At 40.3% G+C, this 72,089-nt stretch overlaps 1 long non-coding RNA gene across 1 annotated transcript; it reads right to left on the bottom strand.

Annotated features, from left to right (window-relative positions):
- Positions 1 to 15,618: 15,618 nt before the first annotated feature.
- LOC131184383 (uncharacterized) lies at positions 15,619 to 66,465 on the bottom strand. Its single transcript, XR_009151959.1, has 3 exons — positions 66,366 to 66,465; positions 16,765 to 16,844; positions 15,619 to 15,723 (listed from the first exon to the last, which is right to left on the bottom strand). It is a non-coding gene; the product is annotated as an uncharacterized LOC131184383 (long non-coding RNA).
- Positions 66,466 to 72,089: the final 5,624 nt, after the last annotated feature.

The following is a 72,089-nucleotide window of genomic DNA, read 5'->3' as shown; positions in this document are numbered from 1 at the left end:
TTCAAATAGAGCGGATCAAAGTATATTTTCATACTTCACTATAATTCCTGTACGATCTTGTAATTTTAACGTCAAATTTTTTTTGCCCTTATTATTTAAGTCTCATGTTCTCATTCCCCAAGGTTGTTGAGGATATATTTTACATTAAGAAGTTGCAAGAAGGTCATTTATCTTGGAAAAAGAAGCAAAATAGTACCTGTATGGGGACATTTACCCTCCAAACCATCACAGAGTTAAGGGCCTTTGGACATTTACCATATTTCAGGAACAGAGTTGCCTGCAGCATACCATTAACATAAGCTTGCTTTGGAATTGCATTGGAATAAAGTATTTTGAGAAAATGAAGCCATAATTTAGGATAATGAAATCAGACTGTTCCTATCTCTTGGACCACAGCATCCTCTAATAACATTCTCTATCATGAAGGCCTTAAAACCAACAGATACAAGCTTCATTTTATTATTTGTATCATTTTATTATTTGTATTTGCAGCAAATAGTTTTGGAGAACTCCAGATAGATCCAAACTTTAAAATGGTGTAGAAGACTGGAATTATGGATTGTAATGTAACATATGCTAACTGTGCCACAAAGGGTGACCTCTTAATGAAACATCAAAGATTGATTGACTCCCTAATCATTTATTTATATTTAGTAATACATTAATTTTGCCTAATGAACATGGAGGTACAGTCTAGTAAGAGAGCCAAAATGAGGATGTTGGGATGAAATATTCATGATTGAAGGTCATGAAGATTGAATGAAATGAGGTTTGCACAGACTAGAGAGAAGTTCTGATATTCAGTGAACCAGCTAAATTGTCTACCGGTCATGTAATTCGTTCTGCAGGAGGCATCACTCTGGATGATCCAGAAAGAAGCTTCTCTATGCCCTATTTTCTAGATCTCTCATCTCCACAAATTATCCTTGTGGTTGAATATACACAGCTAAACACACACACAGTTGTATTCTCACACAATGTCTTTATGGACCAGTATCTGTCCACTCTGTAGACCAGGGGTCACCATCCTTTCGGACCTCAAGGACCACTAAATTCATAATTTTAAATCCCAAGGACTACTAATATGATCTGCCTAATGACTGGGTGGGTGGGTGTGGCTAGGTGATCATGTGACTGGAAGGGCATGGCCAACTTGATGTCATTCATGTCAAGGGGTGCCTCGCCAGCCTGTACTCACCCCTCCCCTCCCAGCCGCTCCTCATTTCCCTGCCCGAGCTCCTTAGGGCCCCAACAGGAAGCAGTTGCTGGAGCTAAGCAGCCACCATGAGAAAGAGTTGACAAAACAGCTCAGATCAAATTGGATCTGACCGAGAAGGAGGCTCAGTAGAAGCACCTCACTGAGGACTAGGAACATAGGCTTTCCAAGCAGAGGGAAGACCTGCGGGAATGCAAGGCCAGATACCAGCGCCTCAGCGGGCTGAGATGGTTAGCTAGTTCCAGGCCCTGATGCAGTCCCACTGGAACAAGGTCCTCCGGCTCTTTGCCACCAGTGGCACTTCCCTCTAGCCTTCACCCAAAGCCTCGCACCAGGAGACCGAAGCAGACCCCAAGTCGGAATTTCTGTCCCCCTCCAACCCATATGAAAAGACCCTGAAGGGGGAGACTCTCTGCAACAACACAAACATTCATTGAATGTATCTGTCCCAGGGGCCATAGTTTGAGGACTCCTGATTTAGTGCAATAAAAAATGCAAATAATTTTTCTACAGACCACCAAAATTTTCTCCTGGACCATCAATGGTCTATGGATCACCAGTTGGTAATTCTTTGCCACATCTCATATAATCTGGATGATTTAGGGCAATGGTTCTAAACTGTGTTCCATAGACTCCTAGAAGGCCATCAAAGGGAGTCTGCAGCGGCTTGAAGAAATGTTATGATTTAAATCTTGAGTTAGGCCTTGTCGGTCCATGACCATAGTCCATGGCCACAAAAGGTATTTAAAGGAAGTCTGTGTTGTAGAAAAGATTGAGACACATTGAGTTAGGGAGATGCATTCCAGAGAGTATGTTAGAGCATCTCTCTGATGAATGGGTATTTTGTGGATTGCCAACTGTTAAATAAGAACCACCTCTAAACATGCTCCCACTATTCCAGATCAATCTACTAAGCCCCAGAATAGTTGCCCATCCTTGATTTACAAGAAGACTGGGAGGTAGAACATCTAGAATCATGAGTAGAATAGAATAGAATTTTTTATTGGCCAAGTGTGATTGGACACACAAGGAATTTGTCTTGTGCATATGCTCTCAGTGTACATAAAAGAAAAGATACGGTCATCAAGAATCATAAGGTACGACACTTAATGATAGTCATAGGGTACAAATAAGCAATCAGGAAACAATATCAATATAAATCATAAGGATAGAAGCAATAAAGTTACAGTCATACAGTCATAAGTGGAAGGAGATGGGTGATGGGAATGATGAGAAAATTAATAGTAGTGCAGACTTAGTAAATATTTTGACAGTGTTGTGGGAATTAGTTGTTTAGCAGAGTGATGGCCTTCGGGAAAAAAATATTCTTGTGTCTAGTTCTTCTGGTATGCAGTGCTCTGTAGCGTTGTTTTGAGGGTAGGAGTTGAAACAGTTTATGTCCAGGATGTAAAGGGTCTGTAAATATTTTCACAGCCCTCTTTTTGATTCGTGGAGTATACAGGTCCTCAATGGAAGGCAGGTTGGTCGCCACTGTTTTTTCTGCAGTTCTAATTATCCTCTGAAGTCTGTGTCTGTCTTGTTGGGTTGCAGAACCCAATCAGACAGTTATAGAGGTGCCGATGACAGACTCAATAATTCCTCTGTAGAACTGGATCAGCAGTTCCATGGGCAGTTTGAGCTTCCTGAGTTGGCTCAGAAAGAACATTCTTTGTTGGGCTTTTTTGATGACATTTTTGAAGTTAGCTGTCCATTTTAGATCTTGCGATATGATAGAACCTAGAAATTTGAAGGTCTCTACTGTTGATACTGTGTTGTCTAGCATTGTAAGAGTGGAAGTATGGAAAGGTTTCTCCTAAAGTCTACCACCATTTCTACGGTTTTCAGTGTGTTCAGTTCCAGATTGTTCTGGTCGTACCACGAGGCTAGTCGTTCAACCTCCCATCTGTATGTTGATTCATCATTGTCTCGAATGAGACCAATCACTGTTGTGTCATCTGCGAACTTCAGTAGGTTAACAGATGGATCGCTAGAGATGTAGTCATTGGTATACAGAGTGAAGTGGGGAGATCACAGAGCCTTTGGGGGTGGGGGGCTGTGCTAATTGTACAGGTATCTGATGTGGTTCTGCTTAGCTTCACCTGCTGCTTCCTGTTTTTTAGGAAGCTTATGATCCACTTACAAGTGTGTTCAGGTACCTGTAGCTGGTTTAGCTTAGTTAGAAGAGTGTCTGGAGGTTCACACTCTTCCTTAACTGTACCAAGCGATATTATGTTTAACTGAAGCTGAAGAAACTGTGGAAACTCTGAGCTACAGAGTTTGAATGCAGTGTGGCATTGGACATTTGTCAACAATTTTTTTTTTTTTGGCAGAAATGGGCCCCTTTTTGTTGCGATTATTAAACATGCGTTCAATTAGAGAAACATCTTTATTTCCTCTCCTCCGTTCGATAATATACGATCTTAATATGGGTGGGGAAAAAAAGAATAATGGTTGCTGCTAAATGATATTTTATATGAGGCACATTCTATATTTATGAAGATTGCTCTGCCATAACAGCAAGCAATTGGTAATTGACATTCCAGAAAGCACATTCCACGGAGTACTTTATATCCCACATTTGCATATTCTATATAAAAAGTATCTTTTGAACAGGGTAGGAGCTTACCTAGGCCAGATGTGTATTAGGTATGCATATTGTGTCCCAGTAGAGGCAACTGCATAAAAAAAAAAAGATTCGAGGACATCAAACGAACTTTTTTTTTCTAAAAAAAAAAATAGCCTAATGCAGGCTTAAGGGCAGCTGTTAAAACACTGACATGTACCTTATTTAATAAAGACTTTATAAGCTGAGTTTAAAGGAGACCCCAGATTTTTTTGCCAGTATGCGTCTGCATATACAATTGATATTCAAGGCTTCTTTTCGGCTTGCAGTAAACAGAGAGACCGTGCTGGGCCTCTTCCATTCAATTCCGCACAGCATATAACTTCTTGCAAACGTGGCCTGAACTCCACTGTACCTCCAGTCCTTTACACCTGAACTATTTCTGCACAGCTGGCTCCCTGAAAGGGGCTTTTATCAAACAGCCCTATCCAAATAGATTGTCCTAGAAGGTCAAGTAAATAGCAATTGTCAAATAGTGGATTTGACAATTGGAGAGAGAAGCAGGATTCCTGCCACAATGTAATATGGGAGGGGAAAGGATAATTACCGTTGAGTTGACTTCTTAACTTCCCTCAATGTTTTGTCCGGAAACACACCTCAATGTTTTGTCCGGAAAGCTTGTGATTGCTTTCTCTTCTGGGGTGTCAACCCAGGTCACCTCCAAAAAGTTTTTTTTTCCTTTTGTTGGATGTTGAAATGAAAGTTATATGGGCAGCTCGAAGAGAAGGAGGAGGGAAGAAACCTAAAGGACTTTGGGAAATGACTCTTCTCCAGATAACCTCCTCTACCTGCATCAGAGCTTTTGGACATGTTATATTCATATCCCAAAAGCCAACAGCAGCCTGCACGGTATTGCTTGCTCCAAGTCACCTCTCCCCCAAAGCATCTAGTTTATGAGGATGGTCTGAGAGCTAGCAACTGACTTAGAGTTATTCAGTGAGCATCTGTGGTAGAGAATAAACGTATATCTGGAACAGAACAGAATCAGAATCAGAAGGGACCTTGGTGGTCTTATAGTTCAGGGTTTCCAACCTTGGCAACCCCTGTTCTAATTCACCCCTCTTACTTCCCTCTATTTAGATGTAATTCCATTAAGTGCGGTTTGAAAACCACTTACAAATCCATCTGGGGATGATGCTGTCTATCCAGGGGTGAAATCCAGCAGGTTCTGGAGAACCAGTAGCAGAAATTTTGAGCAATTTGGAGAACTGGTAGTGGAAATTTTGAGTAGTTTGGAGAACCAGCAAATACCACTGGCCCCAGAGTGGGGTGGGAAACGGAGATTTTTGCAATATCCTTCCCCCAGGAGTGGGGAGGGAATGGGGTTTTGCAGTATCCTTCCCCTGGAGTGGGGTAGGAATGGAGATTTTGCAGTATTCTTCCCCCTGCAGTGGAGTGGGAATGGAGTTTTTGCAGTATATTTCCCCTGCCAAGCCATCCCATGCCCACCAAGCCACACCCACAGAACTGGTAGTAAAAAAAAATATGGATTTCACCACTGTGTCTATCCCACATTTTTCTAGCTTACCCAGAAGTAAACTGTGGTCCACGTTGTCAAATGCCTTACTGAAATCCAAGTGTATACTATGACCGCAGTATTTCACTGGTCCAATAATTTAGTCATTTTGTCATAGAATGAAATAAGATTTATTTTGGCTTGATTTGTTTTTAATAACATAATGACAGAGTTGGAAGGGACCTTGGAGGTCTTCTAGTCCAACCCCCTGCCCAGGCAAACAAACCCATGTTAGCTTCTGATTATACTTTTGTTTGCTTCTAGGTGTTTGCAGATCCAAATCTTCCCAATCACAGTTTGAAACCTTAAATGCTCATTACCCTGGTCCCTGGTGTAGGATGAGCCAGATCTGAGCTGCAACAATTCAACATTTTTTTTTGGGGGGGGGAGACATGAAAGTCTAGTTGAGGGTGTGTGTGCAGGGTTTTTTTTTTTTTTTTTTTTGGCATCTACTGGCCATTTGGATAGATGCAGTCAAGTTCTGATAGCTCTGCACTAGCTTAATTGAAAGAGGAAGCAACAGCGAGCTGCAGGAATAAGCGGCATGCTGTGCAAAGAGCAAGATGAAAGAGCTGAATTCCAACATCCCAGAATGACGCCTGGAGAATTTATTGTTTAAGATATTGAGCAGGGGCTCAGGAGACCCCAAGTTCAAATCCCTGTTCAGCCATGGATAGTCACTGGATGATATGGGCCAATAATTTTCTCTCAGTCTAATTAGTTTCATAGAAGTGGTGTTGGAGATCATTAGCATGATGAAGAATGCCCTAAATTACTGGGTTAAAAAAGGGGGATATAAATCTAACAAAGGGGGTGCAGTAGCTCAACAGTTAAAGATGCTATGCTTGATAGCTGGTGAGCTGACATCCTTGGTTTGAGACCCGAGTTCCATACAATGGGATGAACTCCCATTCTTACCCCAGCTCCTGCCCACCTAGCAGTTCAAAAGCATACAAATGCAAGTCGATTAATAGATACCACTTTGGTGGGAAGGTAACAGTGTTCTGTGTGCCAGGCTGGGCACATGACCACAGAAATTATTTTCAAACAATCCTGCCTTCCTCAGCCAAGAAATGGAAACGAACTAGTCAGACATGGAAACCTTTACCTTCTTATAAATCCAACAAATGTAATACATAGAAACGACACACGTCATCTTGACCCAAATGGGATTAAGTCTGGAATCATACTCTAGAATTACAAACGGTTCTTTTATCCTGCCTTGCCTTTGGTCTCTCAAGTTGAGGATTGAGTTAAAAGGATTTTGCAATATCCCTTAGTTCTGAACTGCAGCTTTATTATGCATTGGCTGGAAGCGAACACAACGTTACTTAATTTCGTAATGTTCCCTCATTTTGGTATTCTTTTGGTGCACAGCTCAAGCCAGCGGGAAGGGATGCTTCATGATTGAAACACACCCATTCTTTCACATGGCTTCTCTGTTTTATGTATGTTCTTGAATGGCATCCACCACATATGTTTCGTGAATCCGGAAACAGATGGAGCAGACTGGCCCATTCAATTGGTTCATCTAAGAGACTAACTGCCTTTCGGGTTCTGAACTGCCTCAATTTAGAGGGTGAGTATAAGAACAACCATAATAACATGGGCTATCAATAGATTTAAACTCAATGTAATTCGCTCTAATCTTAATTGTAGGAAATATGACTTCTGCAATAGAGTAGTAAATGTCTGGAGCATTCTGATCCTGTTGTTAATCACTCTAATCCCCATACCTTTCACTGTAAACTGTCTACCATGGATCTTTCATGTTAAGAGCTCCTAAGGGGGTTAGCATGCTTACCGTCCCTGTCCTACTGTTTCCAATTATACATAATCATTCTATGTGTTTATGGCTACGTTTTGCCAATTTATATCCCTTTTTTGTGCCAATTTTTATCATGTGTCCATGTCCATGTCTATTCTGTTACTTATTTTCTTGTACTTGTTGACAAATAAAAATAAATAAAATAAATTAATAAACAATGAGAGGCGCAGTGGCTCAGTGGCTAAGATACTAAGCTTGTCGATCGAAAGGTCAGCAGTTCAGTGGTTCGAATCCCTAGTGCCACGTAATGGGGTGAGCTCCTGTTCTTTGTCCCAGCTTCTGTCAACCTAGCAGTTCGAAAGCACGTAAAAAAATGCAAGTAGAAAAATAGGGACCACCTTTGGTGGGAAGGCAACAGTGTTCCATGCACCTTTGGCATTTAGTCATGCTGGCCACATGACCATGGAGATGTCTTCAGACAGCGCTGGCTCTTCGGCTTTGAAATGAGGATGAGCACTGCCACCTAGAGTCAGGAACAACTAGCACATATGTGCGAGGGGAACCTTCACCTTTACCTAGACTGACTAGGTGGCTCAGTGGCTAAGACACTGAGCTTGTCAATCAGAAAGGTCGGCAGTTTGGTGGCTCGACTCCTTAGTACAGGTCTCCTGCATGAGTAGGGGGTTGGACTAGATGACCTCCAAGGTCCCTTCCAATTCTGTTACTGTCACCTTGCATCAGTCCAGAGTTCTCATTTGAGGCACAAATGACCAGGTTCAAATAATCCTACTCTGGATTGGTTATGTGAAGGTCTAGCTCTTTAGACAAGGCTGTGATGCTGGCTCTTTGACTTTGAAACAGAGATGAGCACTGCCCCCTAGAGTCAGGAACGACTAGCACATATATGTGAGGGGAACCTTTACCTTTTTATAAGAACAATCCTGAATTTTAAGAATGGCTGATCCCACATCTTTGTACAGCCTGTATTAAATCAGTGACACTTGCCCTAGGAGTGCGCACCCTTCAAAAGACATCAGGGAAGGGCAAACATGGAATTTGACTGTAATTTAAAATGAATTAAAATGTAATTAATTCAAGACAATTATGCTTCCTCTCCATCCATGTCATAGGACTGTACACAAGGCTTCCTTAAAGTAGCTTTGAAAGGTTGCTTGGCTTGATGCATCATGAAAGCGAAGCACATTTTTTGAAATTGCTTTAGGAAGCAAATTGCACTCCCTCCTATAAAAGCCAGTTTACCAGATGCGCAAAAGGAACCTGTCTGCAAAGTTCCTTGCTGAGGCAAATTGCAGCTGCTTTGCACAAGAAATTTAATAATTTCCCACTTCTGTCACATTAAAAATTCAAATTCGCTGATAACTTTTTTTTTTTTGGAGATACTGTGGGGATCGCACCAATATTTGGATCGCTTCACACATTCTTGCAAACATGGGCTGGGCACATCGACATTATTTGAGTTCCTAATAACAATAACAACAACATACGTTTATCAACAGCAATATTATCAACAGTTGAACTTACTTGGCACTGCTGAAAGGACTGTGTTGTAAACAGGAGATAGGTGTCTCCATAGACAGACAGATCAGGGGTGAAATAAGAGACAGATAAGGGGACAGATAAGGGGCATGCATAAGAGCACCAGCGTGCCTATCGTTCCTGTCCTAATGTTCCCTTTGATTGTATCCAATTCGTATGGTTATTTCATGCTTATACTTATACAGTATATACTGTTGTGTTTGACAAATAAATAAATAAAAAAATAAAAAATGCTCCTGGTTTGGACTGGATCGCCTGATCCAGTAGCGATGGTGGCGGGTGGTTCAGAGAACCTGTAGCAAAAATCCCTGCCCTCTTCCCCATGCCCAGCTGAGCTGAGTTGTTTTTTTTTTACTTTTAAAAGCATTTTTTCTTCAGCTGAAAAAATGCTTTTAAAAGTAAAAAAAAGCCTCTGAAGATTGCACAGTTCAGCTGGGATCATCAGAGCCTTTTAAAAGCATTTTTTCTGCAACCTCTTCGACTGAAGAGGCTGTAGAAAAAATGCTTTTAAAAGTAAAAAAAAAGTTTGCCACGCCCACCTAGTCACATTAATCGCCCCCCCCAAGCCACACCCACAGAACCAGTAGTAACAAATTTTACATTTCACCACTGAGACGGATTAAGGCTAAAAGTTATCTCCTTCATTAACAGCCAACAGTCCATTCCCAAACTGTATTCACCTGGGAATTTTACTTAAACAGGTTCCCGATTTGAAATTAGCAAGCGCCAAACAGTATGACTTTTTGAAATACTTTCTCACTTTTTTCACTTGGAAAAGTTCAAATTGTATCTCTACAATCATGAGCCCGACTTGCAGCATCAAGCAAGAACACATTTCACTTAACAGCCCCTGAATTACAGATGGCTTCATTAGTCAATTAGGCAGAAATTCTGAAAACTCCAAGCAACCTGTCACCATGCAGGTGTCATATAGCACCACTGGTGAGAAAATGAAATCATCTTGTCAAACAGCAGGAGTAATAGCAAAAAAAAAAAAAAAAAGTAAGACAGACATTCACGTTGCCATTAGACCCAACAAGGGTTCTTTCTAAATTCTAGCGATCCAACTGTGTATTTATTTCCCACTGGTTTCACATCAGAATATTAAGCATTTACATGGATGTTGAAATCATGTGAGAGCCGTATTAAGGATTACTCTTCCCTTAACTGTTTTTAAACTAACAGTTAACTAAAGTTTTACTCCTCGAGGGATTGCAAGATGAAAACCATTACAGCTGTAAATTGAGGATTACCTGTATGAGGTTAATGTGTATTATGCCAGTCTTGCAAAATCATGAAGTTGTCTCACTTCCTTTGTCCATGTTATGAAGGGGAATTCACTGGACAATGCAGTTCCATTTGAAAGAATTGTTGGTAAAAGCAAATAATCAGTATAATTCAGTAACAGAGTTGTTAATGCCTGGAATGCACTACCAAACTCTATGGTCTCATCCCAAAACCCCCAAAACTTTAACCTAAGACTGTCTACTGTTGACCTCACCCCATTCCTAAGGTTTTGGTATGTTTGGCTTTTTTCCCGTGTAAGGTTGAAAGTATTTAGGCAACGTTTCGATGGGGTCTCACTCATCATCTTCAGGCTGGAGGTTTTGGCTTTGTTCTTATTGCTCACATAAGAACAAAACCAAAAACTCCAGCCTGAAGATGATGAGTGAGACCCCATCGAAACGTTGCCTAAATACTTTCAACCTTACACGGGAAAAAAGCCGAACATACCAAAACCTGCATATATATACATATATACATAACATACATTGACATAAAACATATATTCCTTCTTTACATCAGCTTCATTTCCTTATTCTTCTCATATTTACATCCTTATCCCCCCTCTCGTTTCATTTACTTATACTTTTCTTTTTTGTCCCGTTCTCTCATTTCTTTTTATCGTCTATCCTATCTATCCTTCTAACTATTCATTTTCTTTCATTCATTGCAATTTTATATACATGTATATGTAAGCTTTTCACCTTTTTTCATCATCTAGTATTTCTGGTCTCTAGCCAATTATGCTAAAGACCTAATGTTCCCTTTAATTGTATTCATTTTATGTATTCAATTCATGCTTATATATATTATCTAATATGTACTCGACAAAATAAACAAACAAACAAACAAATAAATCAAAGGCCATCAAAAAATACAGTTGGTAGACGCCAGCCGGAGCATAAAACATCACAAAAATTTAGTGCAAGATTGGAAGTGGTGGAGAGACCTGGCCGATAGAATCGCCAAGAGTCAGACACAATTGAATGGATAACATCATCATGTCAGTCTCGGTATTTTGAGGAGATGTTCAGTTCATTTCTTCATCTAGAAAGGTGGTGTCCAATCTAGGCAACTTTAGGACTTGTGGATTTGAATTCCCAGAATTCCCCAGCCAGGAATTCTGGGAGTTGAAATCCACAGATCTTAAAATTGCCAAGGTTGGATACTCCCAATAAATATAGATAAGAAGGGCAACTATTTGATCATCCAATGTTCTTAGCTCATTAACTCGGTGTGGGTGTGAGGAGGAAACCTAGTTGGACACGACTCAACTGCAAGGTCCTCTGGTGGCTCAGACTGGTAAGACAGTCTGTTATTAACAGCAGCTGCTTGCAATTACTTCAGGTTCAAGTCCCACCAGGCCCAAGGTTGACTCAGTCTTCCATCCTTTATAAGGTAGGTAAAATGAGGACCCAGATTGTTGGGGGCAATAAGTTGACTTTGTATATAATATACAAATGGATGAAGACTATTGCTTGACATAGTGTAAGCCGCCCTGAGTCTTTGGAGAAAGGCGGGATATAAATGCAAATTAAAAAAAAAAGTCCTATTGGCATGCTACCCTCTGACATGCAGCATATGTACTGTATGATCTTCATGCTGGCACAAACTAAATGGGCATCTCATTAATACAGCTCAAGTGAAGGTGACAATTTGTAGGTTGGGAATTTTCCAAAGAGAAGGGAAGATGGAAAGTCCATGACCCCACTCTTGTTTTTATGGAAGATGCTAGTAAGAGATGGGGCTGTCCTCCTCCTGTGTTCTTGGTTAATTAACTTGTCAGGAGCCTCATCCTACTTTTGCCTCCCCGGTTCTAAATCAGTTTTGAAAAGCACTTTTCTACCACATGAATTGCAAATTTATCATTGCACATCTATTGGCTTGGCCGATGCTGTTGTTATTTCATTCTTCTGAGAATAAGGGTGCATTTGCATTATGTTCTGTACACTGGCAAGCAATTCATTTTCCAAGTGTCTATCTTTCGGCAGCTCAAAGAAAAAGAATAGATAAGATTTGCAGCACCCATGAGTAAGAAAGTGGTTTGCAGCTTCAGCATACCTTTTCCTCTTCGAATCGATGGACTCAAGCTCCAGAAAGCTTCAGTCTTTGTTGAGAATTTCTGGGATTTGAAAACCTGATACCCCAAAGGTATGCAGAAATTAAAAAAAAAAGGCTGAACTAGGGAAGTTATGAAGCAGGGAGGCTTGATGATCAGGTGAACATGAAATGGTAACTGATTCTGGGTAAGGTAGAGGTAAAGGTTCCCCTTGCACATATGTGCTAGTTGTTTCTGACTCTAGGAGGCGGTGCTCATCTCTGTTTCAAAGCCGAAGAGCCAGCGCTGTCTGAAGACATCTCCGTGGTCATGTGGCTGGCATGATTCAACGCCAAAGGCACATGGAACGCTGTTTCCTTCACACCAAAGGTGGTCCCTATTTTTCTACTTGCATTTTTTATGTGCTTTTGATCTACTAGGTTGGCAGAAGCTGGGACAAGTAATGGGAGCTCACCCCATTATGCAGCACTAGGGATTCGAACCGCAGAACTGCCGACCTTTCGATCGACAAGCTCAGTGCCGCTGAGTCACCACGTCCCTGATTCTGGGAAGAGACAGATAACTTGGGGAACAGAATAGTGCAAACAAGTTTTGATGACATTTGGGTCAGTGGGCAGAGCCTCCCCCTGGTTTTACTACCAGTTCTATAGAACCGGTCTGAAACATGGGACAACCTACCACTGGTGTTGGAGCATTCTGTGCTTTCCTATCTTACCCCTGCATGTATGATCACAATTTCTTCAAATTTTGAATCACGCTTAAGCCAGGCAATGCAGTTTTCTGAGCAAAAGTATTAAAAGTATGCAGGCATTGAACAGTTCTTTCATTTTGTTTAAAAAGAAAGCTACTCATGGCATCACTTGTTCACTAAACAGTTGACTAAACAGCTATTATAATACATCTTAGCTATTTACACCCAACCTGACCTGATGTTTATTGTTTCCATGATGTTTCTTTCGGAGGAAGTATATAAAATTTGCTAAATTGCTTCTTATATATAAACACCTAGTTTATGACCGAAGATAAACCGAAGGAAAGTTTGTGTTCGGGGAGGTTGAAGAACTTTGACTGGGAGTCTATAATTTGTTTTGAAATATGAACAAGAAAATAATCACGTTGAATGCCCTTGGTTCATGAAGCACTGTGCTCTGTGTTTACAGAACAATTGTATAAATGTCTAAAATCGCAATTCTACATCAATGATACAGCTGAACTGCATGGGATTTACATATTGGTAGATGGATGCATGATTGTAATACTTGGGTTGGATTCAGAGTTGAAGTAGACACAGTAAATCAGTGCTGATTAAACTATTCATGACCATGTGCTCTCTTGAGTACAATGACCCTCGTTGAAATATGACTCAGCTTGTTTCCAACCCAGTGCATGCACAAGAGGAACACAAGTGGCGCAGTGGGATTCATCTCAAGAAGATTCTTTGCACCCTGGAGACAGCCCACGGTACCTCATTCAGGCATATGGCAACATATTTGTCTTCAGTATGCCTCACATCATCTGAAGCATCTCTTCTACCACTTCCCTTCTCCACAGATGGTGCGCCAGTGTGCACCCTGTAACTACAGAAAATCCTGGAGGAAGTGGATTGTCTAGACCAGCGGTTCTCAACCCGTGAGTCGGGACCCCATTGGGGATCGAATGATGATTTGCCAGGGGTCGCCTAAGACCATCGGAAATATGGGAAGTATACTTGTGAGTTGAAGAATCGCGCTCCAATGGTTGACTCCACAAGCGAGCTGCAGGCTCTTCAAATCGCTAGCTGAATTTGGCTTCAGGCGCGATGAATTAAAAAAGAGAGAAATCTTTGCTCGGATGTCTCCCTCTCAAGCCAGCTGCAATCACTCCCAATCGCTAGCCTAATCTGGCTTCAGGTGCAATAAACTTAATAGGGGAGGAGTCTCCGCTTTAATGCCTCCGTCCTCAAGGCAATTGCAAGCAGTTCAGATCGCTAGCCAATACGGCTTCAGGCGTGATAAATTCAAAAAAACAGTTTGCCGCTTTTTCCCCCTTCTGAGGCTGCTGAGATGCGCTGAGATCCTCAGGGGTCGCCACATCATGGGGAATTGTATTAAAGGGGTCGCAGCACTATAAAGATTGAGAACCACTGGTCTAGACCCATTTTGATCAGATTGCAGGTTGAGGTTCTGTGGGCGTGAAGACACCCTTGGTCCAGTGGTGAAATCTAATTTTTCCCCCTACCGATTCTGTGGGCGAGGCTTGGTGGGCGAGGCTTGTTGGAGGGGTCATGTGACTGGGTGGGTGTGGCTATGTGACTGGGGGATCAAAAGACAGAAACTCACTAAAAATGTCCTGCTGGAGCAGAGTTGGACTAGATGATGTCCAGCCCCCTTCCAGCCCTGGATTATCCTTTGAAGCTGTTTCTAGTGCCAGGTTTGTAGTCCTTCCTTCCTCTCCTTTTCTCTCCCTCCCTCCTTCCTTCCTTCCTTCTTCCTTCCTTCCTTCCTTCCTTCCTCTCTCTCTCTCTCTCTCACACACACACACACACAAACCCCCACCCCCCATTTTTGACTACACCCCCCATTTTTGCCTAGTAGGCTTCAGCTTTTTTACCTTTTAAAAATGCTTTTAAAAGTAAAAATAAAATAAAATAAATAAAAGCCTCTGAAGATCAGGCACCTCAGCTGGGATCCTCAGAGTCTTGTTTTAACTTCGGCCAAAGAGGTTGTTAAAAAAATGTTTTTAAAAGTTTTAAAAAACGACTCTGACGATCGTGTGGCTCAGCTGGGTATGGGGGCGGACAGGGATTTTTGCTACCAGTTCTCCGAACCACCTGCCACCATTGCTACCAGATTACCCGATCTGGTCTGAACCGGCAGCATTTCCCCCGTGATCATAACTCTATTCTAAATATTTCCGAAACCATCATTAACTGCATTAATAGTCCATTTATATTTTTATGAAGTTTTAAGTGAGAGACAGTTTGGGGTAGGGGGGCGGTTAAAGGCACCAGGTTAGAAACAGGAGTCAATGAGTTCTAGTCCCACTTTAAGTCCAAATCCTGTTGGGTGACCTTGAGCCGGTCACTTTCTCTTGAATCCAGAAAGAAGGCAAGGGCAAACCACTTCTGAAAATATTGCCAAAAAAGCTGCACAGACTTATCCAGGCAGTTGCCAGAAGTTGATACTGATTCAAGGGCATTAAAGAAAAAAAGCATCCGTTTAAATACCATTGTCTGGTGGTCTGTTTCTTTCTTTTTTTTTTAAATGAATAAGTAGAACAATAGAATAACATTTGCAGCCCTCTTAACATCAAAGAGGATTTTTTATGGGGAGGGGGAGTAGAAGACACAAACTACGTATATAGCAACAATATTTTAATTTGAAAGGATGCAAATGCTTCCTAAATATATCGCACAACTTTGATATATTTTTTTCCAACGGTGTCAAAAAAATTCCTTTAGAAAGAAACCATGTATATGGATCCCTTTCCTTTCCCTTCCTTCCCACCCCTCTCTTCTTTGCGGGATATAAAAGGATTTGTCAAAAACTGTTGTGGTTTCAATGAAGCAGAAAAACTGCAGTGCTATTCACTGAATTAGTTCAATGACCAAGTCACAGATACAGCTGAGCATTTTTTCCATTGCTTTGCTACACACTGAAACTTTCTCCTCCCTTGTGCTTCAGTCTCTTTGTGTCATTTTTCAGGCTGCTGCAGTTTTAATCTGTTAAAAAAAAATAATAAAGAAGAAAAGGAAGAACCTGAGCTGAATGGTTAAAGCGAGCCATACAGCTGATCAAATCAAAGCTGCCCCTTCGTTGTAGACTGAAAGTGGGGCTCTTCCCTCGCTTTCTCTCTTTTCACTCTATTTAAATTATGTCCTGAGATTAGACCTTCTAATAAAGATTTAGATTACAGCACATGGCTGGGCTTCCATCTGCACTATCCTATCTCCCCCGCCCTCAATCTACCCAATTAAAAAAAACTCCGGAACAAATGGAAATATCCAACTTAATTAAGAATTAAACCCACTCATAGAATTTGGAGCAAATTGGCAGCATCCGCGTTTGAATGGGTTTATGTTGGAAAGAATAATTTATGACTACTGTTCTTTCAAAAGTCTAGTTCCGTGATGGTGAACCTATGACACACGTGCCATAGGTGGCACCCGGAGCCATATCTATGGGCATGTGAGCATTGCCGTAGCTCAGCTCCAGTGCGCATGCGTGTGCCAGCCAGTTGATTTTTCAGGCCGTTTCCAGCCTCCAGAGGGTCTCCAAGAGGGTGGGTAAGACCATTTTTGCCCTCCCCAGGCTCCTAGAAAGTCTCTGGAGCCTGGGAAGCACAAAAAATGGGCTTACTGGGCCCATTGTGCCATTGCGTGCCAAAAGGGTCACACATGCATGCATGGGAGGGGTAGGATTATGGGTGTGGGCACACGCGCGACCCCTCCCCCCGCTCTCCGCGCTTTTGGCATGCAATGGCAAAAAGGTTAACCATCACTGGTCTAGTTCATCCACTTGAAAAGTTTTGTTTCTAAGGTTTATAAGATGATGCTCTCTTGACCATTAGATCTCACTCAGGAAGCCACTAACTAGTCCTATGAAAGGCAACCTCAATCCATCCATGAGCGGGATCTTGGAGTCCTAGTGGACAACCATTTAAATATGAGCCAGCTGTGTGCAGCAGCTACCAAAAAAGCCAACACAGTTCTAGGCTGCATAAACAGAGGAATAGGATCAACACCTGAAGTGTTAATACTCACTTTATAATGCCTTGGTAAGGGCACACTTGGAATATGGCATCCAGTTTTGGTCACCACGATGTAAAAAAGATGTTGAGACCCTAGAAAAAGTGCAGAGAAGAGCAACAAAGATGATTAGGGGACTGAAGCCTAAAGCATATGAAGAACGGTTGCAAGAACTGGTTATGGCTAGTTTAATGAAAAGAAGGATTGGGGGAGACATGATAGCAGTCTTCCAATATCTCAGGGGCTGCCCCAAAGAAGAGGGAGTCAAGCTATTCTCCAAAGCACCTGAGGGCAGGACAAGAAACAATGGATGGAAACTAATCAAGGAGACACTCAACTTAGAACTAAGGAGAAATTTCCTGACAGTCAGAACCATTAATCAGTGAAACAACTTGCCTGCAGAAGTTGTGAATGCTCCAACACAGGAAGCTTTTAAGAAGAGGTTGGATAACCATTTGTCTGAAGTGGTGTAGGGTTTCCTGCCTAAGCGGGGGGTTGGACTAGAAGACCTTCAAGGTCCCTTCCAACTCTGTTGTTCTATTCTATTCTATTCATCCCGCTGAGTTGTTTTGTGCCATTTCGCTTTTTAAGGCCTGTTCCATCAATCTGATGCTTCACTCCCACTGATCTAGCACATCAATAACCCACAGAAGCATCTAAGTAACTGCTACTCACACCTGAAGCCTCTTCTTCTGCATTCCAGATAAGGCCAAAAGAGATATCTGACACAATCAAAAGCAAAATAATATAAAATAAAAGCAAAGCTTTCCTTTGCTTTCCAAGAATGGAAAGCTGTCCTGCTTTAAGACTGCAATTCTTTTAAGATACAGCTGTGACGACAGAATATAAAAGTTCTTAACATAAGCAGCAATCAGAGTCTGATCATGTCAAATAATCTCTTTGGGGGAAAAGCTTGATTCACAAACTATTTATAGTTTTTGTGGGTTGGTTCATTTATAGGCTACTCCAATCAACAGATCCTAAGCAGCGTACAACTCCCTAAACCTGCAGTTTAAAAATCCAGAAGTAATCAGATTTTAAAATGAAAAGCATACATTGTGAATAAGCATATGAAAGATGGAAAATCAGTAGAATAGAATAGAATAGAATTTTTATTGGCCAAGTGTGATTGGACACACAAGGAATTTGTCTTGGTGCATATGCTCTCAGTGTACATAAAAGAAAAGATACATTCATCAAGGTACAACATTTACAACACAATTGATGGTCAATATATCAATATAAATCATAAGGATTGCCAGCAACAAGTTATAGTCATACAGTCATAAATGGAAAGAGATTGGTGATGGGAACTATGAGAAGATTAATAGTAGTGCAGATTCAGTAAATAGTTTGACAGTGTTGATGGAATTATTTGTTTAGCAGAGTGATGACCTTCGGGAAAAAACTGTTCTTGTGTCTAGTTGTTCTGGTGTGCAGTGCTCTATAGCGTCGTTTTGAGGGTAGGAGTTGAAACAGTTTATGTCCAGGATGCGAGGAGTCTGCAAATATTTTCACGGCCCTCTTCTTGATTCGTGCAGTATACAGGTCCTCAATGGAAGGCAGATTGGTAGCAAGCACATTTTGGATGCAGGCAGCGCATTTTGGATGCAGGCAAGTGCAGGGGGTGTGTGGAGGCTCGGAGGATGAAAAATGGGCCTACTGGAAGTTTGGGAAGTTTGGGAAGGCCAGAAATGAGCCAGTTTCTGGCCTCCAGAGGGCTTTCTCGAGCCTACCCAGAGGCTCAAGAAAAGCCTCCGGAGCCAGAGGAGGGAAAAATGCGCCATCCCCACCATGGTGCAGGAGGCTGACTAGGCCACACCCACCATGGCCACACCCACCCAGCAACTGGGCAGAGAACTGCTTGCTAAAATTTTTGAAGCCCACCCCTGGCTTTATTGATGTGAGAGAAGGAGTTGCAGAGCCTTGGGATGGAGTTAAAAGAAGGATCATCCCAGAATCCCTACATAGCCACAAGTGAACTAAATCCAAACTTTCTTGAATTCCACTGACCCTCACCTACACCCAGTCAGGGGCTAATTGTTAGTTGAGGAGATTCCTGTATTCAGTATGTTAACCTTACATGATTAGCAATAAATCGGTTTCATTGGAATGTGGAGACCTGATCTTTTGTGCCTGACATTTATTGTCTCCCTAGGAGAGTAATTTCTGACTCTCTCTTCTGCAGCTTGGTACCGACCACGTGTGTTGGGAGAACTGATTTTAGAAACATTACCAATAATGGTAATTCTGGGAATTTGGGAACATATAGACCCGACAGATTAAAAAAGCATGAAAGTCATGCAATGGTGAAATGTAAAATTTGTTACTACCGGTTCTGTGGCCGTGGCTTGGTGGTTGTGGAGGTAATGTGACTGGGTTGGCATGATTGTCAGAGCCTTTTAAAAGCATTTTTTCTACAGCCTCTTCAGCCAAAGAGGTTGTTAAAAAATTGCTTTTAATAGCCTCTGACAATCAGGCAACTCAGCTGGGATCACCAGAGGAGCCTTTTAAAAGCATTTTTTTTACAAACCTCTTCGGCCGATCAAAGGCTTTTAAAGGCTCCTCTGACGATCCCAGCTGACTTGCCTGATCATCAGAGACTTTTTTCTTTTCTTTTAAAAGCATTTTTTTGCCTTTAAAAGAAAAAAAAAGCCTCTGATGATCAGGCAACTCAGCTGGGATTGTCAGAGGAGCCTTTTAAAAGCATTTTTTTACAACCTCTTTGGCTGAAGAGGTTGTAGAAAAACGCTTTTAAAAGCCTCTGACTATCCCAGCTGAGCCCTGCGATCATCAGAGGCTTTTTTTTATTTTTAAAGGCATTTTTTCAGCCGAAGTAAAAATGCTTTTAAAAGTAAAAAAAAAAAACCTCTGATGATCGCGGGGCTCAGCTGGGCATGGGGGGAGGGGGGCATGGATTTTTGCTACCAGTTCTCTGAACCACCCACCACCATCACTACCAGATCAGGTGATCCAGTCCGAACCAGGAGCATTTCACCCCTGAGGTCACAGCTTAATTTAGGTAGATCAGGGTAGAGAATCAAACATAGAACTTGTGAAATATTCCAGGAGACACAGGCAGTGTCTGGAGGAGGAGGGAGATAAAATTGGATTTGATTCCTTTATCATTTCTACTGGAGCAAAATTAAGAACAATTTCCCCGCCATTGTAATATGTGTCTCTTTTGATCGCAATCAAATCCACTGTTTTGTGAATGTTGTTTAAACCTCTCTGCAGATGTTCATGGGCTACATACAAGTGCTGAATGCTTTGCACTGGTCCAAACTGGACTCTCCATGGTCCATAACGCCCAAGCAGTTCAAGAAAACTCAACCTGCCTCAATGAGTGACACGTATAGCTTTTTGAAGTGGAAGCAGCAGTTGTCTTTGTTCTCACCCGACATTGCTTCATCCAACAGGAATCCAACAGGTTTAAAAACTAGTTGATGTCTTAACAGTTGCCTTAACACCCGAATCGCTCAAGCTTCAGAAATATTGGATAATCCCTGTGTGGTTATTTAGAGCTTTTCTTCCAGTTCCAATTGTTGTGTTACCTTCAGCGTAGACAGAGGTTCAAAAATCCGATTGGAAAGTATTTGGGCCATCTGTAGTGCTATGTGCTTCCTTTGGAGAATGAATTGGAAATGTTCATGGATGAATAGAGCTCCATGGGAGCTACATCAATATTCAACCTCAAAAGAACATTATTTGTGGGGGGAAATGCTGCTGTAACAGCTGGGCAGGTGGGAAAGAAAATCCCCCAGCTGTGTAATGATAATAAAAATGTCATAGGAATATTAGCATGGATCAAATGGAGATCAAAATGGAAATCAAAGAACATATTGATTGAGCTATAAAAAGAAATTTACTGCTTGGAGTAATGTCAAACACGCATACAGACCCCGAGTCATAGGAGTGCCTGACTAACCACTTTTTATGCCAATGATCAATGACAGTATTTGACCAACTTTGTTGGAGAAGCTAAATAGGATGAGGGCTGGTTTGTTCTTCGATATCAGCTATCCACAAAATATCAGAATAAGAGAAAAACGGAGTTGGAAGGGACCTTGGAGGTCTTCTAGTTCAACCCCCTGCTCAGCCAGAAAACCCTACATCATTTCAGACAAATGGCTGTCCAAACTCTTCTTAAAAACCTCCAGTGTGGGAGCATCTACAACTTCTGGAGGCAAGTAATTCCACTGATTTCCTGATTCTATCAGGAAATTTCTCCTTAGTTCTTAGTTGCGTCTCTCCTTGATTCATTGCCATCCATTTCTTCTTGTCCTGCCTCCAGGTGCTTTGGAGAATAGGTTGACTCCTTCTTCTTTGTGGCAGCCCCTGAGATATTGGAACACTGCTATCATGTCTCCCCTAGTCCTTCTTTTCATTAAACTAGACATACCCAGTTCCTGGAATTGTTCTTTATATATTTTAGCCTCCAATCCCCTAATCATCTTTGTTGCTCTTCTCTGCACTCTTTCTAGAGTCTCAACATCTTTTCTAAACCATAGTGATCAAAACCAGAGGCAGTATCAGAGTTACAGGCCACATAAAACAAGGTGATATCAAATAACTGATGAAGTGTTGCCAAGATAATGTTCTTATCCATGTCCATGAAACCCCCTGGAACCAGACTCAACTTGGAAACGGTACTTTCCTGCATCTCTAAGATAAGAATAGCTATAAGGGCCTATATGCCTATTCCCCTTGCTGCTCTTCATGGGATTAGGCAATTCCATCATTTATTTATTTATTTTATTTGTCAACAAATACAAGAAAACAAGTAACAAAGTAGACACAAACATGGACACATGAATTTTTTTTGCATAAAAAAAGAGGATATAAATAGGCAAAGCATAGCCATAAATACTTAGAATGATTACATATAATTGGGGTCAGTAGGACAGGGATGGTAGGCACACTGGTGCCCTTATGCATGCCCCCTTAGGGACTTCTTAAGAAATATGAAAGGTCCACATTAGGTAAAGGTAAAAAGTTTAAGGTAAAAGGTATGGGGATTAGAGAGACTAACAACAGGATCAGGTAGAGTGTTCCAGACATTTGCTACTCTATTGCAGAAGTCATATTTCCTACAATTAAGATTAGAGCGAATTATATTGAGTTTAAATCTATTGATGGCCCTTGTACTATTACAGTTGAAATTAAAGTATTCATTTACAGATAGAACATTTTGGTAAATAATCTTATGAACTAAGCATAGGTCAGAACGTAGACGGCGTAGTACGAGGCTTTCTAGACCTAAGATTTCAAGCCCGGTGGGATAGGGAATTTTATTTCGAGCAGAAGATTTGAGAACTCTCCTAGTAAAATATCTCTGGACTCTCTCTAATATAATGATGTCTCAGATACAATCAGGGTCCCAGACATCATCGTACCATCATTATCTGGGATTCCACGACAAAGAGAAAAAAAAACTTTTGTTTGCTTCTTTAAATGACCCCCACACTCATTTTGTGAAGAATCCGAACAATTACACATATTGTAAATTTTAAATCTCTTTAAAGTCTTTTCCCCCCCTCCCCCATATTAAAGAGGCTTATTTAACTTCATGAAGCCTTAATTTTCATCTGTTTTGAAATTTTAGCAGGAATGAAACATATATCAACTCTGTTTATCCACTACTCCTAAAGTACATTTTGTGTGTGTGTGCGTGTGTGTGAGTGTGCGTGTGTGTGCATGTGTGTGCGTGTGTGTGTGTGTGATAAACCTATAACTAACTTTAATTACCTAATATTCTTTCCAGGGGCTTTCCAGGAGAGGAAGCAGAAGAATGAATTCTTAAGTAATCTGAGCATTCCAGTATGTAACCTTTATTTACTTTATTTCCAACCTCATTGCTTGGTAATGCAATGGGGGACTTTTAAAACTGCACATGTTTCTAACGTTATGCAATTGAATAAAACCCAGTGGAAAACTAACTTTACTGAAATGGTGGTGTAATAGTGACTAACAACAATAACAGGCAAGAAGAAATAACGTGCCATATAAACCTGGATGTAAGATTTCATCAAATGTTTATATATTAGAATAAGTGCGGTCCTCAACAGTTCATTTAGTGACCATTCGAAGTTATAACGGCACTGAAAAAGAGTGAATGATAGAATAGAATAGAATAGAATAGAATAGAATAGAGTAGAGTAGAGTAGAGTAGAGTAGAGTAGAGTAGAGTAGAGTAGAATAGAATAGAATAGAATAGAATAGAATAGAATAGAATAGAATAGAATAGAATAGAATAGAATAGAATAGAATTCTTTATTGGCCAAGTGTGATTGAACACACAAGGAATTTGTCTTGGTGCGTATGCTCTCACTGTACATAAAAGAAAAGATACCTTCTTCAAGAATCCTAAGGTACAACACTTAATGATAGTCATAGGGTACAATAAGCAATCAGGAAACAATCTCAATATTAATCATAAGGATACAAACAACAAATTTACAGTCATGCAGTCATAAGTGGAAGGAGATGGGTGATGGGAACGATGAGATTAATAGTAGTGCAGATTTAGTAAATAGTTTGACAATGTTGAGGGAATTATTTGTTTAGCAGAATGATGGCGTTCGGGGAAAAAACTGTTCTTGTGTCTAGTTGTTCTGGTATGCAGTGCTCTATAGCGTCATTTTGAGGGTAGGAGTTGAAACAGTTTATGTCCAGGATGCGAGGGGTCTGTAAATATTTTCACAGCCCTCTTTTTGACTCGTGCAATATACAGGTCCTCAATGAAAGGCAGGTTGGTAGCCATTGTTTTTTCTGCAGTTCTAATTATCCTCTGAAGTCCGTGTCTGTCTTGTTGTTGTTGCGGAACTAAACCAGACAGTTATAGAGGTGATGACCCATTTTTCACACTTATGACCGTTGCAGCATCTCCATGGTCACATGATTTACAGAAGACATGTTAGGAGTAGCCACGGAGGAGCCTAAAGAATTTTGGGACCATGGAAAGAGATGGGTAGAAGAAGTTGGATGATTTGCTTCCCGCCACAAAGCTCTGTCTCTTCTCTGTGCTTCAAAAATCATGTACTTATTTGCTGTATTTAGTATGCAGTTCCAATCATGATCGGCTCTAAACCGCACACATATTAAATAGAGTAAATAGAGTAATCAGATTAAAAGCCAAATATGTAATTATTTTACTGATAAATCTTTTTGCCTTCCAAATGATGCCTCTGTCAGACTCATCTGCAAACCCGAGTAAAGAAGATTTTAAACACGTTTAATATAACCACGTCAGCTCAGTGGCTAAGACGCTGAGCTTGTTGATTGAAAGGTTGGCAGTTCAGCAGTTCGAATCCCTAGTGCTGCCGCGTAAGGGGGTGAGCTCCGGTTACTTGTCCCAGCTTCTGCCAGCCTAGCAGTTCGAAAGCACGTAAAAAATGCAAGTAGAAAAATAGGGACCGCCTTTGGTGGAAGGGAACAGCATTCCGTGCGCCTTTGGCGTTTAGTGTGCTAACTCTGCACACTGCCAGTGGTTTGATCCTGACCAGTTCAAGGTTGACTAAGCCTTCCATCCTTCCGAGGTGGGTAATCTGAGGACCCAGATTGTTGGGGTCAATATTCTGACTCTGTAAACCCTTTAGAGAGGGCTGTAAAAGCACTGTGAAGCGATATATAAGTCTAAGTGCTATTGCTATTTCTACAAAATGCTCTTTCTCATAGCCATTTTGCCAAATGCCAATGAAATTTTGACTGGTGACTTTACCTAACCCAAACTGGTCAAAACTGATGCTTTACCAAGAGGGTGTTGGTGTACCATTTTCAAGATCTTTCCACTTCTAGGAGCAGCAACTGTTCTCAAGATCCTTGAAAAGGAACCAGATGCAGTCACAATAGAAGCCTTTCGCTTTCTGCAGATAAAAGCTAACAGCTATCGGGAGCCCTGTGATTTGTCTACTAGTCTCTGAAAGATTTTCTCTTTCTACTTTGCATTCCAAGGCAGTCACAATTAAGACAAAAGGAAGAGAAAATTGCTATCAGCAGCATGCAGATTAGCAGGCTTAAATCAGTGGTGGTGTTACTCTGATCATCAGGTGTAGGCTGGTCTCTCTCAACTTGGGAAGCCTTGCCCTCCAGCATCAGTCAATATTATGTTTTACTTTCTAAACTTGGATAAGTTTCTATCCTCTGCCTCATTGGCTCACTACTTATGTCCCTCCCTCCCTCCCTCCCTCTTTTTCCTTCCCTCCCCTCCCCTCTTCTCTCTCTCTTTCTCTTTCTCCCTCTCTCTCACTGCTCCTCTCTTTCTCTCTCTTTTCTCTCTTTCTCTCCCTCCTCCCTCCTCTCTCTTTCTCTTTCTCTCTCCTCTCCCTCACCCTCCTCTCTCTCTCCCCTTTCTCTTTCTCTCTCTCTCTCTCTCTCCCCTCCCTCCCTCCTCGCTCTCTTTCTCTTTCTCTCCCCTCCCTCACACCTCCTCTCTCTCTCTCTCACTCCCCTTTCTCTTTCTCTCTCTCCCTCTCTCCTTCGCTCCCCTTTCTCTCTCTCTCTCACACACACACACACACACACACACACACACTCCCTCCCCCTCCGCTCTTTCTCTCACTCCCTCCTTCCTTCCCTCCCTCTTATTCTTCTAAGGCAATCAAAGAAGGAGGATCTAGGTATGACTATATGAGATGCTCAGGAAAATACCTTCCAAGATCCCCCTTTAAGTCTGGTAGTATTTCTGACCCAAAATCTACTATTTTTGAAATGGTGTTGTGGTATTTCTTTATAACTGAGGTCTCCAACTGGAGCTTTGATGTCTCAGAGGAAAAAAAAGTCCCTTTGGTGTTTATCAGGATTTCTGTCCCTACTAACTTTTTACCTTTATGTGTCATTGTTACCATTATGCGTTACTATTGTCTCTGGATGTCAAAGGAATCCAGAAAATTTCTTAGAAAATAAAAACGTACAGTCCAGAGTTATGTTTGGCAATCACCCCATTGCCTAGGAAGAAGGACAAAGATAAGCCGGGATAAACAATTGTGTCTTATCTTACTCTGATAAATCAGTGCTTCTAGCTAACTCTTTCTTTTTATAGCGGTTATTTTGCAAGTGGGTAAGCTACTGAACCATGGTTATTCTGTCCAAGAGTCAAATGTGACTCTGAAGCACAAACTTTGGGGATCCTTGTTGTAAAGTCTTGCATAGTTTATTCCATCAATGATGGTTTCCATAAGGCCGTGGAGCTGGCAAATACATGGTAATTGATCTATTGTTTCAAAGGACCAGATTATCCTTTTTTTTTTTTTTTGCTCTGGACTCAGGACTCAGTGGCTGGAATCCAAAGTGTGAATCATAATCAGGTAATCCAGGGACAAAAGAGAACAGAGAGTAAAGGAAGATCGCCAAAACACAGCCGAAATGCAGACCAGACATCAAGACAAAGAGCTCAATATCAACAATCAATATTCTAAAGATTGAGCTGAAAGGTCAAATTCATTAGGATTTCCAGGAAATTTGGCATTGGGGATGTCTGTGAAAAGAAAAACAAAACACTACAAGTTTTGAGTTACTCATGTAGTTTCTATCTATAATATTATGCTGAGGTACAGTTGCATTCCAAGGAATGAAGAACGTAAGAGTTTGTTCAAGGCTAGGGTGAAGGAGGGATAGACCACTCAACCTCAAGTTTCCCATTGCTACTTTACATTCACACTAACACTCTAAACTATAGTTTGGGGAAACCAGAAAAAGCAGATTTTCTTGCCATGAACTGGACATTTTGAGCTGATCTGGAGAAAAATTGGGGCAACATGCAGTATCTAACATGCACAAGTCAAAAAGAGAGCTGTGAAAATATCTACAGACCCCTCACATCCTGGACATAAACTTGTTTCAGCTTCTACCCTCAGAACGACGCTATAGAGCACTGCACACCAGAACAACTAGACACAAGGTCAGTTTTTTCCTGAATGCCATCACTCTTCTAAACAACTAATTCCCACAACACTGTCAAATAATTTACTAAAACTTTATTACTATTATTCTTCTCTTCCTTACTTCCCACTTATGGCTATATGTTGCTTGTATCTTTACAACTTATATTGTTTTTATTGTTCCCTTGCATGATGTGATTGCTTATTAGTATCCTATGACTACAGGGACGCGGTGGCTCAGGGGCTAGGACGTTGAGCTTGTCGATCGAAAGGTCGGCAGCTCAGCAGTTCGAATCTCTAGTGCTGCCGTGTAATGGGGTGAGCTCTTGTTACTTGTCCCAGCTTCTGCCAACCTAGCAGTTTCGAAAGCACGTAAAAATGCAAGTAGAAAAAATAGGGACCACCTTTGGTGGGAAGGTAACAGCATTCCGTGCGCCTTTGGCATTGAGTCATGCCGGCCACATGACCACGGAGATGTCTTCGGACAGCGCTGGCTCTTCGGCTTTGAAACGGAGATGAGCACCGCCCCCTAGAGTCGGCAACGACTAGCATGTATGTGCGAGGGGAACCTTTACCTTTACCTTTACTTATCCTATGTGTTGTATCTTATGATTCTTGACGAATATATTTTATTTTTTCTTTATGTACACTGAGAGCATATACACCAAAGACAAACTTCTTGTATGTCCAAACCCACTTGGCCAATAAAGAATTCTATTCTATTCTATTCTGTTCTGTTCTGTTCTGTTCTGTTCTGTTCTTTGTTACCAACCTTTGATGGATTGATCTGGAAACGTTTTAAGAGCATAACATGGGATTGAGACTCTCCCCATGTGAAATCAAATGGAAGAAAACCTTCTCTTAGTTTTTGCATAATCAGAAACAGACTGATTAACAGAGCTGACAAATATGCGGTAAAATGGCTGTTGACAGAAAGAAAGAAGTCAGTTCATCAGAAAACGCACGATGCCATTCTTATCTCATACTAAGAGTTTTTATGCCAATTCGCAAACATATTTTATCTTAAATTTGTCTGTGCTGAAGGGAATGTTGTATAAATGTGTATATATGAGTTAAGAGGGAAAGGTGCATGTGTGTTTTTAATTGATTGTTGCAGTTTATGCCAATAGGAGAAAAATAATTTGTCCTAAAAGACAAATTCAGACTATGCATCAAATTCTTTTGCGAGGAAGGAAAAGCTGTTTGGGTTTTAAAATCAAATAAACTTGCGTAAAAACGCACCAATCAGCCCTCATTTACATTAGATGAGATGTTTAGAAAAGTGGTGGTAGAATGGGAAAAGCCAGAGCTATAATCGATTCAGAGGCACAAAATTTTAAATTTCAACACCTGCTACTATTTCTTTTATCTACATAGCCTGAAGACATTTGAAAATACCTTCCAAAAATAAATGAGCTGTTTACCTATAGCTTAATTTGGCATTAAATGTTCAAGGGCATGAGCAATCTAATCCAGATAATTGGATTTATTTATTTATTTATTTATTTATTTATAAATTCCAAATATGAATTCATTTAATCTGCACTCCCCATGTACTGCATAAACCAGAATTTAGAAATTTGTCCATTTTTGTACTTTCTGAAAGTCTCAGTGATGCTGTAAACTTTGAACAAACTTCAGAGATAAAGTTCAGATGAGTGATCACATAAAGGAATGGGGAAAGGTGAACAGGTACTACTATAGATGGTAATTTCCTGGAAAACATTTAATTAAATGTCGCAAACGTGCTTTTTCTGGAGGCTACTGGACTTTCTTGTTTTTTCTTTGAAGATGTTTCACTTCTCAACCAAGAAGCTTCTTCGGCTCTGACAGAATAGTAGGGAAAGGAAGGGTTTATATTCCTTGCAGACAGCTGATATAAATCCTTCCATTCCCCACTCTCCTATCAGAGCTGAAGAAGCTTCTTAGATAAGAAGCGAAAGTCCAGCTGCCTCCAGAAAGACACACCTTTGGGACAACCATGACCTGGATAACTGGGAATCTCTACAGATATCTAATTAAATGAACCGAGGTACTCATCGCTTTGTTTGAAAACTCAGAATAATTGAGTTGGAAGGGACTTTAGAGGTCTTCTAGTCCAATTCCCAGTAGGAGACCCTATACCAAGGATCTTCAACCCACGGCTCTGGAGCTGCATGCGGCTCCCTGTCACTCAAAATATGCATCACAACCGCCAATGGGTGACACCCACCGGCATGTGATTTATTGAGCTTTTTGACCCATCTTTTTTTTTTTTTCGGAGTTCAAAATGTTTTTGTTGCATGCAGAAATAAAAATTTGTTTTCTCTGTAGCAGTTCATTCATTTCATAAATACAACATATTATAGTTTTTTTTATACATAGCATAAAAGTAAAAAAACGATATATGCAGTGTTATCTTCATTTTGGATGTCAAAAAGGTTTTTGTGGCTCCCGGTGTTTTCTTTTCTGTGGGAAACAGGTCCAAACCCAAGGTGGGTTTCAGCAGGTTCTGACCAGTTCTGGAGAACCGGTAGCAGAAAGTAGTAAAAATTCTGACTGGCCCCGCCCCCATCTATTCTCTGCCTCCCGAGTCCCAGCTGATTGGGAGGAAGTGGGGATTTTGCAGTATCCTTCCTCTAGAGTGGGGAGGGAATGGAGATTTTACAGTATCCTTCCCCTGCCACACCCACCAAGCCATGTCATGTCACGCCCACCAAGCCACACCCACAGAACAGGTAGTAAAAAAATTTGAAACCCACCACTGGTCCAAACAGCTGCTTGAGTGTTTAAGGTTGCCGACCCCCACCCTATATACCATTTCACCCAAATGGTTGTCTAATCTCTTCTTTAAAATCTCCAGTGATGGAGCACCCACAACTCCTTTTTGGTGAATGCTCTGTGATTTTAAATATGTGATAAAAGATGAATCTATGCAGTGGCAAAGAATCCCTCGGTAATTTCCTCCAGGGTAATATTTCTGTTACGTTTAAGTACTTAAACAGATACAGTTTGGTTTGTTTTGTCAACTGCTTATGAGCCTAGTCTTTTGGATGTGGGTGTGGGTGGAGGGTTGGCAAGTGAGGTCAAACGCATCATTATGTTGTTACACAAATGATATAAATTATATATTGTTTGGAATGTATGTTATGACCCAGCTGGCACAAATTACATAATGTAATTGTGTCTGACACACGGGACGTCCTTGCGGCTTCTTCCAGATGCCGATGCCCAGATTCATTAAGAAATCATCTAAATTGGAAGGCCGTATTGATTCGGTCTTTCGCCTTGCCTGACCCATCTGCCGTTCTCTACAATTTGCATTTTACCTGGCTCCGAGAGATATCTGAGAAAGACTGAAAGGACTCCTTATCCTTTTCAGACTGATGAAACTCTTAGACTTGCAAGGTTAGGTGTTCAGACTGAAGCTTGTTAAATATTACGGATTTGCAGAGAGCAGGCAGATTGTCCTTATTCACTAGAGAAAACGATTATAAGAAAGAACAGGGATAGGAAATCTCTTTTTAAAAAAATCTAGTGTGTTCATATTAGAATAGAATAGAATAGAATAGAATAGAATAGAATAGAATAGAATAGAATAGAATAGAATTTATTGGCCAAGTGTGATTGAACACACAAGGAATTTGTTTTGGTGCATATGCTCTCAGTGTACATAAAAGAAAAAAAAACCTTCATCAAAGGTACAACATTTACAATACAAATGATGGTCATAGATTGCAATTTAACCCTTAATGATAGCAACAAAAAGTTACAGCCATAAGTGGAAAGAGATGGGTGATGAAAACGATGAGAAGATTAATAGTAGTGTAGATTTAGTAAATAGTTTGACAGTGTTGAGGGAATTATTTGTTTAGCAGAGTGATGGCCTTTGGGAAAAAACTGTTCTTGTGTTTAGTATTAGTGAGAAGATATCTAGCCTTCAAACTTTTTTCTATATTTTCTGAATTATCAAACAATTCCATCTTTTTCATTTATTTTATTTATTTATTTATTTTGTCAAATACATATTAAATAGTATATAATTATAAGCATGAAATGTTTACATAAAATGAATACAACTAAAGGGAACATTAGGACAGGAACGGTAGGCACACTGGTGCTCTTATGGCACACCCCTTACAGACCTCTTAGGAATGGGGTGAGGAGGTCAACAGTAGACAGTCTTAGGTTAAATTTTTGGGGGTTTTGGGATGAGACCACAGAGCGTGGTGGTGCATTCCAGGCATTAACAACTCTGTTACTGAAGTCATATTTTCTGCAATCGAGTTTGGAGTGATTCACTTTAAGTTTGAATCTATTGTGTGCTTGTTTATTGTTGTGGTTGAAGCTGAAGTAGTCATTGACAGGTAGGACATTGTAGCAGATGATTTTCTGAGTTATGCTCAGGTCATTATTTCTTGCTGGCCCTCACGACCCCCTCAAAGACAACACCATGGTGTCTAACCTTTTTGGTTTAAATAATTTTACAAAATCTGTGGTCGGTGTGGGTGTTTAGCCCTCCTCTAGTGGCCCCCAAACCTAATTCTACCTGTATTTTCATTCTCCAAAACATGGATTTTCTGCTACAGCTTTATAAAATAAAAATTATCCCGCTTAACTTATCTTTTAAAATGCAACTGCCGGTAACTTTCACTAAACATCTTTTTTTGTTGTTGTTCCAGAACAGACAAAAGACAAGTGCAAACATGTTTCATTTTTTATGACATTGTATTGTTCTGAAGTTCATTGGAATACCCAATAGGATTTCCAATGGAAATCCTTTAAAACTTTAATTTACTTGCTTTTAAAAAGTTGTCCTGTACTGCACCCATTTCTTAGCTTTGCTGAAAACTATTCCCTGCAAGTTACTAGACTTGTTTTAGGAATCAACCTGTGTTGTGAACACATAATCAACTAATGAACCAAACAAGCTATTTTGTCTTCTTAAGAAGAAGCAGCAAAGCAGAAATAGAATGAAATGGAATAGAATAGAATAGAATAGAATAGAATAGAATAGAATAGAATAGAATAGAATAGAATAGAATAGGACACACAAGGAATTTGTCTTTGGTATATATACTCTCAGTGTACATAAGGAGAACAAAATACATTAAGTATTGTACCCTAGAATTCTTGATGAACGTATCTTTTTTTATGTACACTTTTTTTTATGTACACTGAGACCCCTCCAAAATTGGATAACAGTGTTCCTGTCAAACAGACAACAAGTGGTCAAAATAGGCAGTGCCCTATCAAATCCTGTTCCTGTCAATAGCGGCGTTCCCCAAGGCAGCGTTCTTGGACCAACACTCTTCATATTATACATTAATGATCTCTGTGACCATATTATAAGTAATTGTAAAAAGTTTAATGATGTTAAACTATTTAACACTACCAACAATACAGCTATCCTTCAGAAAGACCTTGGCTTTGTGTCGGAATGGTCAAAAACTTGGCAACTCCAAATCTCAACCAGCAAATGCTCTGTCTTACACATTGGAAAAAAAAATCAGAACACTAAAGACATTACCTTGTAGATGACCCCCACCCCATTAAAGACCTTGGAGTTTTCATATCAAATGATCTAAGTGCCAAAGCTCACTGCAACTACATCGCAAAAAAAAGGCTTTAAGAGTTGTAAACTTAATCTTGTGTAGCTTCTTCTCCAGAAATCCTGGGTTTAGAAAATTTAGAACTCCACCGCCTTCGATTTGACCTGAGTTTAACTCATAGAATCATCTGTTACAACGTCCTTCCTGTTGAAGACTATTTCAGCTTCAGTCACAATAATACATGAGCACACAATAGATTTAAGCTTAATGTGAACTGCTCCAATCTTGATTGCAGAAAATATGACTTCAGTAACAAAGTTGTTAATGCCTGGAATGTACTACCAGACTCTGTTGTCTCTTCCCCAAATCCCCAAAGTTTAACCAAAAACTATCTACTATTGACCTCACCCCATTCCTAAGAGGTCTGTAAGGGGCGTGCATAAGAGCACCAGCATGCCTACCATTCCTGTCCTAATGTTCCCTTTGATTGCATCCAATTTCATATAGTTGTTACATACTTATGATTATATTTAAGCTTATATATTGTATAGTTATTTCATGCTTATGCTTATATATACTGTTGTGACAAATAAATAAATAAAATAATAATAAAATAAAAAATAAATAAATAAAAAATATGCGCCAAGACAAATTCCTTGTGTGTCCAATCACACTTGGACACTAAAAAATTCTATTCTATTCTACATCCATCAAGAATAAAAAGATACAACACTTAATAATAGTCAAGGTTACTAATAAGATATCAAATCGTACTAGGAAACAAATAAAAACAATATAATTGAAAGATACAATCAACATGATTATGGTAATAAGTGGGAAGAGATAGATACTAACAAGGAAGAGAAGAATAATAGTAATGCAGACTTAGTAAATTATTTGACAGTGTTGTGGGAATTAGTTGTTTAGCAGAGTGATGGCATTCGGGAAAAAACTGCCCTTGTGTATAGTTGTTCTGATGTGCAGTGCTCTATAGCTTCGTTTTGAGGGTAGGAGTTGAAACAATTTGTGTCCAGGGTGCGAGGGGTCTGTAGATATTTTCACAGCTCTCTTTTTGACTCATGCAGTATACAGGTCCTCAATGGAAGGCAGCTTGGTAGCCATTGTTTTTTCTGCCATTCTAATTATCCTCTGAGGTCTGTGTCTGTCTTGTTGGGTTGCAGAAGCCAACCAGAAAGTTATGGAGGTGTAGATGACAGACTAAACAATTCCTCTGTAGAACTGGATCAGCAGCTCTTTGGGCAGTTTGAACTTTCTGAGTTGGTGCAGAAAGAACATTCTTTGTTGTGCTTTTTTGATGACGTTCTTGATGTTAGGTGTCCATTTTAAGTCTTGAGATATGATAGAACCTAGAAACTTGAAGGACTCTACTGTTGACACTGTATTGTTGGAATTGTGAAATTCTGAGATAAACTAACTAACTAAAGAAGAGTTGAGCATTATTGGCCAGCCTGTCATATTTTCTGAAATGGTTTTTCTGTTTGTTTGCTTGATTTGTGACCAAGCAAGAACTATCAAGATATTCTTATGCACAGCTGCAGTATAATGAGTATCTGGGTCCCTTAAAGCTTTACATTATTATTATTATTATTATTTGTGCTACTTTTCCAGGCATCAAAACCAATTTCATATTGACTAACTTCACAAAGAAAACTAACAAGAAAGCCTTGGAATTGTTTGTATCATTTGAAAGTTGACGCCCGTGTGACTGAAATTCACAAGGCAGATTCTGTTGCCATCGGAACATGTTTAGATTTGCCTAGCTTCCATTTTGATTAAAATGCCTCCTGACAGCTAGTAAGTAAGTAAGTAAGTTTATTATAGCCATAGGCCAGAACAAATAAAAAACACTCAGTAAATATACAATTAAATATTCAAGAATAAAATAATACATATCAAATAAAATCTATGATAAAAACCAGTTCTCTGTTATGTAACTTAAACTTAAAATACTACTGACATCAATCGTGTCTCGTATCGTTCCTATAATTAAAATACATGATCTCAACCAATAGGGTCCCTTCCTAATTTACATGCTTGGAGAACCATCAGGTATGTGAGTAAATGTATTTTTCCCATAACTGTTATATATATATATGTGTGTGTGTCTTGGAGGAGAAAGTCTACATAAAAGTTTTCTGTCCTCCCTGGCAATCTCACTAGTAAGGGGAGAATATATATTGACCTACATATTTTATTTATTTATTTATTTATTTTTGTCACACAGTATATATAAGCATAAGCATGAAATAACTATATAATATATAAGCATATATATGAGTATGTATAATGAAAGGAAACAATAGGACAGGAACGGTAGGCACGCTTGTACTCTTATGTACGCCCCTTACGGACCTCTTAGGAATGGGATGAGGTCAATAGTAGACAGTTTTTGGTTGAAGCTTTGGGGATTTTGGAAAGAGACCACAGAGTCAGGTAGTGTATTTCAAGTATTAACAACTCTGTTACAGAAGTCATATTTTCTGCAATCAAGATTGGAGCGGTTAACATTGAGCTTAAATCTATTGTGTGCTCGTGTATTGCAATTGAAACTGAAGTAGTCTTTGACAGGAAGGACATTGTAATTGATTATTCTATGAGTTAAACTCAGGTCATGTTGAAGGCGGCGTAGTTCTAAATTTTCTAAACCCAGGATTTCAAGTCTGGTGGCATAAGGTATTTTGTTGTATTCAGAGGAGTGGAGAACTCTTCTTGTAAAATATTTCTGGACACGTTCAATTTGTATTGATGTCAGAAATGTGGTATGGGTTCCAAACAGTTGAGCTGTATTCAAGAATTGGTCTAGCAAATGTTTTATATGCTCTGGTTAGTAGTGTAGAGTTTTTGGAGAAGACATACATACATACTCTGTATAACTCACAGTACAATAAGACATGTGAGATATCTTCGACTTCTCCTTTGCCACATATACATACCCGTTCTGCTATTGGGGTTCAGATTTATACTATTAATTTCCAATCTGCCTACTCTACTTTCTTCCCATTTTTTTTAATTTAAAAAAATAGCTCCCCCCCACCCCACACTCTTACAGTATAAAATCATCTCAGTTTGCGTTGCACCAGTTATACAAAGTTATGTATAGATGGGCTGAATGGATGCTAATTTGCAAACATCTTCCTTCCATCTTGATTATCCATTCATTATTCAAAGTGACTAAGTGGACTCTTTCAGATCAGTCTGGCTTTAAACTGGGGGGATTAATAAAGTTAAAAGATATAAAATTAAATGTTCTCTGATGTCTGAGTTTGCTCTAGAAATGCCTAACAGGGTGAGTTATTATGCAGTGATTTGGACGACCACCTAGATCCTATTTACAAAAGGAAATGGGGAATTGACTTTAACTAACTTACCTGGGCAGAGAGATGTGTCTCATTTATGGCATCAAGTATGAGGCAAGAGCGATAGCCTTAAAAACATGGCTTGGTGAGGGCAGGTTGAAATTTTCCTTGTATGAACTTATTAAAACACCCACCTCATTTTTTCCATCAAATACATCAAGGGCATTGTGGTTTAGTGGCTAAGATGCTGAGCTTGTTGATCGAAAGGTCGGCAGTTCAGCAGTTCGAATCCCTAGTGCTGCATAACGGAGTGAGCTCCCATTACTTGTCCAACCTAGCAGTTCGAACGCACATAAAAAATGCAAGTAGAAAAATAGGGACCACCTTTGGTGGGAAGCTAACAGCGTTTCGTGCGCCTTTGGCGTTGAGTCATGCCAACCACTTGACCAGGGAGATGTCTTTGGACAGTGCTGGCTTTTAGGCTTTGAAATGGAGATGAGCACTGCCCCCTAGAGTCAGGACCAACTAGCACATATGTGCGAGGGGAACCTTCACCTTTACCTAGACTGACTAGGTGGCTCAGTGGCTAAGACACTGAGCTTGTCAATCAGAAAGGTCGGCAGTTTGGTGGTTCGACTCCCTAGTACAGGTCTCCTGCGTGAGCAGGGGGTTGGACTAGATGACCCCCAAGGTCCCTTCCAACGCGGTTACTGTTACCGCTACCTTGCATCAGTCAAGAGTTCTCATTTGAGGCACAAATGACCAGGTTCAAATAATCCTACTTTGGATAGGTTATGTGAAGGTCTAGTTCTTTAGACAAAGCTGTGATGCTAGGAAGGAAAGAGAAGAGGAAGAGGAAACCCCCGTGGTGGCTCAGACTGTAAAATAGCCTGTTATTAAAACACAGCTGCCTGCAATTACTGCAGGTTCTAGTCCCACCAGGCCCAAGGCTGACTCAGCCTTCCATCCTTTATAAGGTAGGTAAAATGAGGACCCAGATTGTTGGGGGGGGCAATAAGTTGACTTTGTAAATATATAAATAGAATGAGACTATTGCCTGTAAGCCGCCCTGAGTCTTCGGAGAAGGACGGGATATAAATGTAAATAAATTAAAAAAAACCCATCAGGATAGACAGACTCAGTTTCAATGGAGATGGAGGCACCATTGGAAGAGCTGAAGGACCAAGTTAAGAGACAGATCATTAGGGAAGAAATCTATGTGTTCACTAAGAGTTGACAGGGACATGATTGCACTTCATCAATCAATCAATTTCATTTGGAGGCAAGGGTTCCCCTACCCATTCTCACATACCACTTTGATGAGCTCTTTTTTTTGCAAGTTTAGATTAATTGTGGACCCAGTACTCAGAATGGCCGCAGAAGACCTCACAGTCCATTCTAGATCATACAGTAGAGCAGGGTTTTATGTTCTGTGAGAACCTAGGTTTTTTGAAAGAACTTCATGGAATTCCATGACAGGCAAAGAGCAAAAACAAAACAACCATGTTTACTTGAAGTCAGAGACAATTGTATCAATAGCCATGTCTCCTAAGAATCATCAAACCCTCATGTTAGCTATAATCAACGTTGTGGTCAATATTGTGGCCAATGTACGCAAGAATTTCATACGCACAAAATTGGGGGGAAAAGGAAATACACCAACAGAGGAAGAACTGATAAAGAAAATCTTAGACTGTGCTGAGATGGACAAATTAACAAAATAAATTAAAGAAAAGGAAGATACAGATTATTATGCAATATGGGATAAATGGTACAAGAGACTGGAAAAAATGAAAGGAGAGAAACAATAAGTGCAAGATGTCTGTAAGATGGTGTATAAAAATGTATACATTTAATATTATGAGTGATAGGAATTATAGAGTAATAAGGGATAATGGGACAAGAAGGATATAAATATTATAAGGGGAATTGGGAGAAAATGTAAATATTAGGAGATCATCGCTACAAAACAGTTGTTAAAAGGGAATGTACGTTATGTGTTTTGTGTTTGTTGTATTGTTATAAATAAAAAAAACTTATTAAAAAATATTGTAGCCAATGTAAAATGCAGCAATTGTGCATCCAATGGCTTTCCCACCTGAGCCCCATGGCAGACAGTTCTCTTGTATTTCTTCAGGGGTAAGATAAGGTGGCTAAGGAGTTTGTGGGAAAATTTCATTCCTCTGCCTTTCCATTTAATTTTCGGAGGGAGGTAATTCTTCTCTTGGCAGTTTCCTCAAAAACATTGTTTCTGTCACTGCTAAAGGACAGTTCTAACCTTGAGAAAACCTTGGGAGAGACCCTGCTTGCCCTACCAAATTTCTCTCTTCGCATATTCAGTGGAGAATTTCCAAGGGCCATTTATATTGTACTTCACTCTGTTGAGAAAATGCCAGTTTCCTCTCTACCGCTATTGTTCTCTGAACAGGTCATTCAAACGGCGGTGAGCCCATGTTCCTCTCTCCATGCTAGCATAACCTTTCTTTGAGCGGTGCTGCACTACTGAATTTCCCAAGAGTTCCCACAAAGCAACCCCATTTCAGATGCCTCCGGCAATGAGCTCTCTAAATGTCTATCCATCCCAGTCTCTATCTATGTGACTATCTGCAAAAACGCTGAAGTAAAGAAATAATGTCATTTCATCTGGTGGGGAAAAGAATGGTCTTTTTGAAACAGGCCTGAAATGGTAATGTGTATTTACTCAGCATATTACTCCATTGAACTGATTTTTTTTTTAATGCACTAGTTCTTCGATTTACACTGCTGGAAAATTGCAAATTAGCATCATAATTGTAGGATTTTTTTATTATTATTATTTGCATTTATATCCCGTTCTTCTCCGAAGACTCAGGGCGGCTTACACTATGTTAAGCAATAGTCTTCATCCATTTGTATATTATATACAAAGTCAACTTATTGCCCCCAACAATCTGGGTCCTCATTTTACCTACCTTATAAAGGATGGAAGGCTGAGTCAACCTTGGGCCTGGTGGGACTTGAACCTGCAGTAATTGCAAGCAGCTGTGTTAATAACAGACTGTCTTAGCAGTCTGAGCCACCAGAGGCCCCTTTACACACACACGCATGACATATATGGTTTACACACATACACACGCATGACATATGTGGTTGAATAAAAACACACAATCATATCTGCATATAGAAGTATAAAATTAACCATAGTATATAAAGATACCAAACCCAAATAAACCCTTAGAACGGGTTTCTCTTTCCTTCCAGAATATAGGATCCCACCAATGTATTTCTACAGAAGCTCCATGAATGTCTAAAATATTGATTCCGTTCCTCATTTGTGTTCCTCTGTTTTTTATCCATGTGCATGCTAACACACATGTATCCTTAAAATGCAAAAGAGATTCATTATCCTAATGTGTGTAGAAGACTAGTGAGACATAATTTAAAGAAGAGCTTTGATTTAAAGGGAGAGAAAAAATATACCTGTTGATAATGACTTTCTCCAAATCTCCAGCTGTTCCCTGAGACACAATTCCCTATTTGCATATAAATAGAAACCTTGCCAACTTATACACAAGCACCCAGTTTCATCCTTATACGGAGAAATGTGCAAGCTCAGATCCCCTTAATCTAATTGATTCCTCTGCTATTTATGCTCTGCTACTGTCAGTAACATTCTTGCAATTGTATTTCACGAGGATTATTTCTTAAGAATACAGAGAGCGAGTTTCTCCAGCTGGCACACTCATACAGATTTCCTTTATTTCTCATGGTATTTCTCATGGCGTAGCTAGTTACATGCACCTACTGGCAGAGGATGGAGGACTTTGATTCCAAGCCTCAGACGCTCAGTGTCTGGATAGGGATAAAAACAAAACATGCAGGCTGTTTTCCTGATGGTCTCTTTCATTGCTCAAACCTTTTGGGCTATATGGAGTAGAATAGATTAGAATAGAACTTTTTATTGGCCAAGTGTGATTGCACACACAAGGAATTTGTCTTGGTGCATATGCTCTCAGTGTACATAAAAGAAAAGATATGTTCATCAAGGTACAACATTTACAACACAAATGATGGTCAATATATCAATATAAATCATAAGGATTGCCAGCAACAAAGTTACAGTCGTACAGTCACAAGTGGAAAGAGATTGGTGATGGGAACGATGAGAAGATTAATAGTAGTGCAGATTTAGTAAATAGTTTGACAGTGTTGAGAAAATTATTTGTTTAGCAGAGTTATGGCCTTCGGGAAAAAACTGTTCTTATGTCTTGTTGTGCTGGTGTGCAGTGCTCTATAGCGTCGTTTTGAGGGTAGGAGTTGAAACAGTTTATATCCTGGATGTGAGTGAACAAGGAAGAAGTTAAAGCGAAGAAAATTGAGCAGCCATTCGATATGTAGAAATCCATATTTATCCAATTGCATTGTGTCTGTTTCCCAATGAAATAAATTGCATAGAAGCTACCATGTTTCCCCAAAAATAAGACCCTGTCTTATATTTTTTGAACCCCAAAATAAGTGCTTGGCCTTATTTTTGGGGAGTTTTTATTATTTTGGGGCACATGGAGCAAGATGGGACTCCTCTTGCCATCTTACCTGATTGCCAGCTCTGCGTTTAAATATTTTTGGGGAGGGCTTATTTTCCAGGGAGGCTAATTTTAGCACATGCATTCAAAAGCCCGATTGAGCTTATTATCAGAGGATGTTTTATTTTCAGGGAAACAGTGTAGTGTGCGAATGGATTTGAGATGGTTTTTTTTCAACTTCTCAATCTCAGCTACTGAACTCAGCTACATGACTAGCCTGTCTCATCAGTACTAGCCTGTCCAAACATTACGTAGTTTCCAATTAAGGTCACCATGACACAAACACCTGCTGAAGCATCATCATGTACTATCCCCATTCTAAGGGTGTGGACAGCATCGCAACGACATGACGTGAACTTCGGGGCTCCGGAGAAATGTCGATATCCCAGCCGTTTTGGGGGTTCATAGAGGATCATAGCTGTCTTGTAGGGATGATGAAGAATGGAGGCATGGGCTCGTGTGAACAGGGAAATCACAAATTCCCTGAAGCGCCGGAGAATAGCCTCTGACCCAACGACTGGGAAGACAGCCATTGGGAGTTGTTTAAAAGCTGCGGCATTCACACAGAAAGAGAGAAGAAAGCGAAGTGGACCGTCTGGGTGAGATTGAACTCTTGTCTTGAAATCAAGATTTCTACTTTTTATTTTACTCCCTGACTTTAAAAGTTTAAATTGAAGAAGAATAGCAAAAGTGGAAAGGGGAGGGAGCGCATTTATGGCTACCTCCCCACTTCCGGCAACAGTGGTGAAAAAGCAGAGGTCATAAATAAAGACGATATTAAATAAGCTTGAAAATTGGTTTGAAAAATAGAAAGCAGATTGGACAGAGTGGCTTTTTGTCAAAATTAATATATGAATGAACTTTAAAATCCTGAGATTTATATTTGAAAGGTTTAAACTGGATTAATTATACTATCCTCGTTTCAAGAAGCAAGGATACACTGCAACAGTAGATCACATCTGTGTACAGCCAATTTGTTCACTAACGCATGCAATGGTTACAACTTTTCAGCGGCAACTTTGTATTGTTGGTTTAGAATCTAACTACAGAGGTATATTCCTCTGTAGCTGGATGCTTCTAAATACGTTGCTACTAAACCAGAGCTACCTAATGTGGACCTGGTATGATCTTTTTCTTCCATTTCTAACATTGATGTTTTTATGTCCTCTTGGGTTATAGGTAAGCATTTCAGCCTGTCAAGATCATCTGGAGTTCTGATGATTGCTTTCTGTGATGTTAACTACCCTTTCCAGCTTGATGATATCCCCTGCACATGTTTCAATTTGAGAAAAAAATCACCTCGTTAAATCAGAATCCAAGAGAAATGAAATATAGAGCTAAGCCAAGTTAAAAACTCTTACCTCAGCTTTTTCAAAATGGCACATTGTATATTTCATTTCTCTTGTGAGTTGGTTCCCTAATTAACTCAACTGATGGGAACGTTGTATTAAAACTGAAAGTTGGGAACCAGGGGTGGGCTTCAAAAATTTTAGCAAAGGGTTCTCTGCCCAGTTGCTGGGTGGGTGTGACCATGGTGGGTGTGGCCTAGTTGGCCTCCTGAACCATAGCAGGGGATGCATTTTTGCCCTCCCCGGGCTCCGGAGGCTTTCCTTGAGCCTCCAGGAAGGCAAAAATGGCCTCTTCAGGCTTTCGAGGCCCTCTGGAGGCTGAAAATGGGCCAATTTCTGGCCTTCCTGAATTTCCGGTAGGCCCATTTTTTGCCCTCCCCTTGGAGTTTTCTTTCATTGGGGGTGTTACTTGGAAGCCTGACATTAACCCAAATCTGACAGGTTATCTTAAAGATGCTTTTTCAAAAGGCAACTGGACTTATTTTTTTCCTTGAGGAGTCCAGTTGCGCTTTGAAAAAGCACCTTTGAGATAAGTAAATCTTGGCATCCTCATTAACTTTGCTTCTCAGAAGTCACCCAAGGGGATCCCATGACCTTGGGACACTGCAATCATCATAAATACAAGTCAGTTGCCAAGCATCTGGATTTTGATGACATGACCATGGGGATGCTGCAATGGTCATGAAGTATGAAAGACAGCCATAAATACCATTTTTCAGTGCCGTTGTAACTTCAGTCAATAACTGAATGGTTGGAAGTTAAGGATCAGCTTCCTCTAGTACAGCGGTTCTCAATCTGTGGGTCGAAACCCATTGGGGGTCGAATGATGATTTGCCAGGGGTCGCTTAAGACCATCGGAAATATGGGAAGCATACTTGCGAGTCGAAGAATTTGCTCCAATGGTTGACTCCACAAGCCAACTGCAGGCTCTTCAGATTGCTAGCCGAATTCGGCTTCAGGAGTGATGAATTAAAAAAGAGAGAAATCTATGCTCGGATGTCTCTCTCTCTCAAGCCAGCTGCAATCACTCCCAATCGCTAGCCTAATCTGGCTTCAGGTGCGATAAACTTAATAGGGGAGGAGTCTCCGCTTTAATGCCTCCGTCCTCAAGGCAATCGCAAGCAGTTCAGATCGCTAGCCAATACGGCTTCAGGCAAGATAAATTCAAAACGAAAATAATTTTATGGTTGGGGGTCGCCACATCGTGGGGAATTGTATTAAAGGGGTCGCAGCACTATAAAGGTTGAGAACCACTGATATAGTAGCTATACTACTGCTACCGAATACCTCCCACCGACCCGTGCGCTCTCATAGAGAGGGTCTCCTCAGGGTGCCGTCAGCGAGGCAATGTCATCTGGCGACGCCCAGGGGAAGAGCCTTCTCTGTGGGGGCTCCCACCCTTTGGAACGAACTACCCCCCGGACTCCGTCAGCTTCCGGACCTTCGGACCTTCCGCCGCGGGCTTAAAACATACTTATTTAATTGTGCAGGACTGAGCTAGATTTTAAATTTGGTTTTAATTGGGTTTTAATTGGATGTTTTAATTAACGGGCTTTTTGAATAAGTTTTTTAACTGTTTTTATACTGTATTTATATGTTTTTAAATGCCTGTAAACCGCCCTGAGTCCTTCGGGAGATAGGGCGGTATATAAATATGATTAAATAAATAAATAAATAAATATGTAGCTTCTCTCTTGTTAGAACTTAAAGCACGAACCATTACTCTCAGGGACGACTCTCATCCTGGTCACCACTTCTTTACCCTCTTACAATTGGGAAGGAGATGTAGAAGTATAGCCAGCAAACAGGCTGAAGAACAGTTTTTATCCGTGGGCTATCAGACTCCGGAATGAGAAATAACATCATAACTACATAGTATGATGGAATGCAGGGCTGGCACAATGTGTAACATGTTCTCACTGGTGCAATAGGACTGGGTTTTTTTGTTAATATGATTTATTGAATCAGGGATTTTCTGTCTTCACTGTGAGTTGTATTCAGTGGGGTGCACTGAAGGAGCTCAACCAATCTCATTGTACATATGTTGTGCACTGACAATATAAACAAATTACAGCTATCGTTATTCATAGAATCCAGTTCATAGGGGTCATAGACTCTGTTTGGTGACCATAGGAAGCTCCTTCAGCTGCAGATTACACAATGCATGTTAGCAGCAGTGAGCAAAGTCTTCAAGAAAACATTTGTGAGACGGACAATACAATTTTGCAATCCGCAGCACAGATGAGAAAGAATTCCACCCTGCAATTTCGCTCGAAGAAAATATTGGCATTAACGCTAGCCTCAGAGGCCACTTGCTATCATCTTTTCCCAAACAGATCTGCAAAAGAAGATAACCTGGAGGGGGGGGGGGGAAAGCACAAAAGCGAGAACTGTGTGCAAACAGCAGTGCTTGAATTTAGAAGCGGAGTTTACATTAGGGAGATTTGTATTTTAGAAAACCTTCATTAGAGAAATAAGCATCTTGATTTAACCCTATCTGGTCTTCCTGGTTTCTTTCAACAATTCCGATACATGCTTGACTTTTGCTAGACTTCACTGGTGGAATTCTGTCCCTGGAGGGGATTATGAGGATACCCAGGGGTGGGCTTCAAAAATTTTAGCAAGAGGTCCTCTGCCCTGTTGCTGGGTGGGCGTGGCCTAGTCACCATGGTGAGGGGGGGCATTTTTGCCTTCCCATGGCTCCGGAGCCTTTCTTCGAGCCTCTGGGACGGCAAAAGCGGCCTCCCCAGGAGGGCCTCTGGAGGGAATTTCCTTTCCCGAACTTCCAAAAGGCCCTTTTTTCACCCTCCCTGGCCCTGATCCCCAGTATGCACCCTGCACTTACTTGCATCCAAAACGGGCCATGTGGGGACTCCTGGGAGAGGCGGAGCAGGGTAGGCAGGGCCAGCAAGGAGTGGGATTTGGAGGTTCTCCAAACTGCACAGAAACTTAGCTAGGGGTTTTACCGAACCCCTTCAAACCCCCAGCAGCCCACCTCTCCTTGGGACCCATATCTCAAATTTTCCTGAATCCTTTTTCTGCTCCTCTCCTGACTGCCTGTTTGACTATCATGGTGAAAACTGATCACACTTTGTCGTACTATTTGGAGACCACAAAACAACAACAACAACAACAAACCCTCAAAGGTTTTGACAGCTGCTTTCATCCAAATAGCAGAATTCTCACAGAGACTTTCATTGCAAGGGCACAAAATTGTATAAATTTAACACAAAACTTGCCAACTAAATATCATGACTTTTAAGACCTTCTTTATCTCTAAATTCATTGCGGCTAAGACTTTCATTCTCTCGATAATCATGTTTTACCAAAAGGAAAGGGCCAATTTCATGAGTAGTTAAGGTTTTTAACTAGAAACTGGTAAAATATGACTTCTAGTCTTACCTTAGGTTAGGTAACTTTGGGACAATCACTCTCTGAGCCCAACCTGCCTCACAGAATTACTGTTATATGGAAAATAGGAAGAAGGAGAATTGCGTACACCACTTAAGTTATGGGACATCCATCTAATAAGTAAAAGGGAGATTGTAGATAATTGTTTATAAATAAGAATGGCCTTACCTGATGTTCTGAACTTGCAGTTTGTCAAAAAAAATTAAACTTTTTAAAAAATTACTCTGCTTTACACATATATACACACACATTAACTGTACACCCTAAAATAAACCTGGTTAACCTTCTCTTAATCCATAAAGAATTTTTATTCAGGCTTGGCTCAGTTTACACCCATGCAGTCAATTTTGGTATATGATAGAATTGTGCAGATTTTCAAAGAAGTGTTTGAATTTGACAAAGCTTTCCTTGGAACATCCTTTCAGAGCACTTTCAGAGCATCTGGGATCAAAGCTTGAGATTTCACACACACAGTCTGTGACAATAAAATACATCTGTAGCAGTGGTGAAATCCAATTTTTTTTTACTACTGGTTCTGTGGGCGTGGCTTGGTGGACGTGGCTTGGCAGGAGAAGGATACTGCAAATCTCCATTCCCACCCCACTCTGGGGCCAGCAAGAAATGGTGTTTGCCGGTTCTCTGAACTGCTCAAACTTTCTGCTACCGGTTCTCCAGAACCTGTCAGAACCTGCTGGATTTCACCCCTGATCTGTAAGGTAAGCAAAATCTTCTTTCCAGATTTAAGAGGCCAATCCAAGGGCATCTGAATTCAAAATAGCAGGCATATAAAAAGGGCAAGGGCATTTCCCCATCTGGTCGGCCTTCCATTTTGAAGCCATTAGCTCTTTGTTGTGGACCATACCTTAGCACAATGTGATCAAGTTCACAATTTATAAAATGTAGAAAAGCAACTATTTCCATACGTATCCAGCTAAAGGGGGAAAAAACAGTCAACCCAGACCAGTGGTGAAATTTATTTTCTACTGGTTCTGTGGACATGGCTTGGTGGGCATGGTGTGGTGTGGTGTGGCTTGGTGGGCGTGGCTTGGTGGGGAAGGATACTGCAAAATCTCCATTCCCATCCCACTCCAGGGGAAGGATACTGCAAAATCTCCATTCCCACCCCACTCTGGGGCCAGCCTCAGGTGGTATTTGCCGGTTTTCTGAACTACCAAAATTGTCCGCTACTGGTTCTCCAGAACCTGTCAGAAAACCTGTTGGATTTCACCCCACAGCCAGACACAGCTTTGATATGGGTTCTAAAGGCTTTTAGAGACCTCTCTACAGCCTCTTGCTACCACCCTGTTTTAAAAAAATCAAGAAAAGATGAAACCAGGAGGAAAATATGTGCCAAAACACTAAATAACTTACTTAAATTATACAGTGTGAAAGAAAAGTGAAAAAATATTTTATCGGAAATCATACATGTATCAGAAATAACAGACATGTTCATCCACACAAGCAGAGACTCACAAATCGTTAAAAAATTCAGTACACATAAGGGAAAGCATAAATATGATAAATAAATGAAGCACAAACTTTCAACCTGTGGCATATATAAAACAATTATAACACAGACTTCAGAGGATAATTAGAACTGCAGAAAAAACAGTTGCTACCAACCTGCCTTCCATTGAGGACCTGTATACTGCACGAGTCAAAAAGAAGGTGTGAAAATATTTACAGATCCCTCACTTCCTGGACATAAACTGTTTCAACTTCTACACTCAAAATGATGCTAGAGAACACTGCACACCAGAACAACTAGACACAAGAACAGTTTTTTCCCAAATGCCATCACTCTGCTAAACAAATAATTCCCTCAACACTGTCAAACTATTGACTAAATCTGAACTACTATTAATCTTCTCATCGTTCCCATCACCCATCTCCTTCCACTAATGACTGTATGACTATAACTTTGTTGCTTGTATCCTTATGATTTATATTGATTGATATTGATTGTTTCCTGATTACTTATTTGTACTCTATGACTATCATTAAGTGTTGTACCTTAGAATTCTTGATGAACGTATTTTTTCTTTGTGTACACTGAGAGCATATGCACCAAGACAAATTCCTTGTGTGTCCAATCAATTCTTTTGTGTGGCCAATAAAATATTCTATTCTATTCTATTCTATTCTATTCTATTCTATTCTATTCTATTCTATTCCAATGAAATAGGATGAGCTCATACCAGATATTGAAATGAATACCTTTCCAGGCCAAAAAGGAGCATTTTATAACACAAAAATCCTCAAAACAACCGAACTCCAAAACATTTAACTGCAAACACAGATAATAAAGTTCACTCAGATTAGGCAACTGGAAGACAAATTGAACCTCTCTTGTATTGCCAATATGTCAAGTCATTCAATAAGCAATCTTTTTTTCCCCCTGAGAGTTTTCTTATTACATAGATGGCTCCTCCTTTCCCCCCTAACCTTGGGTTGGGCAGGAGGTAGTGGTGACAGAAATGGTGTGGACCCCCTAATCCTTGGTGAAATATCTTCTGCAAATGGAATCTTGGAGTATCAGTTCCTTACTTCAAGGTAACAGATGCCACTGCTGCCTATCTTCCTAATTCAAGATATTTTGTTGAACCATTAGATCAACCAAGTAACCAACAATGGGTTATTTTTATTTATTTATTTATTTATTTTAGTTAGTTAAGTTAATTACTTTGTCAAACATATATAAGATAACAGATATAAGTATAAACATGATTATGAATACAGGAAATGGATACGAATAAATGGGGACAGTAGGACAGGGAGGGAAGGCCTCTTAGGAACGGGGTGAGGTCGACAGTAGGCAGTCTAAGGTTAAAGTTGTGGAGATTTGGGAAAGAAACCCCAGAGTCAGGTAGTGCATTGCAGGCATTGACCACTCTGTTACTGAAGTCATATTTTCTGCAGTCGAGTTTGGAGCGGTTTACCATGAGTTTGTATCTGTTGTGTGCTCGTGTATTGTTGTGGTTGAACTGAAGTAGTCATTGACAGGTAAGACATTGTGGTAGATAATTTTATGTACTATGCTTAGGTCAGATTGAAGTCTGCGTAGTTCTATGTAGTCTAAGCCCAAAATTTGGACTCTGGTGGCATAAGGTATTCTGTTGTGCGCAGAGGAGTGGAGTACTCTTCTGGTGAAATACCTTTGGACTTGCTCAATTGTATTAATGTCCGATAAACAGTGTGGATTCCAGGCAGATGAGCTAGATTATAACTGCAATGAGACAAGCCTGAACTCAAAGATAGAATGCTATCTCTATGAACATCCCTGTTGGAATTAGCCTAACATGTCAACTTTCAACCATGTAGACCCGTAGCTGTCATAGGGACTTGCAGAATATGATTTGAGGTAATAGTTAGCTAGAAGTGTGTAGGAGAAGAGCAGGCAGAATTGGGGTGGGCAAAGATCAGCTTAAATTAACTTCCTAGAAGTGGTCCAAATCCAATTCCTCTTGAATTCTGTTGACCCTTATCTAGAGCCAATTTAGTGTTGAACTTTAATTGATTAGATTCTTGTATAAAAGCTTGAAAAAATATTCTGTACTGCAACCCAATTATAGTCCTGATTCTTTGTGCCTGACAAACTGGCTTTAGCCCCAACCGCCATGCTGTCTGTTTTTACAAACCAGTGTGGTGTTAAAGTTGATGTGTGTTAAAAAGAATACTTTGCTTTACTGCTATATATGATGTCTTTCTCATAGTATCTCATTTAATCTTGTTATTGTAGGGATTTTCCCTTCAATTCTGCAACACATTGGTGCATATGAATCAAACATACAGTCATTTGCATACACATCTAATTATCTATTCTTCAATGTGCCTGTATAGATATAGTATAATATATAATTAAAGCTGTATAATTTAAGGTATTTTCCCCTTCAGGATTGCTGTTAAATATATTTGGTTATGTTTTACACAAATCCTTCTACTTATATTTTATCTAAAAATAAGTACATGCCAATATTTGTTTTACATCCAGCAAAATGACATATTGTACAATTCCACATATGCTTTTTCTTGCAGGATAGAAAAAAAATATTCAAATTTAGGGTTTTTTTTTCCCTTACTATAGTCAATGTTTGAGAGAACATTTTGTTCTTTCATGTCCTAATACAGTCTTGATTAAATTGTCTTCTAAAACAACCTTCCCTGGTCTTAGGTCCTGAGATGTTACTTCATTAAAATCCCTAGAACTGAGTCATTGACCTGAAGATTCAAAGTGGGTGGAGCCATTCTCTATATTATTTGCAACAGGAACATGGGAAATGCTTTCTATCCAATCAGATGCTTTGTACAGAGTCTGTATCGCAGTATCATCCACAATGATTGGTGGCAAAGTGGAACTTTTCTTAGCCCTACTGAATTGCCAGTGATTTTAAACCTTCAGTTTAACACTGTAAACAGGGGGTTGAAGTTGATCCATAGTTGAAAGGAACTGAATGCCTCTAAATGAATTCAGTAATTCAACAGACTTTTGCTCATGCTCTCCCAATTTTTGTCTATTTGCATCAACTAGACTCATTGATTTGAATCAAGTTTCTGAAATGAATTAGATCTTATGTGATTAACATAGCCATAGAATGTAAATCCATCCCATTAAGGTTTGCTTAATAATTGAATTAATCGCCGTTGGCTCGTACAATATGCTTAAGCATGGGTACGCAAATCAGGGCCCATTATTCTGCCCCCAGATCTGTCTCAGATGGCACCCCCAAATTTCATTGTAGAATTACATCTTTTTCAACCTTGAGATCTATCAACCCTGTCCCCTAAAATAACAAGCCAAATTTCTTTCTATGCACCATCAATTATGTTACTGCATCCTAAGAACACATTAAAATTCTTCCCTTTAGTGTAATCCTGAATTTAAAGTAGGATAGTCTCAGCCCAAACCAGCTCAACAAGTCACTGCACAGAATAAATAACGGAACTCCACCCAACCTTCCTTGCATTTAAACAGAGAAGATGGCATCAGATAAATAATGTGTGTTAAAATCCAGCTTCTTCATTTGTGCCTGAAAGGAACTGTGAGGTTGTGATGCAAGCTTATACACACACACACACACACACACACACACACACACACACACACACACACATTTCAGCAATGTTTGCAAATGATATGTTGTCTGGGGAGGGCCATGGATTAAAATTGCACTCAGAAGTCCCCAAATATGTTTTCCAAGTTATAATAACCAGAGGTGTCAAAGTAAAATCATGAATTTGTTATATCAAGGTATTCTATGAGAAAACAAGAACAAAATATTTTCTCTGCATCCCATCCTCAGTATCGTAAATTTTGCAATCCAATATAGCCATATTATATCTGAGCTGAATACATCTGGACAGCTATTAACGGAAGCAAAAACATAATGAAATATCTAACTCTTTGCTTCCACCTAGTAGTGAACTATTAGCATGTTGCACTACACGCTCTGCACTGCCAGGTGATGTTATGTTGGCCACATAACTACAGAAACATCTCAAGACATTGGCTTTCTTGGCTAAGAAACAGAGATGAGCACCATTAGAGTCAGACATGACTGAGGAAACATTTACTAGTGTTCGAAATATTTGCAACTATTTACATATTTAAGTAAAGCATCATTGTCCCAAAACATACTGATTAATTACCGCTAATTGGAATGTGTCCAGAGATATTTCACAAGAAGAGTCCTCCACTCTTCTGCTTGCAAAAAAAATCCCTTATGCCACCAGACTCCAAATTTTGGGCTTAGACAACTTAGAACTATGCAGACTTCAGTCTGACCTAAGCATAGTACATAAAATTATCTACCACAATGTCCTACCTGTCAGTGACTACTTCAGCTTCAACCACAACAATACACAAGCAAATAATAGATATAAATTCAAGGTAAACTGCTCCACACTTGATTGCAGAAAATATGACTTCAGTAACAGAATGGTCAATGCCTGGAATGCACTACCTGACTCTGCAGTTTCTTCCCCAAACCCCCAAAATTTTAAGCTTAAACTGTCTACTGTTGACCTCACCCCATTCCTAAGAGGTCTGTAAGGGGTGTGCATAAATGCACCTGCGTGCCTACCGTCCCTGTCCTAATATTCCTTTTTTTACTTACTCTTGTCATGTATCCAAATTATGTTTATATTTTTACCTGCTATCTTATATATGATTGACAAATAAAAAAAATACTAAGCAAACTCATGATCTTTGTCTGATCAGCACTCAATTCCTTTGTTTGCCCCTAAATTTTTATTTCTCTGTAGCATGAAGTCTTTTCCTTTTTTTTGTGGGGGGGGTGGATTAAAAAGGAGAACCTAATCATGCCAAAGTGAAAGATTCCTGCGGAATTAATGAGCCTGCTTTTAAAAATGGGACATTGTACCTCAGAGAGGCAGACGTACTTAAGTTGTGGTAGAAAGGAGATGGAAAGGGTTGACATGTGTCTCTGTCCTTGACATCTATGAAGGCTGTTTTGTGATGAATTATAAACAAGAATCTTGCAATCAGCGGTAGGGAGCTGGTTTTCACATTATTGCAATCAATCGGTTAATCAGTTTATTATAATGAAAGAATCACAGGGTTCTCTGAATCAAAGCATCCTGGAATTGTTCCCCCTTCCCCCTCCCCCCTCCCCACCCCCCACCCCCGAGAACGGGTGGTACCTGAACTTTAATTCCATGCTGTCTAAACAAGAATGGTTAGATACCCTAGAGCAGTGGTGGGATTCAGCCAGTTCGCACCACTTCGGGAAAACCGGTTGTTAACTTTTGAGCAGTTTGGCAAACTGGTCATTGGAAGAAATCATTAGGGCAGAAAACTGGTTATTAAATTACTTGAATCCCACCACTGCCCTAGAGCCTTGGTCACCTAGCCCTAGAGGAATACTCTAACTTTAGAATAAAGTCAACAAAAGTTATAGAATTGAAGGGTTGTAGAATTGAGGAACCTAAGGCTGGCTACTGTTGACCTCACCCCATTCCTGTTCTTTATGTGTTTAAACCTCCAGTCCTCTAATCATCTTGTTGTTCTTCTCTGCACTCTTTCTAAAATCTCAACATCTTTTTTACATAATAGCAACCAAAACTGGATGCAGTATTCCAAGTATGGCCTTACCAAGGCATTATAAAGTGGTATTAACACTTCGCGTGATCTTGATTCTATCCCTCTGTTTATGCAACCCAGAACTGCGTTGGCTTTTTTGGAAGCTGCTGCACACTGCTGGCTCATGTCTAAATGGTTGTCCACTGCAATGAACAGAACTGAACCTTTACAATGGAAGTCCTCGATGGGCAGAGAGAGGTGTTCCACAATGATTGGTGGCAAAGTGGAACTTTTCTTAGCCCTACTGAATTGCCAGTGATTTTAAACCTTCAATTTAACACTGTAAACAGGGGGTTGAAGTTGATCCATAGTTGAAAGGAACTGAATGCCTCTAAATGAATTCAGTAATTCAACAGACTTTTGCTCATGCTCTCCCAATTTTTGTCTATTTGCATCAACTAGACTCATTGATTTGAATCAAGTTTCTGAAATGAATTAGATCTTATGTGATTAACATAGCCATAGAATGTAAATCCATCCCATTAAGGTTTGCTTAATAATTGAATTAATCACCGTTGGCTCGTACAATATGCTTAAGCATGGGTACGCAAATCAGGGCCCATTATTCTGCCCCCAGATCTGTCTCAGATGGCACCCCCAAATTTCATTGTAGAATTACATCTTTTTCAACCTTGAGATCTATCAATCCTGTCCCCTAAAATAACAAGCCAAATTTCTTTCTACGCACCATCAATTATGTTACTGCACCCTAAGAACACATTAAAATTCTTCCCTTTAGTGTAATCCTGAATTTAAAGTAGGATAGTCTCAGCCCAAACCAGCTCAACAAGTCACTGCACAAAATAAATAACGGAACTCCACCCAACCTTCCTTGCATTTAAACAGAGAAGATGGCATCAGATAAATAATGTGTGTTAAAATCCAGCTTCTTCATTTGTGCCTGAAAGGAACTGTGAGGTTGTGATGCAAGCTTATACATACACACACACACACACACACACACACACACACACACACACACATATATTTCAGCAATGTTTGCAAATGATATGTTGTCTGGGGAGGGCCATGGATTAAAATTGCACTCAGAAGTCCCCAAATATGTTTTCCAAGTTATAATAACCAGAGGTGTCAAAGTAAATTCATGAATTTGTTACATCAAGGTATTCTATGGGAAAACAAGAACAAAATATTTTCTCTGAATCCCATCCTCAGAATCGTAAATTTTGCAATCCAATATAGCCATATTATATCTGAGCTGAATACATCTGGACAGCTATTAACAGAAGCACAAACATAATGAAATATCTAACTCTTTGCTTCCACCTACTAGTGAACTACTAGCATGTTGCACTACACGCTCTGCACTGCCAGGTAATGTTATGTTGGCCACATAACTACAGAAACATCTCAAAACAATGTTGGCTTTCTTGGCTAAGAAACAGAGATGAGCACCATTAGAGTCAGACACTTTACTAGTGTTCGACATATTTGCAACTATTTACATATTTAAGTAAAGCAGTGGAGGCATGCATCATTGTCCCAAAACATACTGATTAATTACTGCTAATTGGAATGTGTCCAGAGATATTTCACAAGAAGAGTCCTCCTTTGCTTGCAAAAAAATCCCTTATGCCACCAGACTCCAAATTTTGGGCTTAGACAACTTAGAACTATGCAGACTTCAGTCTGACCTAAGCATAGTACATAAAATTATCTACCACAATGTCCTACCTGTCAGTGACTACTTCAGCTTCAACCACAACAATACACAATCGGAGACGACTTCCGGTATCCAGCGGCAACGGACGTCTGGAAGGCTTCTCCTGCCTCCAGCGCCCGAATCCGGCCGCCGCCGAGGCCCTCAGGGGCCAGGTGTTCCGAAAAGGACACCTGCCGCACGGACGGCTCGCCAGGGGTCTCCCAGCCGACATACAGGACTGTGGGGACCGATGCTGGCGCCGTCCTAGGCTCGGGCGGGGTTCGAGGCCACAGGCCGCGGCCATTATTTTGGTCGTCGCCTGGGCGCTGTGCGTGACACCGGGCATTGGATTTATAACTGCAGCAGCCTGGTGGTGAACAGGGCACGGAGAAGAATTGAGGAGGAGAAGGGAAGGGAATATCGTAAACGTGGTGGACTGCTCCGAGTGCGGGGGTTTTTCTCCCCTGCGGTTGGAAGGAGCACGAGTTATTCTGGAGAGAGGAGAACTTAAAATAAGAAGATTACGGTTTTGTGGAGCTCTGAGAGAAGAGGTGATGGAGAAATTTAGGAGGGAAGGTTTGAGGCCCCTCCTTCTGGGGAACAGTGGTGGCGCCCAGCTTCCGCCTTCACTATGAGAATTTTGATGACATCACTTCCCTTGACTTCCTGGTTGACTAACTGTACTCTGGACTCGTTGCTCCTGTGAGTGCCCCTGGTGGATCCGGAGGAAATTACAAGGATACTGTGCCTGCCTGAGGATTTTGTATTTTTTTTCCTTAATGGCAAAAGGTCAGAGACCAACTGCTGGAGAGATGGAGAGAATTTTGGAAAAGTTATCTAATATGGACAAGAAATTGATGAAATAAGAGCAGAAATTGTGACTATCCAAAAGGATTTAAAGGATACTCAACAAGTTTCAGCAGAAAACAAGCAGAAAGTGGAAGGTTTGGAGGGTGAGATGCGGGCAGTGCAGAAAAGAGAGGAGACGACAGGCAATGCTGTGCTTGACTACAGATGGATAAAATGTCTTATTTCCTTAGGTTTCAAAATTTGGAAGAAGTGGACCAAGAAGACTTGAGAGATGTTGTGACTAAATTGTTGGGAGAATTTCTTGGGAGAGGTGTTGATTTCATGAATTGGGATGTGGATCGAGTTTATAGAGTTAATTCGCAATATGCACGCACGCATGCAGTTCCCAGAGAGGTTCATGTCAAATTTGTGAGAAGAGAGACGAGATGAAATTCTTAGAAAACATAGGAGTGGGGCACTGATTTACAGGGGCAGGGAGATAGCCATTCTGAGGCAGATTCCCAGACAGGTACGTGAAAAAGAAAGAAATATTATTTTTGTCAAGCAAATTGTACCAGAAGGAGTGGGCTTCAGATGGCTGATGCCAGAGGGATTGATGATTTTCCGGGAGGGCATTACGAAAAAATCAGTACAATTGCGGAGGCTACGGCCTATGTGGAGGAACACAAAGCCTTCCTGGAATCAGATGACCCAGGAATTGAAGAAGGGGAGGTTATAGATCATGGGGCTGAAGCGGCTGCCGCTGTTGCGGCCCTGGAGTTGGGTCAGGCTGAACCCAGAGTTCTGAGATCCAAAACTAGGAAGTGATAAAGATATTTGGGATTGTGTTGGTTTTCCTTATTCTCTTTTGTACGATATTCTGTTTATTCTTGACTCTTCTTTATTACGTATTTAAAATTTGCAAACTTAGCTACTTCGTGTCACCTGCTTGCCTTATGGCTGTTGTATGTGTTAAAAAATTTGAGTAAAATTCTTATTTTAGATAAGAAAAATGAAAATTTACCATACCTGATATGTATTTGTATAAACCTTTTTTGACTAATAAAAACTTTTTGAATAAAAAAAAACAATACACAATCAAATAATAGATATAAATTCAAGGTAAACCGTTCCACACTTGATTGCAGAAAATATGACTTCAGTAACAGAGTGGTCAATGCCTGGAATGCACTACCTGACTCTTTAGTTTCTTCCCCAAACCCCCAAAACTTTAAGCTTAAACTGTCTACTGTCGACCTCACCCCATTCCTAAGAGGTCTGTAAGGGGTGTGCATAAATGCACCTGCGTGCCTACCGTCCCTGTCCTAATATTCCTTTTTTACTTACTCTTGTCATGTATCCAAATTATGTTTATATTTTTTACCTGCTATCTTATATATGATTGACAAATAAAAAAAATACTAAGCAAACTCAGGATCTTTGTCTGTATCAGCGCTCAACTCCTTTGTTTGCCCCTAAATTTTTATTTCTCTGTAGCATGAAGTCTTTTCCTTTTTTTGGGGGGGGGGTGGATTAAAAAGGAGAACCTAATCATGCCAAAGTGAAAGATTCCTGCAGAATTAATGAGTCTGCTTTTAAAAATGGGACATTGTACCTCAGAGAGGCAGACGTACTTAAGTTGTGGTAGAAAGGAGATGGAAAGGGTTGACATGTGTCTCTGTCCTTGACATCTATGAAGGCTGTTTTGTGATGAATTATAAACAAGAATCTTGCAATCAGCGGTAGGGAGCTGGTTTTCACATTATTGCAATCAATCGGTTAATCAGTTTATTATAATGAAAGAATCACAGGGTTCTCTGAATCAAAGCATCCTGGAATTGTTCCCCCTTCCCCCTCCCCCCTCCCCACCCCCCACCCCCGAGAACGGGTGGTACCTGAACTTTAATTCCATGCTGTCTAAACAAGAATGGTTAGATACCCTAGAGCAGTGGTGGGATTCAGCCAGTTCGCACCACTTCGGGAGAACCGGTTGTTAACTTTTGAGCAGTTTGGCAAACTGGTCATTGGAAGAAATCATTAGGGCAGAAAACCGGTTATTAAATTACTTGAATCCCACCACTGCCCTAGAGCCTTGGTCACCTAGCCCTAGAGGAATACTCTAACTTTAGAATAAAGTCAACAAAAGTTATAGAATTGAAGGGTTGTAGAATTGAGGCGTTGAACCTAAGGCTGGCTACTGTTGACCTCACCCCATTCCTGTTCTTTATGTGTTTAAACCTCCAGTCCTCTAATCATCTTGTTGTTGTTCTCCGCACTCTTTCTAAAATCTCAACATCTTTTTTACATAATAGCAACCAAAACTGGATGCAGTATTCCAAGTGTGGCCTTACCAAGGCATTATAAAGTGGTATTAACACTTCGCGTGATCTTGATTCTCTCCCTCTGTTTATGCAACCCAGAACTGTGTTGGCTTTTTTGGCAGCTGCTGCACACTACTGGCTCATGTCTAAATGGTTGTCCACTGCAATGAACAGAACCTTTACAATGGAAGTCCTCGATGGGCAGAGAGAGGTGTTCCACATGGTAAGGAAAGGCCTTATGTTGTAACCATGACTTCTAATGAAATATTCACCTCTGCATGAAGAAATCCTCCCCTCAAATGATGTGCTCCCTTTTGCAGAAATTGAATTATCCACTAATTTCCACACCTCCAGAAATTAGCAGAAACGACATGCTCAGATCTAAAACGTTATACAATCAACTTGGCTGAATCTTCCCTTTTTCCTGAAGTTCAAAATAATTAATATCATGCATACCAAGTGAATTTGGATGGGCTTAAATTACATTCCTTCTCAGTTCTTTATGAACTGTATCCACAACCAGGTCAGAAAATATTATTTTTTTCCTTGAAAGACACGATGTTGTGATCTCTTAATGCTTGGGTTGACCCATCCTCGTATCCATTATCAGCCTTTTCTCTGGGAGGCAGCTAATACCAACCCTTGTAGTTAAAGAATGGACGGAAGGCCATTTAGGAATAGCTGTGGATGCCCTTCTACGGCTATTAGTATCTCTTCAGATTTTTGGAAAGCAATGCCCGGCAGTTCCATTGATTTAAAATAAAGCTGTAATTACAGAAAGTTCTCTCTTGCCTGCAGCTGAGTTGATAGCGGGCATGTGAGGTTCTGGGCTACTGAGTAACTTGGATCCAAGAAGGGCTGTTCTTTAAATTCTCCGTGTTCCTGCTATTCAGAGCACCCTCGCTGTCTTCCATTACAAGCAGAGAGGTTCTGTTTATTTCCCACAGATGCCTTTTGCTCTGTCATCAACACGGTATTATTTTCAGAGAAATAATACTCGCTGGGAAAGCATTGCTTGGCTGACAATTTACCATAATCACATATCTCTGTGTGACTTTCCTGTCTGTTTCTAGAATCAGAGAGAGAGAGAGAGAAAGGAGAAAAATACATCCAAACACTGAGAAGCATTGTTGCCTGAATTTTGCCTACAGCGTGGCTTTACCGGGGATTTTCAATGAGCTAAGGCTGAATAAAGCACAGAAGAGTCTCTGGGGATAGACCCCAAATTTCACCATTATATAAGAAAAACAACGACAACAATCTTGAGTTGTTAAATATCACTATGAGTAAAATATAACAGTCACGATAAGTAGCAGCACTGGCCTTAACTAACCTCAAAAAAGCTAAGTAGAGTCAATCCTTATTAATCCCGACATGAGAGAAGAACAAGAATTTCCAATTTATTTATTTTTTTATTTGAATTTATATCCTGCTCTTCTCCGAAGACTCAGGGCGGCTTACACTGTGTTAAGCAATAGTCTTCATCCATTTGTATATTATATACAAAGTCAACTTTATTGCCCCCAACAATCTGGGTCCTCATTTTACCTACCTTATAAAGGATGGAAGGCTGAGTCAACCTTGGGCCTGGTGGGACTTGAACTTGCAGTAATTGCAAGCAGCTGTGTTAATAACAGACAGACTTAGTCTGCTGAGCCACCAGAGGCCCTTATTGTAGGCTAATTGTAGGCTAACCTGGGTAAAATAAATAAAGCTTCCCCTGGAAGAAGGAAATACAATTGATCTGCACTGTTTCCACAAATTCCTATATAGATATGTCCATGTAGTCACTAAGGGACACAGTGGCTCAGTGGCTAAAATGTTGAGCTTGTCAATCGAAAGGTCAGCAGTTCAGCGGTTCGAATCCCTAGTGCCACGTAATGGGGTGAGCTACCGTTACTTGTCCCAGCTTCTGCCAACCTAACAGTTCGAAAGCACGTAAAAAATGCAAGTAGAAAAATAGGGACCACCTTTGGTGGGAAGATAACAGTGTTCTGTGCGCCTTTGGCATTTAGGCATGCTGGCTACATGACAACCGAGATGTCTTCGGACAGCACTGGCTCTTCGGCTTTGAAACGGAGATGAGCACTATGCCCTAGAGTCACGAACGTCTAGCACATATGTGCGAGGGGAATCTTTACCTTTTACCTTATGTAATCACTAGAAGTTGAGATGATCTCAAGGGAATTACATCTCCACATATGGGAAATACAATCCCAAAACATCTGGACCATCACTTGAACACCAATGGCATTAACAACATCACCATCATTGCAAAATGTAGCTTTATTCAGAACAGCTTTCACTCTGTGATGATACTTTTAACAGCATCAAAGCAACATCTGTTTATTATAGATCCTTAGGAAGGACTTGATAGGAGGATGGAAGTGACCAATCCAGTTTAAACCTCTGGATGACTGTGCAACTACCACCCACAACAATATTAACAATAATGGTATTGGGTTACGTTTTCTTTGTATGTATTTTAAACTTTGAAATGAAAATTGTGCCATCAGTTTTCAGTATTCAGGGTCGATGGGATATTGAAAACTGCAAAAAAAGGGATTTGAGGTGAATGCCAACTCCATTATAGCTGAGGATATCTAACTGTCTGATTGATATTTGATAGTTTCTTGTTATCAGGAACTGGGAACTCCAGAACAATCTTGCTGCAGGAGAATAAAAGATACAGAATCCAGCTCCCCGTTCTAACCCATATTATCCAGAAAAAAACATGATGTGGCTTGAAGAAAACAGCGCTCCCTTGATTCTACAATCTAGTATCTTATCATACGGATAAATGTATTCAAGTAAGCTACTTTGCACTGAATTTTCCTATACAACAATTAAAGTCCCCAGACTTCCCCTATTAGTCACTGTGATTAAAAGGACAGATTCCTTTTTGTTATTCCTCCAGCCAGGGCGTCATTTGAAATCACACTGTTCATAAAATAAGTCGGGTCATCTATCTTGGCTTGGTTCTTGCATTTTTATGAACGTCCGGTTACAAGCGGACAGTGACTCAACCTTTTCTGAATGAAAAGAAGCTAAAAAAAAAAATGCAGCATTTTTGAACAAAGCACAGCCAAACCTGGGCCATAGGTAAGCTATGACTGAAAATTAAAGCTTATACAAAGAAGCTAAAAGAGAAAAAGAATACACACAACTTCTGGAGGCAAGCCATTCTATTGATTAATTGTTCTTATTTTCTGAAAATTTCTCCTTAGTTCTAGATTGGACCTCTCTTTAATGATGTTCTATCCATTACTTCTTTTACTGCCCTCAGGTGCTTTGAGGAATAGGTTGGCCCCATCTGCTCTATGACAGCCCCTCAAGTACTAGAACCACTGGTGAAATATAAAATTCATTACTACTGGTTCTGTGGGCGTGGCTTGGTGATGGTGGCTAATGTGACTGGGTGGGTGTGGTAAACTTTTTTTCTTACTTTTAAAAGCATTTTATCTACAACCTCTTCGGCTGAAAAATGCTTTTAAAAGGCTCTGGCGATCCCAGCTGAGTTGCCTGATTGTCAGAGGCTTTTCTTTTCTTTTAAAAACATTTTTTTTTTTTGCCTTTACTGACAAACGGTTATCCAACATCTTCATAAAAACTTCCAGTGTTGGAGCATTCGCAACTTCTGGAGACAAGTTGTTCCACTGATTAATTGTTCTGTCAGGAAATTTATCCTTAGTTCTAAGTGGCTTCTCCCCTTGATTAGTTTCCACCCATTGCTTCTTGTTCTGCCTTCAGGTGCTTTGGAGAATAGCTTGACTCCTTCCTCTTTGTGGCAGCCCCTGAGATATTGGAAGACTGCTATCATGTCTCCTCTAGTCCTTCTTTTCATTAAACTAGACATTTATTTTTATTTTTATTTATTATTTTATTATTTTATTTATTTATTTTGTCAAACACAACAATATATATTAGTATAAGCATGAAATAACCACACAAATTGAATACAACCAAAGGGAACATTAGAACAGGAACGGTAGGCACGCTGGTACTCTTATGCACGCCCTTTACATACCCATTTCTTGCAAACATTCTTCATATGTTTTAGCCTCCAGTCCCCTAATCATCTTTGTTGCTCTTCTCTGCACTCTTTCTAGAGTCTCCACATCCTTTTTTACATCGTGGCAATGTAAAAATTATCCTGGGACATTTGCCTTCATTTGTGAGAGAAAAGGTATCATTACTTGCTTTTCGCTCTGACACCCTACCCAATTCCTTTCTCTATCTTCTTCTCTCTGAACCTTTGTGGTCCCAACAAGAAAATGCAGCCCCTGGAGAAAAAAAGTAGTTGAGATGGTTAAAATGGTGAAGGAGCCTTGCATGGTTTCTCTTTTCCTTGATAGGAGTGATGAAACAGCAGAGACTGTTAAATTAATCCGTAGCGTAATGTCTTCTGCTCAAAATTATTTTGATGGATTGACTGACATCAGAGGATCATGGAACAATCACGAAGCTACTAAATGAAAGGATCCCTTGAACACGAACCAATTCAAAGAACTTATTCTAAGATGTAGCTTTTAGGGATAGCAAGAACTTGGGGAATCTTCCATTGCTTTGTTTTTCATAAAAGAATAGCTTCATAATTACGCTTTGTTTTTGTTTGAAACCACAGAATATTAGTACAAGCAGCTTTGTTAAAATTATCCCAGCGTCTCACTTTGCTATTAAATATTTTAAAGGCTCCTTTAAAAAAAGGTATATTTTATTCATCATCCCCATTATGAACGTAGATCTCGAACTCACCCGGTTGGATTGAGTTAGCTACTGTGAAGCTACCTACTGGTAGCTGGCATATCACCATTTCTAGCGTTAAAATATTTAAATATTAATTTCTTTCCTATTTGGACAAAAGGGGAAAGGAAAAAAAAGTCAAAGCAGACTATCCTATATTTGGGCTGGAAACATCTGGATTGAGAACTCTGGGATAGCAGCAGAGAAACAGAAGAAACTATAACTCTTTGCTTCCATCTAGTGGTTGCTCAGAGTTTTGTAGCCAAGAAAGGGTGGAAAAGAAAACATGCTTTTAGTAAGTACATATTGATGGATTTACAAGGACAGTGGCATCTACATATATGCATGCACATCCCATTGTAGGTCAAAGAAAAATAAAATGAAAAATATGGCGCTGGAGAAAACTCCTGCGAGTCCCTTGGACTGCAAGGTGATCCAACCGGTCAGTCCTAGAGGAGATCAACCCTGACTGCTCTTTAGAAGGCCAGATCCTGAAGAGGAAACTCAAAGACTTTGGCTACCTAATGAGAAGGAAGGACTCACTGGAGAAGAGCCTAATGCTGGGAATGATTGAGGGCAAAAGAAGAAAGGGACGGCACAGAACGAGGTGGCTGGATGGAGTCACCGAAGCAGTAGGTGTGAGCTTAAATGGACTACAGAGGATGGTGGAGGACAGGAAGTGCCTGGAGGAACATTGTCCATGGTGTGGTGATTGGTTGGACACAACTTCGCAACTAACAACCATAACGGAAATAAGATGTCTTCAAATTATTTTTCAGTGGTAGGTTCTTCAGAGCCTAGGCAGCTGTTGTTGTTTTAAACATTGGCCTTACCAAGTGATGCCTGGGATTGAAACTTTAAAACTTTGGCCTTCTAAAATAATCCAGAATGTTGCAGATCAGTGATGGATCAGACCACTCACTGAAGCCAACTTGCCACAGGACAACTCCCTATAGGAGAATCGAGGTCTGGTTCCACTCAGGGATTACGCGGCACTTGTTTCACGGCTTGGCACATGTCTTGTCCATTGTGCCACTGCGATTCCTTGCTCTGGTTCACCCCAGCCTCGAAGACTTTTAACTTGAGAAGTTAAAAGCAAGAGAAGGCCCACTGCAATTTTCCTGCACTGAGTTGTCCCCCGGTGAGTTGGCTGAGGCAAGTTGGCTGCAATGACTTGGCCACAGTGAATTGTCCTAGATCCGATCAATGATGGAGTTCCCCTTTCTCCAGCACCCCCTTACAACAGTCATCTTTAATTCTGCTAAGCTGCAGCCACAATTGGTTCTAATGGATATAAAGCTCAGGTTTACAGAAAAGCAGGTGGATCTATAAAGATAAAGGTAAAGATTCTCCTCGCACATATGTGCTAGTCAAAAGGGCACACTGCTCATCTCCATTTCAAAGTCGAAGAGCCAGTGCTGTCCAAAGACATCCCCGTGGTCATGTTGCCAGCATGACTAAATGCCAAAGACGCATGGAACGCTGTTACCTTCCCACCAAAGGTGGTCCCTATTTTTCTACTTGCATTTTTTACGTGCTTTTGAACTGCTAGGTTGGCAGAAGCTGGGACAAGTAACGGGAGCTCACCCCATTAGGCAGTGCTAGGGATTCGAACCGCTGAGCTGCCGACCTTTTGATCGACAAGCTCAGCGTCTTAGCCACTAAGCCACCGCGTACCTTGTAGGTGGATCTATAGAGAAGTGCATATGGAGAACAGCTCAGTCACAACGATGGAAGCAGTGATAGCCCTTCACCATGCAAATCCTTTTCTATGTGCAACTTATTGCGTGCATGCTCCAGAGAGATGGAGTTTGTAGCACGACAATGTCCACATTGACTACCTACTTCCTTTGGTGATAAACATCATCATGCAATTAGTAGAGCATGAATAAGAAGCATTAATCAGAAATTAAAAGCAGTAAATTAAAAAGAGGATTACAGAATAGATTTTTTTACAAAATCTCTTGTTGCTTAGGATAATATATATATATATATATATATATATATATATATATATATATATATATATATATATATATATATATATATATATATATATATATATATATATATATATATTTGGTCCTCTTAAGTACTGTTTGCTGAATATCAATTTGCATTTCTCTGAGGTCAAAATGCAAAAGCATGAAAGAGTCCGAACAATTAGGTTTAAAATGGCTTAGGGCCGGGCTATTTACGGGACCGTCTGCTGCCACCGACTGCCTCCCACCGACCCGTGCACTCACCGACCCGTGTCGCCGACTGGCGACACCCAGGGGAAGGGCCTTCTCTGTGGGGGCCCCCACCCTCTGGAATGAACTTCCCCTGGGGCTCTGTCAACTTCCCGACCTTAGAACCTTTCGCCGCGAGCTTAAGACACATCTATTTATCTGCGCAGGACTGGGTTAGCTTTTATCAAATGTAGTTTTAATGGGGTTTTATTGTTTTAATTGTAAATTTTAATTCGGCCTTATCAAATAAGTTTTTTAATTAATGTTCTTATTGCTGTATTTATAGTTATGTATTTATGTTTTTTAACAGGCTGTAAATCGCCCTGAGTCCCTCGGGAGATAGGGCGGTATAAAAGTGTGATTAAATAAATAAATAAATAAATAAATAAAAAGAAGAAAGGACGGTGTCCCTGCAGATGAGATTATGTCCTAATTTGACTGCAGTTTAGCAAGCAGTTCTTGCTGCCAAATTGTTCCACCCTTTCAGTATGACTAAACATTGTTCTGCAACGAATCCCATTTAGGATGGACATTGTGAATTTTTTTTTAAAAAAAATAGAATTTCAGATGCCCAAGAGACCAAGAACCTATGGGATTATTAAGAATAGTATTTTCTACTTCCTGAAAAAAACAATTATTTAATTAATTCCTTCCTTCCCTCGTTTTATTTATTTTATTTATTTATTTGTCGTAACAATATATACAAGCATTACATAAAGGATTATATAATATATAAACATATATATGAGGAGAAACAAGGTAATATAAACATATATATATATATATAAGGGAAGAAACAATAGGACAGGAACGGTAGGCACGTTTGTGCTCTTATGCACGCCCCTTAGAGTCCCCTTAGGAATGTGGTGAGGTCAACCGTGGATAGATTTTGAGTAAAGCTTTTGGGGTTATGAGAAGAGACCACAGAGTCAGGTAACGCATTCCAAGCATATATAATTCTGTTACAGAAATCGTGTTTTCTGCAATCTAAACTGGAGCAGTTGACATTGAGTTTAAATCTGTTGTAGCTCTTGTGTTATTGTTATTGAAACTGAAGAAGTCATTGACAGGAATGTGCTGATTTAGTTTCCTTAAACTCAGGGGCAAATTTACATTGGTAACATGGCTGAATGATGAAACAGCAGCTTCCGGCTGAAATTGACTCAGCCTTCCATCCTTTATAAGGTAGGTAAAATGAGGACCCAGATTGTTGGGGGCAATAAAAGTTGACTTTGTATATAATATACAAATGGATGAAGACTATTGCTTGACATAGTGTAAGCCGCCCTGAGTCTTCGGAGAAGGGCGGGATATAAATGCAAATTAAAAAAAAAATTAAAAGTGAGTCAGACATTGTTTTAGCTGAAGAAACCATTTTACAGGCCAGCTGTTTCTACTGGGGGGGGGGGGAAGGCAGCAGCAATCAGCAAAAAGAAGGCGGTGGGAAGAGTAAGGGGGAGGTTTTCCTGCTATATATTGAAATTAGTATGATTTTGCTCTTGGGAATTTTGTTAGAAGGCCAAAAGGAGACCAAAATTGATGGCTTCCAACTAAGGGGGGGAGATTTCTCATAAAAGTCGCTCTGTGAAAGCCATTGGAATCCAATGTTCCAAAGATGTGAAAAGATTGATTTTGGTGACCACCTTCAAAGCGCTCCGTGGCTTAGGACCAGGATATTTACGGGACTGTCTACTGCCGTCCTCTATCTCCCAACGACCGGTGCGCTCTCACAGAGAGGGACTCCTTAGGGTGCCGTCAGCCAAGCAATGTCGACTGGCAGCCCGCAGGGGGAGGGCCTTCTCTGTGGGGGCTCCTACCCTGTGGAACGAACTTGCCCCTGGACTTCGTCAACTATCCGACCTTCGGACCTTTCGCCGCAAACTTAAAACCTATTTATTCCGTCTAGCTGGACTGGCTTGATTTTAAAAATTTTAATTTACTTTTATGGGTTTTAAATTTTTGTAAATTTTTATAGGGTGTTATTGTATTTTAAATTTTGGGCCAATTGAATAAGTTTTTTAAGGGGTGTTCTTAATATTATATGTATTGTTTCTCTTTGTATTTTTATTCTGGCTGTGCACCGCCCTGAGTCCTTAGGGAGAAGGGCGGTATACAAATTAAAATATTATTATTATTATTATTATTATTATTATTATTATTATTATTATTATTATTATTATTATTATTATTATTATTATTATTATTATTATCATCATCTGTTTTCCAACACGAGGCAGAAGGGCCACCTGATTCTTGTTTAAATATTTCTTTCCAGAGGTCCCACAAACAGTCCGCCGAGAGCTTCCAAATATAGGCTACTCGCCATGTGGAAAAGTTCCCCTGCATCCTGATAAATCTGACAGCTTTCCTGTCTGTGTGTGGGGAAAAGCTTTTAGGGTGGAGAAGGACTGGCTGGGCAGGACAAGGCAGCAGATGCTCTTAGTATGACTAGGAAAGAAGCTGGGAGACAGATGTCCTGGCCTAGACAGCGGCACAACTAAGACTCCAGAGCAACGGAAGACCTTATCTTATTGACACCGTTGAAAATAAATAAAACAAATGAGGTGATCTTGATCCCAATCAGCTTTTTCGCATGATTGTGGTTTAATTTGGGTTGGATGCTCATCAAAGCATTTGTTGAGTGTCCATTAAAATAAATAAATAAATAAAGGCCTACAGTTCTCTCCTAAAGTTTTTTTTTCAACCATCCATGCAGTCTTACTTTTCGGTCACTGGTGGAGCTCCTTCTGATCTCTTGTTTATGTTGGCTGACTTGATTCGACATCTCGGGTTACAATTTGGGAGGTGTGGGGAAGAAAAACCTTCATTCCTAGGAAATGCTAAGCTGACTCCGTGTTAACAAGAGGCTTATGTATTCATAGGTTGCACAAACCCAGACACTTTGTAAGCTGGGGGTTTAGCATATTTTGTGAACCTAAAGAGAGTGAGAAAAAAAAGGATTAATCCAGTAATCAGGTTAAGCATGTTGTTACACATTAAAACCTTCTTATTTGCCTGGGACAGAATACCTCTTGATATTTTTTTTCTTGTTGGGTTGCTTTTTAACTGTTAGTTCTTGAAGTGTGTGTGTGTGTGTACAGACATTCATTCCAGTGGTGGGATTCAACCAGTGTAACAACCGGTTCGCTTCACGTACACTTTGCACACGTGCACCAAGTGGGAGATCCGTGCACGCTCAGTACATTTGAAAACAGCACTTTGCAGCTCTGGTGAATAAAACAGCTGAGGTACAGCAATCCACACTGCCGTACCCATCAGCTGGGCTTCAAACAAAGGAGATAAATAGAATAGAATAGAATTTTTTTTTTATTGGCCAAGTGTGATTGGACACACAAGGAATTTGTCTTGGTGCATATGCTCTCAGTGTACATGAAAGAAAAGATACGTTCATCAAGGTACAACATTTACAACACAATTGATGGTCAATATATCAATATAAATCGTAAGGATTGCCAGCAACAAAGTTATAGTCATACAGTCATAAGTGGAAAGAGATGGGTGATGGGAATGATGAGAAGATCAACAGTAGTGCAGATTTAGTAAATAGTTCGACAGTGTTGAGGGAATTATTTGTTTAGCAGAGTGATGGCCTTTGGGAAAAAACTGTTCTTGTGTCTAGTTGTTCTGGTGTGCAGTGCTCTATAGTGTCGTTTTGAGGGTAGGAGTTGAAACAGTTCATGTCCTGGATGTGAGGGATCTGTAAATATTTTCACGGCCCTCTTCTTGAGTCGTGTCCTCAATGGAAGGCAGGTTGGTAGCAATTATTTTTTAATTAATTAATTAATTAATTAATTAATTAATTAAAGGTAGGTATAGTGCAGTGGCGCTGTGATGATCAGGCCCAGCTGATCGTTGCAGCGAACCGGTTCGCTCTCAGCTGATCCTCGGAGCTACCGGTACACCCGAATTGGTCCGAACCAGCAGAATCCCACCCTGATCCATTAAGAGAAAGAAAAAGAGGTCATATCCTGCTGCTGTTTCTGCAGAATGTTTTTTTTTCTTGCAATTGTAATTCGTAGAACGAATAGTGCTTGAATAGTGCTTGGTTGAATTAAGTGAAGAAAATCTGTTCTTAATGGGAGCTTACTTATTTTTCTGACCATGCTCGCCACAAACAGAGGCTTCCTCGACTTTATAATGTCAGCCTGAAGAACAACATAAACAATGGTTCTCTAGATGCCCCAGGTTGAATTTCCATCTGCCTCATAAAATACGGCCCATGGCAATCTATTCTGCATGTTGCAGTCTAACATCTGGAAAGCATCAAACTACCTCTCCTGGATAACAGATTGCAGGGTAATATAAGTCAGAGGCCATGTTTTCACGACACTCTGAAATAATCTACCCAACCTCAGTTTGGTCTTGGATGGTCTGCAGATTCGATTCATAAGATTTAGTACCTAATGTGTCAGACTTGTGGGCCAGGTTAAGTTCTGCAAATCTGCATTAGTTCATGCCCCCCCTAAAACTGGAGAAAAACCATATTCTTGTAAATCTCCCACCATTTTAAGTAGCAGCCATGGTATTCTGGTGCTGTTGCCCACATGGATTATTATACCCTTTAACTCAGGCTAAAGAATTAAAGTGCTGGAGAAGACCCCTGTGAGTCCCTTGGACTGCAAGGCGATCCAACCGGTCAGTCCTAGAGGAGATCAACCCTAACTGCTCTTTAGAAGGCCAGATCCTGAAGAGGAAACTCAAAGACTTTGGCCACCTAATGAGAAGGAAGGATTCACTGGAGAAGAGCCTAATGCTGGGAAAGATTGAGGGCAAAAGAAGAAGGGGATGACAGAGAATGAGGTGGCTGGATGGAGTCACTGAAGCAGTCAGTTTGAGTTTAAATGAACTCCAGAGGATGGTAGAGGACAGAAAGGCCTGGAGGAACATTGTCCTTGGGGTCGTGATGGGTCAGACATGACTTTGCAACTAAGAACAACAAAGAACTAATCTTTTTTCCTCTCCCTCCCTCCCTAGATGTTTGAAAATTAGTTTTGAATTTCAGAAGAGCCTTTAGTACTAAATGCGGTGGTGGGAGTGGTTATAATTTTGTTTTTGTGTGTGTGTGTGTGTATTTTTCTATTACAATTTTCTCCATCTTTTAAACTCTCTCTGGAGGCCCACCCTTCCCAATCTGTAAAATCCCATGGGAGACGTTTCTTCTTTGTATCTGCTCTTGGAATTTAACCAGAGGTGGAATTCAAATTTTTTTACTACTGGTTCTGTGGGCGTGGCTTGGTGGGCACGGCTTGGTGGGCATGGCAGGGGAAGGGTACTGCAAAATCTCCATTCCCACCCCACTCTGGGGAAGGATACTGCAAAATCTCCACTCCCACCCACTCATGAGGGAAGATATTGCAAAATCTCCATTCCCTCCTCACTCCTGGGGGGATGATATTGAAAAATCTCCATTGTCACCCCACTCTGGGGCGAGCCAGAGGTGGTATTTGCCGGTCCTCCGAACTACTCAAAATTTCTGCTACCGGTTCTCCAGAACCTGTCAGAACCTGCTGGATTTCACCCCTGCTTCAAACTAATGGCTGAAGAGCTTTGTGAACGCAGAGCTATGGCACAAACAAGGCAAAGAGTTGCGAGGCCCAAAACCTCAGGTGGCAGGGTGCTAGCACAAGACTCAGAATATTAATACAGGTTATCAAACGCACTGAAACTTTCAGACTGTTAAACTCTTCATAGTGCTGAGGCAAGCATTTTCACCACATTTCCCCCTTATCTTATTCAATTTGATGAAGGGGAATTTCAGAGGCATTTTCATGGACTAATGCATTTATTTCATTAAGGAGTGACCAAGTAGTGTGTCTCTGAGAATTTCATTGCTCAACCAACCTTACGTCTCTCTGCAATCTCTTTGGCTCCTTGTGAGTGTGTGTACCTTCAAGTTAGTATTGACTCCTGGCATCTCACTGGATGAATCCCTGAGGTTTTCTTGGCAAGATTTCAGAAGTAGTTTGCCATTGCATCTTTTCTGGGGCTGAGAGAGAGAGAGACAGCCGAAGGTCACCCAGCTGGCTTCTTGCCCAAGGACTAGAACTTTCTGCCTCCTGGTTTCTAGCCTGATGACACCAAACTGACTCCGTTTGCTTGGCTTTTCAGATGTTTGTTAAATCCAGGGGTGAAATCCAGCAGATTCTGACAGGTTCTTGAGAAGCGGTAGAGGAAACCTCTTCAGCTGAAAAGGTTGTAGAAAAAATGCTTTTAAAAGACTCAGACGATTCCAGCTGAGTTGCCTGATTGTCAGAAACTTTTGGTTTCTTTTAAAAGCATTTTTTTTTGTTTTTAAAAGAAAAAAAAGCCTCTGATGACCAGGCAATTCAGCTGGGATCGTCAGAGCCTTTTAAAAGCATTTTTTACAACCACTTTGGCTAAAGAGGTTGTAGAAAAAATGCTTTTAAAAGCCTCTGACAATCCAGCTGAGTCACGCGATTATCAGAGGCTCTTTTTTTTTACTTTTAAAAGCATTTTTTTGGCTGAAGATAAAATGCTTTTAAAAGTAAAAAAAACACAACTCTGATGATCACACGGCTCAGCTGGGCATGCGGGGGGCAGGGATTTTTGCTACCAGTTCTCCGAACTACCAGCTGCCATCGCTACTGGATCAGGCGATCCGGTCCGAACAGGGAGCATTTCACCCCTGATCTAGTCCTATCATAAAGGAACCCATAAGCTTCTTTTGCTCTCTCTTCACAACCATAAATATTCAGTGTCTAAAGCGGAGGTGTCCTGGTGGCTTTCTATATGCAGCAGTTGAGTTAACTCCCAGAGTTAAAGCCACCTTTATTTTAGAAGGTCTCTGTATTTAGCACCCTGTCTTATTCTTATTCTTATTCTTATTGCAATTACTGCAGGTTCAAGTCCCACCAGACCCAAGATTGACTCAGCCTTCCATCCTTTATAAGGTAGGTAAAATGAGGACCCAGATTGTTGGGGGCAATAAGTTGACTTTGCATATAATATACAAACGGATGAAGACTATTGCTTAACATAGTGTAAGCCACCCTGAGTCTTCGGAGAAGGGCGGGATATAAATGCAAATAAAATAAAATAAAATAAAGTAAAATTCTAAATCTAATTCATGTAGGCAGCATCTCTCATTGGTCAAGTGTGTCCTTCACATGCAAAGGGAAATTCAAACTACATGGGTGGAGATAAAGCCAGCATGCTAGTTCCTAATATACTGTGAAGACTGCATCCTTTAAGAAAACTTGGACAGAGTGTAGAATCATGTCTGAATTATTTAGCTAGCTAAAAAAAACCAAAAAACCACCTGTAGTTTTGATAGTCTAAACCAGGGGTGTCCAAACTTGGTCCCTTTAAGACTTGTGGATTTCAACTCCCAGAGTCCCTCAGCCAGCAAAGCTGGCTGAGGAACTCTGGGAGTTGAAGTCCACAAGTCTTAAAGGGACCAAGTTTGGACACCCCTGGTCTAAACCTTCTAGAATATGACATGGCTTGGATTTCATGCTAACATGTGCATCATGTAGAACAGACTCATGATTCCAAGACTAACATTGTAAGCTGCCCAAAGTTGCATGATTGCAAGATGTGCAGCATTTAAATGTAATAAATAAGAAATAAATAAATAAATAAATAAATAAATAAATAAATAAATAAATAAATAAATAAATAAATAAAAACGTTCTTCCATATCAGAGGCAATAAAATAAAATGGAAACATGAAGTAGATTTTTTCCCCCAGTGGAATAGGTATAAAATATATGTTGCCATATCAGCAGCTTTGCTTACATTGTTCCCAGATGCTGTGTGGGACAATATGTATAGTGTCCCAGACAGTATGTGTGTTTGTGTGTTTCCCAGATTTCCCAGTTCTCTTTTGTTATTCATTTTTTCCCCTTCCTGCTTGTTATAATGACAATCAGAATCAACTCTCATTATTCTAAGCAAAGAATATAGCCATTTTCATTGTGATGAGCAAAGTAATACAACTCTACAGGGACCCATTCAAATCGTACTCACATAAGTTATAATGTTTTCATTGTTAATACTTGATAGCATCTTCCTGTAGCCTTCCAGGCTTGCGTGAGTCCCTTTGAATTTATTTGAATTCTGGGCAACTTTTTTTTTCTTTTATTATATATATATATATATATATATATATTTGTTTTCTGAGGTCTTCAGCTTCGTGCTTCTGGGAGTAATGTGTGATCGCAGCAAAAGGAAGAAACAGCTGCGATCACACATTGCTCCCAGAAGCACGAAGCTGAAGCCTGAAGATGACGAATGAGACTTCGTCGAAACGTCGCCAAGACACTTCCAATTTTACGCGGGAGAAAACCCGAACAACCAAAGACCTATCATCTATCTATCTATCTATCTATCTATCTATCTATCTATCTATCTATCTATCTATCTATCTATCTATCTATCTATCTATATATATATATATATATAT

Source organism: Ahaetulla prasina, chromosome 12 (genome assembly GCF_028640845.1).
Source record: "Ahaetulla prasina isolate Xishuangbanna chromosome 12, ASM2864084v1, whole genome shotgun sequence".
Classification (NCBI taxonomy): Eukaryota; Metazoa; Chordata; class Lepidosauria; order Squamata; family Colubridae; genus Ahaetulla; species Ahaetulla prasina.
Note: the sequence above shows the minus strand (reverse complement) of the source record. Positions and strands in the feature narration are given on the sequence as shown.